The sequence below is a fragment of the Copadichromis virginalis genome, linkage group LG1 (genome assembly GCF_057382275.1).
Source record: "Copadichromis virginalis isolate Kocher_CV1m ecotype Utaka linkage group LG1, C_Virginalis_male_GT1.1, whole genome shotgun sequence".
NCBI lineage: Eukaryota > Metazoa > Chordata > Actinopteri > Cichliformes > Cichlidae > Copadichromis > Copadichromis virginalis.
Genome location: NC_140618.1, coordinates 35,345,126 through 35,417,214, shown reverse-complemented (window position 1 = coordinate 35,417,214; position 72,089 = coordinate 35,345,126).

Here is a 72,089-nt window from a genome sequence, read left to right as displayed (position 1 = left end):
TATCTTATAGAACTCAATATCCCCGTGCTGGGCAAACAGGTTTTGCAGCCGTTTGAGCTAAGATTTTAAAATTATTCACATAATGAAAACCTATACTTTGTTTCAGGCGAGTTTCCCATTCAAATGCATGTAACAGTGAGAAACGCATTGTCTTGGCGAAATAAAGCGTTTTTGAACAACTTCATATAAATCGCTGTAACTTTTGATAGAAGACTCAGACAAACATGTTTATGGCTTTATCTTATAGAACTCAAGATCCCCGTGCTGGCCAACCAAACAGGTTTTGCAGCCGTTTGAGCTAAGATTTTAAAATTCTTCACATAATGAAAACCTATACTTCGTTTCAGGCGAGTTTCCCATTCAAATGCATGTAACAGTGAGAAACGCATTGTCTTGGCGAAATAAAGCGTTTTTGAACAACTTCATATAAATCGCTGTAACTTTTGATAGAAGACTCAGACAAACATGTTTATGGCTTTATCTTATAGAACTCAATATCCCTGTGCTGGGCAAACAGGTTTTGCAGCCGTTTGAACTAAGATTTTAAAATTATTCACATAATGAAAACCTATACTTTGTTTCAGGCGAGTTTCCCATTCAAATGCATGTAACAGTGAGAAACGCATTGTCTTGGCGAAATAAAGCGTTTTTGAACAACTTCATATAAATCGCTGTAACTTTTGATAGAAGACTCAGACAAACATGTTTATGGCTTTATTTTATATCTTATAGAACTCAATATCCCCGTGCTGGGAAAACAGGTTTTGCAGCCGTTTGAGCTAAGATTTTAAAATTATTCACATAATGAAAACCTATACTTTGTTTCAGGCGAGTTTCCCATTCAAATGCATGTAACAGTGAGAAACGCATTGTCTTGGCGAAATAAAGCGTTTTTGAACAACTTCATATAAATCGCTGTAACTTTTGATAGAAGACTCAGACAAACATGTTTATGGCTTTATCTTATAGAACTCAAGATCCCCGTGCTGGGCAAACAGAACAGGTTTTGCAGCCGTTTGAGCTAAGATTTTAAAATTATTCACATAATGAAAACCTATACTTTGTTTCAGGCGAGTTTCCCATTCAAATGCATGTAACAGTGAGAAACGCATTGTCTTGGCAAAATAAAGCGTTTTTGAACAACTTCATATAAATCGCTGTAACTTTTGATAGAAGACTCAGACAAACATGTTTATGGCTTTATCTTATAGAACTCAATATCCCCGTGCTGGGCAAACAGAACAGGTTTTGCAGCCGTTTGAGCTAAGATTTTAAAATTATTCACATAATGAAAACCTATACTTTGTTTCAGGCGAGTTTCCCATTCAAATGCATGTAACAGTGAGAAACGCATTGTCTTGGCAAAATAAAGCGTTTTTGAACAACTTCATATAAATCGCTGTAACTTTTGATAGAAGACTCAGACAAACATGTTTATGGCTTTATCTTATAGAACTCAAGATCCCCGTGCTGGGCAAACAGAACAGGTTTTGCAGCCATTTGAGCTAAGATTTTAAAATTCTTCACATAATGAAAACCTATACTTTGTTTCAGGCGAGTTTCCCATTCAAATGCATGTAACAGTGAGAAACGCATTGTCTTGGCGAAATAAAGCGTTTTTGAACAACTTCATATAAATCGCTGTAACTTTTGATAGAAGACTCAGACAAACATGTTTATGGCTTTATCTTATAGAACTCAATATCCCCGTGCTGGGCAAACAGGTTTTGCAGCCGTTTGAGCTAAGATTTTAAAATTATTCACATAATGAAAACCTATACTTTGTTTCAGGCGAGTTTCCCATTCAAATGCATGTAACAGTGAGAAACGCATTGTCTTGGCAAAATAAAGCGTTTTTGAACAACTTCATATAAATCGCTGTAACTTTTGATAGAAGACTCAGACAAACATGTTTATGGCTTTATCTTATAGAACTCAATATCCCCGTGCTGGGCAAACAGAACAGGTTTTGCAGCCATTTGAGCTAAGATTTTAAAATTATTCACATAATGAAAACCTATACTTTGTTTCAGGCGAGTTTCCCATTCAAATGCATGTAACAGTGAGAAACGCATTGTCTTGGCGAAATAAAGCGTTTTTGAACAACTTCATATAAATCGCTGTAACTTTTGATAGAAGACTCAGACAAACATGTTTATGGCTTTATCTTATAACTTATAGAACTCAAGATCCCCGTGCTGGGCAAACAGGTTTTGCAGCCGTTTGAGCTAAGATTTTAAAATTATTCACATAATGAAAACCTATACTTTGTTTCAGGCGAGTTTCCCATTCAAATGCATGTAACAGTGAGAAACGCATTGTCTTGGCGAAATAAAGCGTTTTTGAACAACTTCATATAAATCGCTGTAACTTTTGATAGAAGACTCAGACAAACATGTTTATGGCTTTATCTTATAACTTATAGAACTCAAGATCCCCGTGCTGGGCAAACAGGTTTTGCAGCCGTTTGAGCTAAGATTTTAAAATTATTCACATAATGAAAACCTATACTTTGTTTCAGGCTAGTTTCCCCATTCAAATGCATGTAACAGTGAGAAACGCATTGTCTTGGCGAAATAAAGCGTTTTAGAACAACTTCATATAAATCGCTGTAACTTTTGATAGAAGACTCAGACAAACATGTTTATGGCTTTATCTTATAGAACTCAATATCCCCGTGCTGGGCAAACAGGTTTTGCAGCCGTTTGAGCTAAGATTTTAAAATTATTCACATAATGAAAACCTATACTTTGTTTCAGGCGAGTTTCCCATTCAAATGCATGTAACAGTGAGAAACGCATTGTCTTGGCGAAATAAAGCGTTTTTGAACAACTTCATATAAATCGCTGTAACTTTTGATAGAAGACTCAGACAAACATGTTTATGGCTTTATCTTATAACTTATAGAACTCAAGATCCCCGTGCTGGGCAAACAGGTTTTGCAGCCGTTTGAGCTAAGATTTTAAAATTATTCACATAATGAAAACCTATACTTTGTTTCAGGCTAGTTTCCCCATTCAAATGCATGTAACAGTGAGAAACGCATTGTCTTGGCGAAATAAAGCGTTTTAGAACAACTTCATATAAATCGCTGTAACTTTTGATAGAAGACTCAGACAAACATGTTTATGGCTTTATCTTATAGAACTCAAGATCCCCGTGCTGGGCAAACAGAACAGGTTTTGCAGCCGTTTGAGCTAAGATTTTAAAATTATTCACATAATGAAAACCTATACTTTGTTTCAGGCGAGTTTCCCATTCAAATGCATGTAACAGTGAGAAACGCATTGTCTTGGCAAAATAAAGCGTTTTTGAACAACTTCATATAAATCGCTGTAACTTTTGATAGAAGACTCAGACAAACATGTTTATGGCTTTATCTTATAGAACTCAATATCCCCGTGCTGGGCAAACAGAACAGGTTTTGCAGCCGTTTGAGCTAAGATTTTAAAATTATTCACATAATGAAAACCTATACTTTGTTTCAGGCGAGTTTCCCATTCAAATGCATGTAACAGTGAGAAACGCATTGTCTTGGCAAAATAAAGCGTTTTTGAACAACTTCATATAAATCGCTGTAACTTTTGATAGAAGACTCAGACAAACATGTTTATGGCTTTATCTTATAGAACTCAAGATCCCCGTGCTGGGCAAACAGAACAGGTTTTGCAGCCATTTGAGCTAAGATTTTAAAATTCTTCACATAATGAAAACCTATACTTTGTTTCAGGCGAGTTTCCCATTCAAATGCATGTAACAGTGAGAAACGCATTGTCTTGGCGAAATAAAGCGTTTTTGAACAACTTCATATAAATCGCTGTAACTTTTGATAGAAGACTCAGACAAACATGTTTATGGCTTTATCTTATAGAACTCAATATCCCCGTGCTGGGCAAACAGGTTTTGCAGCCGTTTGAGCTAAGATTTTAAAATTATTCACATAATGAAAACCTATACTTTGTTTCAGGCGAGTTTCCCATTCAAATGCATGTAACAGTGAGAAACGCATTGTCTTGGCAAAATAAAGCGTTTTTGAACAACTTCATATAAATCGCTGTAACTTTTGATAGAAGACTCAGACAAACATGTTTATGGCTTTATCTTATAGAACTCAATATCCCCGTGCTGGGCAAACAGAACAGGTTTTGCAGCCATTTGAGCTAAGATTTTAAAATTATTCACATAATGAAAACCTATACTTTGTTTCAGGCGAGTTTCCCATTCAAATGCATGTAACAGTGAGAAACGCATTGTCTTGGCGAAATAAAGCGTTTTTGAACAACTTCATATAAATCGCTGTAACTTTTGATAGAAGACTCAGACAAACATGTTTATGGCTTTATCTTATAACTTATAGAACTCAAGATCCCCGTGCTGGGCAAACAGGTTTTGCAGCCGTTTGAGCTAAGATTTTAAAATTATTCACATAATGAAAACCTATACTTTGTTTCAGGCGAGTTTCCCATTCAAATGCATGTAACAGTGAGAAACGCATTGTCTTGGCGAAATAAAGCGTTTTTGAACAACTTCATATAAATCGCTGTAACTTTTGATAGAAGACTCAGACAAACATGTTTATGGCTTTATCTTATAACTTATAGAACTCAAGATCCCCGTGCTGGGCAAACAGGTTTTGCAGCCGTTTGAGCTAAGATTTTAAAATTATTCACATAATGAAAACCTATACTTTGTTTCAGGCTAGTTTCCCCATTCAAATGCATGTAACAGTGAGAAACGCATTGTCTTGGCGAAATAAAGCGTTTTAGAACAACTTCATATAAATCGCTGTAACTTTTGATAGAAGACTCAGACAAACATGTTTATGGCTTTATCTTATAGAACTCAATATCCCCGTGCTGGGCAAACAGGTTTTGCAGCCTTTTGAGCTAAGATTTTAAAATTATTCACATAATGAAAACCTATACTTTGTTTCAGGCGAGTTTCCCATTCAAATGCATGTAACAGTGAGAAACGCATTGTCTTGGCGAAATAAAGCGTTTTTGAACAACTTCATATAAATCGCTGTAACTTTTGATAGAAGACTCAGACAAACATGTTTATGGCTTTATCTTATAACTTATAGAACTCAATATCCCCGTGCTGGGCAAACAGAACAGGTTTTGCAGCCGTTTGAGCTAAGATTTTAAAATTATTCACATAATGAAAACCTATACTTTGTTTCAGGCGAGTTTCCCATTCAAATGCATGTAACAGTGAGAAACGCATTGTCTTGGCGAAATAAAGCGTTTTTGAACAACTTCATATAAATCGCTGTAACTTTTGATAGAAGACTCAGACAAACATGTTTATGGCTTTATCTTATAGAACTCAATATCCCCGTGCTGGGCAAACAGGTTTTGCAGCCGTTTGAGCTAAGATTTTAAAATTATTCACATAATGAAAACCTATACTTTGTTTCAGGCGAGTTTCCCATTCAAATGCATGTAACAGTGAGAAACGCATTGTCTTGGCGAAATAAAGCGTTTTTGAACAACTTCATATAAATCGCTGTAACTTTTGATAGAAGACTCAGACAAACATGTTTATGGCTTTATCTTATAACTTATAGAACTCAAGATCCCCGTGCTGGGCAAACAGGTTTTGCAGCCGTTTGAGCTAAGATTTTAAAATTATTCACATAATGAAAACCTATACTTTGTTTCAGGCTAGTTTCCCCATTCAAATGCATGTAACAGTGAGAAACGCATTGTCTTGGCGAAATAAAGCGTTTTAGAACAACTTCATATAAATCGCTGTAACTTTTGATAGAAGACTCAGACAAACATGTTTATGGCTTTATCTTATAGAACTCAATATCCCCGTGCTGGGCAAACAGGTTTTGCAGCCTTTTGAGCTAAGATTTTAAAATTATTCACATAATGAAAACCTATACTTTGTTTCAGGCGAGTTTCCCATTCAAATGCATGTAACAGTGAGAAACGCATTGTCTTGGCGAAATAAAGCGTTTTTGAACAACTTCATATAAATCGCTGTAACTTTTGATAGAAGACTCAGACAAACATGTTTATGGCTTTATCTTATAACTTATAGAACTCAATATCCCCATGCTGGGCAAACAGAACAGGTTTTGCAGCCGTTTGAGCTAAGATTTTAAAATTATTCACATAATGAAAACCTATACTTTGTTTCAGGCGAGTTTCCCATTCAAATGCATGTAACAGTGAGAAACGCATTGTCTTGGCGAAATAAAGCGTTTTTGAACAACTTCATATAAATCGCTGTAACTTTTGATAGAAGACTCAGACAAACATGTTTATGGCTTTATCTTATAGAACTCAATATCCCCGTGCTGGGCAAACAGGTTTTGCAGCCGTTTGAGCTAAGATTTTAAAATTATTCACATAATGAGAACCTATACTTTGTTTCAGGCGAGTTTCCCATTCAAATGCATGTAACAGTGAGAAACGCATTGTCTTGGCGAAAGAAAGCGTTTTTGAACAACTTCATATAAATCGCTGAAACTTTTGATAGAAGACTCAGACAAACATGTTTATGGCTTTATCTTATAACTTATAGAACTCAATATCCCCGTGCTGGGCAAACAGAACAGGCTTTGCAGCCGTTTGAGCTAAGATTTTAAAATTATTCACATAATGAAAACCTATACTTTGTTTCAGGCGAGTTTCCCATTCAAATGCATGTAACAGTGAGAAACGCATTGTCTTGGCGAAATAAAGCGTTTTTGAACAACTTCATATAAATCGCTGTAACTTTTGATAGAAGACTCAGACAAACATGTTTATGGCTTTATCTTATAACTTATAGAACTCAATATCCCCGTGCTGGGCAAACAGAACAGGTTTTGCAGCCGTTTGAGCTAAGATTTTAAAATTATTCACATAATGAAAACCTATACTTTGTTTCAGGCGAGTTTCCCATTCAAATGCATGTAACAGAGAAACGCATTGTCTTGGCGAAATAAAGCGTTTTTGAACAACTTCATATAAATCGCTGTAACTTTTGATAGAAGACTCAGACAAACATGTTTATGGCTTTATCTTATAACTTATAGAACTCAATATCCCCGTGCTGGGCAAACAGAACAGGTTTTGCAGCCGTTTGAGCTAAGATTTTAAAATTATTCACATAATGAAAACCTATACTTTGTTTCAGGCGAGTTTCCCATTCAAATGCATGTAACAGTGAGAAACGCATTGTCTTGGCGAAATAAAGCGTTTTTGAACAACTTCATATAAATCGCTGTAACTTTTGATAGAAGACTCAGACAAACATGTTTATGGCTTTATCTTATAGAACTCAATATCCCCGTGCTGGGCAAACAGGTTTTGCAGCCTTTTGAGCTAAGATTTTAAAATTATTCACATAATGAAAACCTATACTTTGTTTCAGGCGAGTTTCCCATTCAAATGCATGTAACAGTGAGAAACGCATTGTCTTGGCGAAATAAAGCGTTTTTGAACAACTTCATATAAATCGCTGTAACTTTTGATAGAAGACTCAGACAAACATGTTTATGGCTTTATCTTATAACTTATAGAACTCAATATCCCCGTGCTGGGCAAACAGAACAGGTTTTGCAGCCGTTTGAGCTAAGATTTTAAAATTATTCACATAATGAAAACCTATACTTTGTTTCAGGCGAGTTTCCCATTCAAATGCATGTAACAGTGAGAAACGCATTGTCTTGGCGAAATAAAGCGTTTTTGAACAACTTCATATAAATCGCTGTAACTTTTGATAGAAGACTCAGACAAACATGTTTATGGCTTTATCTTATAGAACTCAATATCCCCGTGCTGGGCAAACAGGTTTTGCAGCCGTTTGAGCTAAGATTTTAAAATTATTCACATAATGAAAACCTATACTTTGTTTCAGGCGAGTTTCCCATTCAAATGCATGTAACAGTGAGAAACGCATTGTCTTGGCGAAATAAAGCGTTTTTGAACAACTTCATATAAATCGCTGTAACTTTTGATAGAAGACTCAGACAAACATGTTTATGGCTTTATCTTATAACTTATAGAACTCAAGATCCCCGTGCTGGGCAAACAGGTTTTGCAGCCGTTTGAGCTAAGATTTTAAAATTATTCACATAATGAAAACCTATACTTTGTTTCAGGCGAGTTTCCCCATTCAAATGCATGTAACAGTGAGAAACGCATTGTCTTGGCGAAATAAAGCGTTTTAGAACAACTTCATATAAATCGCTGTAACTTTTGATAGAAGACTCAGACAAACATGTTTATGGCTTTATCTTATAGAACTCAATATCCCCGTGCTGGGCAAACAGGTTTTGCAGCCTTTTGAGCTAAGATTTTAAAATTATTCACATAATGAAAACCTATACTTTGTTTCAGGCGAGTTTCCCATTCAAATGCATGTAACAGTGAGAAACGCATTGTCTTGGCGAAATAAAGCGTTTTTGAACAACTTCATATAAATCGCTGTAACTTTTGATAGAAGACTCAGACAAACATGTTTATGGCTTTATCTTATAACTTATAGAACTCAATATCCCCGTGCTGGGCAAACAGAACAGGTTTTGCAGCCGTTTGAGCTAAGATTTTAAAATTATTCACATAATGAAAACCTATACTTTGTTTCAGGCGAGTTTCCCATTCAAATGCATGTAACAGTGAGAAACGCATTGTCTTGGCGAAATAAAGCGTTTTTGAACAACTTCATATAAATCGCTGTAACTTTTGATAGAAGACTCAGACAAACATGTTTATGGCTTTATCTTATAGAACTCAATATCCCCGTGCTGGGCAAACAGGTTTTGCAGCCGTTTGAGCTAAGATTTTAAAATTATTCACATAATGAGAACCTATACTTTGTTTCAGGCGAGTTTCCCATTCAAATGCATGTAACAGTGAGAAACGCATTGTCTTGGCGAAAGAAAGCGTTTTTGAACAACTTCATATAAATCGCTGAAACTTTTGATAGAAGACTCAGACAAACATGTTTATGGCTTTATCTTATAACTTATAGAACTCAATATCCCCGTGCTGGGCAAACAGAACAGGCTTTGCAGCCGTTTGAGCTAAGATTTTAAAATTATTCACATAATGAAAACCTATACTTTGTTTCAGGCGAGTTTCCCATTCAAATGCATGTAACAGTGAGAAACGCATTGTCTTGGCGAAATAAAGCGTTTTTGAACAACTTCATATAAATCGCTGTAACTTTTGATAGAAGACTCAGACAAACATGTTTATGGCTTTATCTTATAACTTATAGAACTCAATATCCCCGTGCTGGGCAAACAGAACAGGTTTTGCAGCCGTTTGAGCTAAGATTTTAAAATTATTCACATAATGAAAACCTATACTTTGTTTCAGGCGAGTTTCCCATTCAAATGCATGTAACAGAGAAACGCATTGTCTTGGCGAAATAAAGCGTTTTTGAACAACTTCATATAAATCGCTGTAACTTTTGATAGAAGACTCAGACAAACATGTTTATGGCTTTATCTTATAGAACTCAATATCCCCGTGCTGGGCAAACAGGTTTTGCAGCCGTTTGAGCTAAGATTTTAAAATTATTCACATAATGAAAACCTATACTTTGTTTCAGGCGAGTTTCCCATTCAAATGCATGTAACAGTGAGAAACGCATTGTCTTGGCGAAATAAAGCGTTTTTGAACAACTTCATATAAATCGCTGTAACTTTTGATAGAAGACTCAGACAAACATGTTTATGGCTTTATCTTATAACTTATAGAACTCAAGATCCCCGTGCTGGGCAAACAGGTTTTGCAGCCGTTTGAGCTAAGATTTTAAAATTATTCACATAATGAAAACCTATACTTTGTTTCAGGCTAGTTTCCCCATTCAAATGCATGTAACAGTGAGAAACGCATTGTCTTGGCGAAATAAAGCGTTTTAGAACAACTTCATATAAATCGCTGTAACTTTTGATAGAAGACTCAGACAAACATGTTTATGGCTTTATCTTATAGAACTCAAGATCCCCGTGCTGGGCAAACAGAACAGGTTTTGCAGCCGTTTGAGCTAAGATTTTAAAATTATTCACATAATGAAAACCTATACTTTGTTTCAGGCGAGTTTCCCATTCAAATGCATGTAACAGTGAGAAACGCATTGTCTTGGCAAAATAAAGCGTTTTTGAACAACTTCATATAAATCGCTGTAACTTTTGATAGAAGACTCAGACAAACATGTTTATGGCTTTATCTTATAGAACTCAATATCCCCGTGCTGGGCAAACAGAACAGGTTTTGCAGCCGTTTGAGCTAAGATTTTAAAATTATTCACATAATGAAAACCTATACTTTGTTTCAGGCGAGTTTCCCATTCAAATGCATGTAACAGTGAGAAACGCATTGTCTTGGCAAAATAAAGCGTTTTTGAACAACTTCATATAAATCGCTGTAACTTTTGATAGAAGACTCAGACAAACATGTTTATGGCTTTATCTTATAGAACTCAAGATCCCCGTGCTGGGCAAACAGAACAGGTTTTGCAGCCATTTGAGCTAAGATTTTAAAATTCTTCACATAATGAAAACCTATACTTTGTTTCAGGCGAGTTTCCCATTCAAATGCATGTAACAGTGAGAAACGCATTGTCTTGGCGAAATAAAGCGTTTTTGAACAACTTCATATAAATCGCTGTAACTTTTGATAGAAGACTCAGACAAACATGTTTATGGCTTTATCTTATAGAACTCAATATCCCCGTGCTGGGCAAACAGGTTTTGCAGCCGTTTGAGCTAAGATTTTAAAATTATTCACATAATGAAAACCTATACTTTGTTTCAGGCGAGTTTCCCATTCAAATGCATGTAACAGTGAGAAACGCATTGTCTTGGCAAAATAAAGCGTTTTTGAACAACTTCATATAAATCGCTGTAACTTTTGATAGAAGACTCAGACAAACATGTTTATGGCTTTATCTTATAGAACTCAATATCCCCGTGCTGGGCAAACAGAACAGGTTTTGCAGCCATTTGAGCTAAGATTTTAAAATTATTCACATAATGAAAACCTATACTTTGTTTCAGGCGAGTTTCCCATTCAAATGCATGTAACAGTGAGAAACGCATTGTCTTGGCGAAATAAAGCGTTTTTGAACAACTTCATATAAATCGCTGTAACTTTTGATAGAAGACTCAGACAAACATGTTTATGGCTTTATCTTATAACTTATAGAACTCAAGATCCCCGTGCTGGGCAAACAGGTTTTGCAGCCGTTTGAGCTAAGATTTTAAAATTATTCACATAATGAAAACCTATACTTTGTTTCAGGCGAGTTTCCCATTCAAATGCATGTAACAGTGAGAAACGCATTGTCTTGGCGAAATAAAGCGTTTTTGAACAACTTCATATAAATCGCTGTAACTTTTGATAGAAGACTCAGACAAACATGTTTATGGCTTTATCTTATAACTTATAGAACTCAAGATCCCCGTGCTGGGCAAACAGGTTTTGCAGCCGTTTGAGCTAAGATTTTAAAATTATTCACATAATGAAAACCTATACTTTGTTTCAGGCTAGTTTCCCCATTCAAATGCATGTAACAGTGAGAAACGCATTGTCTTGGCGAAATAAAGCGTTTTAGAACAACTTCATATAAATCGCTGTAACTTTTGATAGAAGACTCAGACAAACATGTTTATGGCTTTATCTTATAGAACTCAATATCCCCGTGCTGGGCAAACAGGTTTTGCAGCCTTTTGAGCTAAGATTTTAAAATTATTCACATAATGAAAACCTATACTTTGTTTCAGGCGAGTTTCCCATTCAAATGCATGTAACAGTGAGAAACGCATTGTCTTGGCGAAATAAAGCGTTTTTGAACAACTTCATATAAATCGCTGTAACTTTTGATAGAAGACTCAGACAAACATGTTTATGGCTTTATCTTATAACTTATAGAACTCAATATCCCCGTGCTGGGCAAACAGAACAGGTTTTGCAGCCGTTTGAGCTAAGATTTTAAAATTATTCACATAATGAAAACCTATACTTTGTTTCAGGCGAGTTTCCCATTCAAATGCATGTAACAGTGAGAAACGCATTGTCTTGGCGAAATAAAGCGTTTTTGAACAACTTCATATAAATCGCTGTAACTTTTGATAGAAGACTCAGACAAACATGTTTATGGCTTTATCTTATAGAACTCAATATCCCCGTGCTGGGCAAACAGGTTTTGCAGCCGTTTGAGCTAAGATTTTAAAATTATTCACATAATGAGAACCTATACTTTGTTTCAGGCGAGTTTCCCATTCAAATGCATGTAACAGTGAGAAACGCATTGTCTTGGCGAAAGAAAGCGTTTTTGAACAACTTCATATAAATCGCTGAAACTTTTGATAGAAGACTCAGACAAACATGTTTATGGCTTTATCTTATAACTTATAGAACTCAATATCCCCGTGCTGGGCAAACAGAACAGGCTTTGCAGCCGTTTGAGCTAAGATTTTAAAATTATTCACATAATGAAAACCTATACTTTGTTTCAGGCGAGTTTCCCATTCAAATGCATGTAACAGTGAGAAACGCATTGTCTTGGCGAAATAAAGCGTTTTTGAACAACTTCATATAAATCGCTGTAACTTTTGATAGAAGACTCAGACAAACATGTTTATGGCTTTATCTTATAACTTATAGAACTCAATATCCCCGTGCTGGGCAAACAGAACAGGTTTTGCAGCCGTTTGAGCTAAGATTTTAAAATTATTCACATAATGAAAACCTATACTTTGTTTCAGGCGAGTTTCCCATTCAAATGCATGTAACAGAGAAACGCATTGTCTTGGCGAAATAAAGCGTTTTTGAACAACTTCATATAAATCGCTGTAACTTTTGATAGAAGACTCAGACAAACATGTTTATGGCTTTATCTTATAACTTATAGAACTCAATATCCCCGTGCTGGGCAAACAGAACAGGTTTTGCAGCCGTTTGAGCTAAGATTTTAAAATTATTCACATAATGAAAACCTATACTTTGTTTCAGGCGAGTTTCCCATTCAAATGCATGTAACAGTGAGAAACGCATTGTCTTGGCGAAATAAAGCGTTTTTGAACAACTTCATATAAATCGCTGTAACTTTTGATAGAAGACTCAGACAAACATGTTTATGGCTTTATCTTATAGAACTCAATATCCCCGTGCTGGGCAAACAGAACAGGTTTTGCAGCCTTTTGAGCTAAGATTTTAAAATTATTCACATAATGAAAACCTATACTTTGTTTCAGGCGAGTTTCCCATTCAAATGCATGTAACAGTGAGAAACGCATTGTCTTGGCGAAATAAAGCGTTTTTGAACAACTTCATATAAATCGCTGTAACTTTTGATAGAAGACTCAGACAAACATGTTTATGGCTTTATCTTATAACTTATAGAACTCAATATCCCCGTGCTGGGCAAACAGAACAGGTTTTGCAGCCGTTTGAGCTAAGATTTTAAAATTATTCACATAATGAAAACCTATACTTTGTTTCAGGCGAGTTTCCCATTCAAATGCATGTAACAGTGAGAAACGCATTGTCTTGGCGAAATAAAGCGTTTTTGAACAACTTCATATAAATCGCTGTAACTTTTGATAGAAGACTCAGACAAACATGTTTATGGCTTTATCTTATAGAACTCAATATCCCCGTGCTGGGCAAACAGGTTTTGCAGCCGTTTGAGCTAAGATTTTAAAATTATTCACATAATGAAAACCTATACTTTGTTTCAGGCGAGTTTCCCATTCAAATGCATGTAACAGTGAGAAACGCATTGTCTTGGCGAAATAAAGCGTTTTTGAACAACTTCATATAAATCGCTGTAACTTTTGATAGAAGACTCAGACAAACATGTTTATGGCTTTATCTTATAACTTATAGAACTCAAGATCCCCGTGCTGGGCAAACAGGTTTTGCAGCCGTTTGAGCTAAGATTTTAAAATTATTCACATAATGAAAACCTATACTTTGTTTCAGGCGAGTTTCCCCATTCAAATGCATGTAACAGTGAGAAACGCATTGTCTTGGCGAAATAAAGCGTTTTAGAACAACTTCATATAAATCGCTGTAACTTTTGATAGAAGACTCAGACAAACATGTTTATGGCTTTATCTTATAGAACTCAATATCCCCGTGCTGGGCAAACAGGTTTTGCAGCCTTTTGAGCTAAGATTTTAAAATTATTCACATAATGAAAACCTATACTTTGTTTCAGGCGAGTTTCCCATTCAAATGCATGTAACAGTGAGAAACGCATTGTCTTGGCGAAATAAAGCGTTTTTGAACAACTTCATATAAATCGCTGTAACTTTTGATAGAAGACTCAGACAAACATGTTTATGGCTTTATCTTATAACTTATAGAACTCAATATCCCCGTGCTGGGCAAACAGAACAGGTTTTGCAGCCGTTTGAGCTAAGATTTTAAAATTATTCACATAATGAAAACCTATACTTTGTTTCAGGCGAGTTTCCCATTCAAATGCATGTAACAGTGAGAAACGCATTGTCTTGGCGAAATAAAGCGTTTTTGAACAACTTCATATAAATCGCTGTAACTTTTGATAGAAGACTCAGACAAACATGTTTATGGCTTTATCTTATATAACTCAATATCCCCGTGCTGGGCAAACAGGTTTTGCAGCCGTTTGAGCTAAGATTTTAAAATTATTCACATAATGAAAACCTATACTTTGTTTCAGGCGAGTTTCCCATTCAAATGCATGTAACAGTGAGAAACGCATTGTCTTGGCGAAATAAAGCGTTTTTGAACAACTTCATATAAATCGCTGTAACTTTTGATAGAAGACTCAGACAAACATGTTTATGGCTTTATCTTATAGAACTCAATATCCCCGTGCTGGGCAAACAGGTTTTGCAGCCGTTTGAGCTAAGATTTTAAAATTATTCACATAATGAGAACCTATACTTTGTTTCAGGCGAGTTTCCCATTCAAATGCATGTAACAGTGAGAAACGCATTGTCTTGGCGAAAGAAAGCGTTTTTGAACAACTTCATATAAATCGCTGAAACTTTTGATAGAAGACTCAGACAAACATGTTTATGGCTTTATCTTATAACTTATAGAACTCAATATCCCCGTGCTGGGCAAACAGAACAGGCTTTGCAGCCGTTTGAGCTAAGATTTTAAAATTATTCACATAATGAAAACCTATACTTTGTTTCAGGCGAGTTTCCCATTCAAATGCATGTAACAGTGAGAAACGCATTGTCTTGGCGAAATAAAGCGTTTTTGAACAACTTCATATAAATCGCTGTAACTTTTGATAGAAGACTCAGACAAACATGTTTATGGCTTTATCTTATAACTTATAGAACTCAATATCCCCGTGCTGGGCAAACAGAACAGGTTTTGCAGCCGTTTGAGCTAAGATTTTAAAATTATTCACATAATGAAAACCTATACTTTGTTTCAGGCGAGTTTCCCATTCAAATGCATGTAACAGAGAAACGCATTGTCTTGGCGAAATAAAGCGTTTTTGAACAACTTCATATAAATCGCTGAAACTTTTGATAGAAGACTCAGACAAACATGTTTATGGCTTTATCTTATAACTTATAGAACTCAATATCCCCGTGCTGGGCAAACAGAACAGGCTTTGCAGCCGTTTGAGCTAAGATTTTAAAATTATTCACATAATGAAAACCTATACTTTGTTTCAGGCGAGTTTCCCATTCAAATGCATGTAACAGTGAGAAACGCATTGTCTTGGCGAAATAAAGCGTTTTTGAACAACTTCATATAAATCGCTGTAACTTTTGATAGAAGACTCAGACAAACATGTTTATGGCTTTATCTTATAACTTATAGAACTCAATATCCCCGTGCTGGGCAAACAGAACAGGTTTTGCAGCCGTTTGAGCTAAGATTTTAAAATTATTCACATAATGAAAACCTATACTTTGTTTCAGGCGAGTTTCCCATTCAAATGCATGTAACAGAGAAACGCATTGTCTTGGCGAAATAAAGCGTTTTTGAACAACTTCATATAAATCGCTGTAACTTTTGATAGAAGACTCAGACAAACATGTTTATGGCTTTATCTTATAACTTATAGAACTCAATATCCCCGTGCTGGGCAAACAGAACAGGTTTTGCAGCCGTTTGAGCTAAGATTTTAAAATTATTCACATAATGAAAACCTATACTTTGTTTCAGGCGAGTTTCCCATTCAAATGCATGTAACAGTGAGAAACGCATTGTCTTGGCGAAATAAAGCGTTTTTGAACAACTTCATATAAATCGCTGTAACTTTTGATAGAAGACTCAGACAAACATGTTTATGGCTTTATCTTATAGAACTCAATATCCCCGTGCTGGGCAAACAGGTTTTGCAGCCGTTTGAGCTAAGATTTTAAAATTATTCACATAATGAAAACCTATACTTTGTTTCAGGCGAGTTTCCCATTCAAATGCATGTAACAGTGAGAAACGCATTGTCTTGGCGAAATAAAGCGTTTTTGAACAACTTCATATAAATCGCTGTAACTTTTGATAGAAGACTCAGACAAACATGTTTATGGCTTTATCTTATAACTTATAGAACTCAAGATCCCCGTGCTGGGCAAACAGGTTTTGCAGCCGTTTGAGCTAAGATTTTAAAATTATTCACATAATGAAAACCTATACTTTGTTTCAGGCTAGTTTCCCCATTCAAATGCATGTAACAGTGAGAAACGCATTGTCTTGGCGAAATAAAGCGTTTTAGAACAACTTCATATAAATCGCTGTAACTTTTGATAGAAGACTCAGACAAACATGTTTATGGCTTTATCTTATAGAACTCAATATCCCCGTGCTGGGCAAACAGGTTTTGCAGCCTTTTGAGCTAAGATTTTAAAATTATTCACATAATGAAAACCTATACTTTGTTTCAGGCGAGTTTCCCATTCAAATGCATGTAACAGTGAGAAACGCATTGTCTTGGCGAAATAAAGCGTTTTTGAACAACTTCATATAAATCGCTGTAACTTTTGATAGAAGACTCAGACAAACATGTTTATGGCTTTATCTTATAACTTATAGAACTCAATATCCCCGTGCTGGGCAAACAGAACAGGTTTTGCAGCCGTTTGAGCTAAGATTTTAAAATTATTCACATAATGAAAACCTATACTTTGTTTCAGGCGAGTTTCCCATTCAAATGCATGTAACAGTGAGAAACGCATTGTCTTGGCGAAATAAAGCGTTTTTGAACAACTTCATATAAATCGCTGTAACTTTTGATAGAAGACTCAGACAAACATGTTTATGGCTTTATCTTATAGAACTCAATATCCCCGTGCTGGGCAAACAGGTTTTGCAGCCGTTTGAGCTAAGATTTTAAAATTATTCACATAATGAGAACCTATACTTTGTTTCAGGCGAGTTTCCCATTCAAATGCATGTAACAGTGAGAAACGCATTGTCTTGGCGAAAGAAAGCGTTTTTGAACAACTTCATATAAATCGCTGAAACTTTTGATAGAAGACTCAGACAAACATGTTTATGGCTTTATCTTATAACTTATAGAACTCAATATCCCCGTGCTGGGCAAACAGAACAGGCTTTGCAGCCGTTTGAGCTAAGATTTTAAAATTATTCACATAATGAAAACCTATACTTTGTTTCAGGCGAGTTTCCCATTCAAATGCATGTAACAGTGAGAAACGCATTGTCTTGGCGAAATAAAGCGTTTTTGAACAACTTCATATAAATCGCTGTAACTTTTGATAGAAGACTCAGACAAACATGTTTATGGCTTTATCTTATAACTTATAGAACTCAATATCCCCGTGCTGGGCAAACAGAACAGGTTTTGCAGCCGTTTGAGCTAAGATTTTAAAATTATTCACATAATGAAAACCTATACTTTGTTTCAGGCGAGTTTCCCATTCAAATGCATGTAACAGAGAAACGCATTGTCTTGGCGAAATAAAGCGTTTTTGAACAACTTCATATAAATCGCTGTAACTTTTGATAGAAGACTCAGACAAACATGTTTATGGCTTTATCTTATAACTTATAGAACTCAATATCCCCGTGCTGGGCAAACAGAACAGGTTTTGCAGCCGTTTGAGCTAAGATTTTAAAATTATTCACATAATGAAAACCTATACTTTGTTTCAGGCGAGTTTCCCATTCAAATGCATGTAACAGTGAGAAACGCATTGTCTTGGCGAAATAAAGCGTTTTTGAACAACTTCATATAAATCGCTGTAACTTTTGATAGAAGACTCAGACAAACATGTTTATGGCTTTATCTTATAGAACTCAATATCCCCGTGCTGGGCAAACAGGTTTTGCAGCCTTTTGAGCTAAGATTTTAAAATTATTCACATAATGAAAACCTATACTTTGTTTCAGGCGAGTTTCCCATTCAAATGCATGTAACAGTGAGAAACGCATTGTCTTGGCGAAATAAAGCGTTTTTGAACAACTTCATATAAATCGCTGTAACTTTTGATAGAAGACTCAGACAAACATGTTTATGGCTTTATCTTATAACTTATAGAACTCAATATCCCCGTGCTGGGCAAACAGAACAGGTTTTGCAGCCGTTTGAGCTAAGATTTTAAAATTATTCACATAATGAAAACCTATACTTTGTTTCAGGCGAGTTTCCCATTCAAATGCATGTAACAGTGAGAAACGCATTGTCTTGGCGAAATAAAGCGTTTTTGAACAACTTCATATAAATCGCTGTAACTTTTGATAGAAGACTCAGACAAACATGTTTATGGCTTTATCTTATAGAACTCAATATCCCCGTGCTGGGCAAACAGGTTTTGCAGCCGTTTGAGCTAAGATTTTAAAATTATTCACATAATGAAAACCTATACTTTGTTTCAGGCGAGTTTCCCATTCAAATGCATGTAACAGTGAGAAACGCATTGTCTTGGCGAAATAAAGCGTTTTTGAACAACTTCATATAAATCGCTGTAACTTTTGATAGAAGACTCAGACAAACATGTTTATGGCTTTATCTTATAACTTATAGAACTCAAGATCCCCGTGCTGGGCAAACAGGTTTTGCAGCCGTTTGAGCTAAGATTTTAAAATTATTCACATAATGAAAACCTATACTTTGTTTCAGGCGAGTTTCCCCATTCAAATGCATGTAACAGTGAGAAACGCATTGTCTTGGCGAAATAAAGCGTTTTAGAACAACTTCATATAAATCGCTGTAACTTTTGATAGAAGACTCAGACAAACATGTTTATGGCTTTATCTTATAGAACTCAATATCCCCGTGCTGGGCAAACAGGTTTTGCAGCCTTTTGAGCTAAGATTTTAAAATTATTCACATAATGAAAACCTATACTTTGTTTCAGGCGAGTTTCCCATTCAAATGCATGTAACAGTGAGAAACGCATTGTCTTGGCGAAATAAAGCGTTTTTGAACAACTTCATATAAATCGCTGTAACTTTTGATAGAAGACTCAGACAAACATGTTTATGGCTTTATCTTATAACTTATAGAACTCAATATCCCCGTGCTGGGCAAACAGAACAGGTTTTGCAGCCGTTTGAGCTAAGATTTTAAAATTATTCACATAATGAAAACCTATACTTTGTTTCAGGCGAGTTTCCCATTCAAATGCATGTAACAGTGAGAAACGCATTGTCTTGGCGAAATAAAGCGTTTTTGAACAACTTCATATAAATCGCTGTAACTTTTGATAGAAGACTCAGACAAACATGTTTATGGCTTTATCTTATAGAACTCAATATCCCCGTGCTGGGCAAACAGGTTTTGCAGCCGTTTGAGCTAAGATTTTAAAATTATTCACATAATGAAAACCTATACTTTGTTTCAGGCGAGTTTCCCATTCAAATGCATGTAACAGTGAGAAACGCATTGTCTTGGCGAAATAAAGCGTTTTTGAACAACTTCATATAAATCGCTGTAACTTTTGATAGAAGACTCAGACAAACATGTTTATGGCTTTATCTTATAGAACTCAATATCCCCGTGCTGGGCAAACAGGTTTTGCAGCCGTTTGAGCTAAGATTTTAAAATTATTCACATAATGAGAACCTATACTTTGTTTCAGGCGAGTTTCCCATTCAAATGCATGTAACAGTGAGAAACGCATTGTCTTGGCGAAAGAAAGCGTTTTTGAACAACTTCATATAAATCGCTGAAACTTTTGATAGAAGACTCAGACAAACATGTTTATGGCTTTATCTTATAACTTATAGAACTCAATATCCCCGTGCTGGGCAAACAGAACAGGCTTTGCAGCCGTTTGAGCTAAGATTTTAAAATTATTCACATAATGAAAACCTATACTTTGTTTCAGGCGAGTTTCCCATTCAAATGCATGTAACAGTGAGAAACGCATTGTCTTGGCGAAATAAAGCGTTTTTGAACAACTTCATATAAATCGCTGTAACTTTTGATAGAAGACTCAGACAAACATGTTTATGGCTTTATCTTATAACTTATAGAACTCAATATCCCCGTGCTGGGCAAACAGAACAGGTTTTGCAGCCGTTTGAGCTAAGATTTTAAAATTATTCACATAATGAAAACCTATACTTTGTTTCAGGCGAGTTTCCCATTCAAATGCATGTAACAGAGAAACGCATTGTCTTGGCGAAATAAAGCGTTTTTGAACAACTTCATATAAATCGCTGTAACTTTTGATAGAAGACTCAGACAAACATGTTTATGGCTTTATCTTATAACTTATAGAACTCAATATCCCCGTGCTGGGCAAACAGAACAGGTTTTGCAGCCGTTTGAGCTAAGATTTTAAAATTATTCACATAATGAAAACCTATACTTTGTTTCAGGCGAGTTTCCCATTCAAATGCATGTAACAGTGAGAAACGCATTGTCTTGGCGAAATAAAGCGTTTTTGAACAACTTCATATAAATCGCTGTAACTTTTGATAGAAGACTCAGACAAACATGTTTATGGCTTTATCTTATAGAACTCAATATCCCCGTGCTGGGCAAACAGGTTTTGCAGCCGTTTGAGCTAAGATTTTAAAATTATTCACATAATGAAAACCTATACTTTGTTTCAGGCGAGTTTCCCATTCAAATGCATGTAACAGTGAGAAACGCATTGTCTTGGCGAAATAAAGCGTTTTTGAACAACTTCATATAAATCGCTGTAACTTTTGATAGAAGACTCAGACAAACATGTTTATGGCTTTATCTTATAACTTATAGAACTCAAGATCCCCGTGCTGGGCAAACAGGTTTTGCAGCCGTTTGAGCTAAGATTTTAAAATTATTCACATAATGAAAACCTATACTTTGTTTCAGGCTAGTTTCCCCATTCAAATGCATGTAACAGTGAGAAACGCATTGTCTTGGCGAAATAAAGCGTTTTAGAACAACTTCATATAAATCGCTGTAACTTTTGATAGAAGACTCAGACAAACATGTTTATGGCTTTATCTTATAGAACTCAATATCCCCGTGCTGGGCAAACAGGTTTTGCAGCCTTTTGAGCTAAGATTTTAAAATTATTCACATAATGAAAACCTATACTTTGTTTCAGGCGAGTTTCCCATTCAAATGCATGTAACAGTGAGAAACGCATTGTCTTGGCGAAATAAAGCGTTTTTGAACAACTTCATATAAATCGCTGTAACTTTTGATAGAAGACTCAGACAAACATGTTTATGGCTTTATCTTATAACTTATAGAACTCAATATCCCCGTGCTGGGCAAACAGAACAGGTTTTGCAGCCGTTTGAGCTAAGATTTTAAAATTATTCACATAATGAAAACCTATACTTTGTTTCAGGCGAGTTTCCCATTCAAATGCATGTAACAGTGAGAAACGCATTGTCTTGGCGAAATAAAGCGTTTTTGAACAACTTCATATAAATCGCTGTAACTTTTGATAGAAGACTCAGACAAACATGTTTATGGCTTTATCTTATAGAACTCAATATCCCCGTGCTGGGCAAACAGGTTTTGCAGCCGTTTGAGCTAAGATTTTAAAATTATTCACACAATGAGAACCTATACTTTGTTTCAGGCGAGTTTCCCATTCAAATGCATGTAACAGTGAGAAACGCATTGTCTTGGCGAAAGAAAGCGTTTTTGAACAACTTCATATAAATCGCTGAAACTTTTGATAGAAGACTCAGACAAACATGTTTATGGCTTTATCTTATAACTTATAGAACTCAATATCCCCGTGCTGGGCAAACAGAACAGGCTTTGCAGCCGTTTGAGCTAAGATTTTAAAATTATTCACATAATGAAAACCTATACTTTGTTTCAGGCGAGTTTCCCATTCAAATGCATGTAACAGTGAGAAACGCATTGTCTTGGCGAAATAAAGCGTTTTTGAACAACTTCATATAAATCGCTGTAACTTTTGATAGAAGACTCAGACAAACATGTTTATGGCTTTATCTTATAACTTATAGAACTCAATATCCCCGTGCTGGGCAAACAGAACAGGTTTTGCAGCCGTTTGAGCTAAGATTTTAAAATTATTCACATAATGAAAACCTATACTTTGTTTCAGGCGAGTTTCCCATTCAAATGCATGTAACAGAGAAACGCATTGTCTTGGCGAAATAAAGCGTTTTTGAACAACTTCATATAAATCGCTGTAACTTTTGATAGAAGACTCAGACAAACATGTTTATGGCTTTATCTTATAACTTATAGAACTCAATATCCCCGTGCTGGGCAAACAGAACAGGTTTTGCAGCCGTTTGAGCTAAGATTTTAAAATTATTCACATAATGAAAACCTATACTTTGTTTCAGGCGAGTTTCCCATTCAAATGCATGTAACAGTGAGAAACGCATTGTCTTGGCGAAATAAAGCGTTTTTGAACAACTTCATATAAATCGCTGTAACTTTTGATAGAAGACTCAGACAAACATGTTTATGGCTTTATCTTATAACTTATAGAACTCAAGATCCCCGTGCTGGGCAAACAGGTTTTGCAGCCGTTTGAGCTAAGATTTTAAAATTATTCACATAATGAAAACCTATACTTTGTTTCAGGCGAGTTTCCCATTCAAATGCATGTAACAGTGAGAAACGCATTGTCTTGGCGAAATAAAGCGTTTTTGAACAACTTCATATAAATCGCTGTAACTTTTGATAGAAGACTCAGACAAACATGTTTATGGCTTTATCTTATAACTTATAGAACTCAATATCCCCGTGCTGGGCAAACAGAACAGGTTTTGCAGCCGTTTGAGCTAAGATTTTAAAATTATTCACATAATGAAAACCTATACTTTGTTTCAGGCGAGTTTCCCATTCAAATGCATGTAACAGTGAGAAACGCATTGTCTTGGCGAAATAAAGCGTTTTTGAACAACTTCATATAAATCGCTGTAACTTTTGATAGAAGACTCAGACAAACATGTTTATGGCTTTATCTTATAGAACTCAATATCCCCGTGCTGGGCAAACAGGTTTTGCAGCCGTTTGAGCTAAGATTTTAAAATTATTCACATAATGAAAACCTATACTTTGTTTCAGGCGAGTTTCCCATTCAAATGCATGTAACAGTGAGAAACGCATTGTCTTGGCAAAATAAAGCGTTTTTGAACAACTTCATATAAATCGCTGTAACTTTTGATAGAAGACTCAGACAAACATGTTTATGGCTTTATCTTATAGAACTCAATATCCCCGTGCTGGGCAAACAGAACAGGTTTTGCAGCCATTTGAGCTAAGATTTTAAAATTATTCACATAATGAAAACCTATACTTTGTTTCAGGCGAGTTTCCCATTCAAATGCATGTAACAGTGAGAAACGCATTGTCTTGGCGAAATAAAGCGTTTTTGAACAACTTCATATAAATCGCTGTAACTTTTGATAGAAGACTCAGACAAACATGTTTATGGCTTTATCTTATAACTTATAGAACTCAATATCCCCGTGCTGGGCAAACAGAACAGGTTTTGCAGCCGTTTGAGCTAAGATTTTAAAATTATTCACATAATGAAAACCTATACTTTGTTTCAGGCGAGTTTCCCATTCAAATGCATGTAACAGTGAGAAACGCATTGTCTTGGCGAAATAAAGCGTTTTTGAACAACTTCATATAAATCGCTGTAACTTTTGATAGAAGACTCAGACAAACATGTTTATGGCTTTATCTTATAACTTATAGAACTCAAGATCCCCGTGCTGGGCAAACAGGTTTTGCAGCCGTTTGAGCTAAGATTTTAAAATTATTCACATAATGAAAACCTATACTTTGTTTCAGGCTAGTTTCCCCATTCAAATGCATGTAACAGTGAGAAACGCATTGTCTTGGCGAAATAAAGCGTTTTAGAACAACTTCATATAAATCGCTGTAACTTTTGATAGAAGACTCAGACAAACATGTTTATGGCTTTATCTTATAGAACTCAATATCCCCGTGCTGGGCAAACAGGTTTTGCAGCCTTTTGAGCTAAGATTTTAAAATTATTCACATAATGAAAACCTATACTTTGTTTCAGGCGAGTTTCCCATTCAAATGCATGTAACAGTGAGAAACGCATTGTCTTGGCGAAATAAAGCGTTTTTGAACAACTTCATATAAATCGCTGTAACTTTTGATAGAAGACTCAGACAAACATGTTTATGGCTTTATCTTATAACTTATAGAACTCAATATCCCCGTGCTGGGCAAACAGAACAGGTTTTGCAGCCGTTTGAGCTAAGATTTTAAAATTATTCACATAATGAAAACCTATACTTTGTTTCAGGCGAGTTTCCCATTCAAATGCATGTAACAGTGAGAAACGCATTGTCTTGGCGAAATAAAGCGTTTTTGAACAACTTCATATAAATCGCTGTAACTTTTGATAGAAGACTCAGACAAACATGTTTATGGCTTTATCTTATAGAACTCAATATCCCCGTGCTGGGCAAACAGGTTTTGCAGCCGTTTGAGCTAAGATTTTAAAATTATTCACATAATGAGAACCTATACTTTGTTTCAGGCGAGTTTCCCATTCAAATGCATGTAACAGTGAGAAACGCATTGTCTTGGCGAAAGAAAGCGTTTTTGAACAACTTCATATAAATCGCTGAAACTTTTGATAGAAGACTCAGACAAACATGTTTATGGCTTTATCTTATAACTTATAGAACTCAATATCCCCGTGCTGGGCAAACAGAACAGGCTTTGCAGCCGTTTGAGCTAAGATTTTAAAATTATTCACATAATGAAAACCTATACTTTGTTTCAGGCGAGTTTCCCATTCAAATGCATGTAACAGTGAGAAACGCATTGTCTTGGCGAAATAAAGCGTTTTTGAACAACTTCATATAAATCGCTGTAACTTTTGATAGAAGACTCAGACAAACATGTTTATGGCTTTATCTTATAACTTATAGAACTCAATATCCCCGTGCTGGGCAAACAGAACAGGTTTTGCAGCCGTTTGAGCTAAGATTTTAAAATTATTCACATAATGAAAACCTATACTTTGTTTCAGGCGAGTTTCCCATTCAAATGCATGTAACAGAGAAACGCATTGTCTTGGCGAAATAAAGCGTTTTTGAACAACTTCATATAAATCGCTGTAACTTTTGATAGAAGACTCAGACAAACATGTTTATGGCTTTATCTTATAACTTATAGAACTCAATATCCCCGTGCTGGGCAAACAGAACAGGTTTTGCAGCCGTTTGAGCTAAGATTTTAAAATTATTCACATAATGAAAACCTATACTTTGTTTCAGGCGAGTTTCCCATTCAAATGCATGTAACAGTGAGAAACGCATTGTCTTGGCGAAATAAAGCGTTTTTGAACAACTTCATATAAATCGCTGTAACTTTTGATAGAAGACTCAGACAAACATGTTTATGGCTTTATCTTATAGAACTCAATATCCCCGTGCTGGGCAAACAGGTTTTGCAGCCTTTTGAGCTAAGATTTTAAAATTATTCACATAATGAAAACCTATACTTTGTTTCAGGCGAGTTTCCCATTCAAATGCATGTAACAGTGAGAAACGCATTGTCTTGGCGAAATAAAGCGTTTTTGAACAACTTCATATAAATCGCTGTAACTTTTGATAGAAGACTCAGACAAACATGTTTATGGCTTTATCTTATAACTTATAGAACTCAATATCCCCGTGCTGGGCAAACAGAACAGGTTTTGCAGCCGTTTGAGCTAAGATTTTAAAATTATTCACATAATGAAAACCTATACTTTGTTTCAGGCGAGTTTCCCATTCAAATGCATGTAACAGTGAGAAACGCATTGTCTTGGCGAAATAAAGCGTTTTTGAACAACTTCATATAAATCGCTGTAACTTTTGATAGAAGACTCAGACAAACATGTTTATGGCTTTATCTTATAGAACTCAATATCCCCGTGCTGGGCAAACAGGTTTTGCAGCCTTTTGAGCTAAGATTTTAAAATTATTCACATAATGAAAACCTATACTTTGTTTCAGGCGAGTTTCCCATTCAAATGCATGTAACAGTGAGAAACGCATTGTCTTGGCGAAATAAAGCGTTTTTGAACAACTTCATATAAATCGCTGTAACTTTTGATAGAAGACTCAGACAAACATGTTTATGGCTTTATCTTATAACTTATAGAACTCAATATCCCCGTGCTGGGCAAACAGAACAGGTTTTGCAGCCGTTTGAGCTAAGATTTTAAAATTATTCACATAATGAAAACCTATACTTTGTTTCAGGCGAGTTTCCCATTCAAATGCATGTAACAGTGAGAAACGCATTGTCTTGGCGAAATAAAGCGTTTTTGAACAACTTCATATAAATCGCTGTAACTTTTGATAGAAGACTCAGACAAACATGTTTATGGCTTTATCTTATAACTTATAGAACTCAAGATCCCCGTGCTGGGCAAACAGGTTTTGCAGCCGTTTGAGCTAAGATTTTAAAATTATTCACATAATGAAAACCTATACTTTGTTTCAGGCGAGTTTCCCCATTCAAATGCATGTAACAGTGAGAAACGCATTGTCTTGGCGAAATAAAGCGTTTTAGAACAACTTCATATAAATCGCTGTAACTTTTGATAGAAGACTCAGACAAACATGTTTATGGCTTTATCTTATAGAACTCAATATCCCCGTGCTGGGCAAACAGGTTTTGCAGCCTTTTGAGCTAAGATTTTAAAATTATTCACATAATGAAAACCTATACTTTGTTTCAGGCGAGTTTCCCATTCAAATGCATGTAACAGTGAGAAACGCATTGTCTTGGCGAAATAAAGCGTTTTTGAACAACTTCATATAAATCGCTGTAACTTTTGATAGAAGACTCAGACAAACATGTTTATGGCTTTATCTTATAACTTATAGAACTCAATATCCCCGTGCTGGGCAAACAGAACAGGTTTTGCAGCCGTTTGAGCTAAGATTTTAAAATTATTCACATAATGAAAACCTATACTTTGTTTCAGGCGAGTTTCCCATTCAAATGCATGTAACAGTGAGAAACGCATTGTCTTGGCGAAATAAAGCGTTTTTGAACAACTTCATATAAATCGCTGTAACTTTTGATAGAAGACTCAGACAAACATGTTTATGGCTTTATCTTATAGAACTCAATATCCCCGTGCTGGGCAAACAGGTTTTGCAGCCGTTTGAGCTAAGATTTTAAAATTATTCACATAATGAAAACCTATACTTTGTTTCAGGCGAGTTTCCCATTCAAATGCATGTAACAGTGAGAAACGCATTGTCTTGGCGAAATAAAGCGTTTTTGAACAACTTCATATAAATCGCTGTAACTTTTGATAGAAGACTCAGACAAACATGTTTATGGCTTTATCTTATAGAACTCAATATCCCCGTGCTGGGCAAACAGGTTTTGCAGCCGTTTGAGCTAAGATTTTAAAATTATTCACATAATGAGAACCTATACTTTGTTTCAGGCGAGTTTCCCATTCAAATGCATGTAACAGTGAGAAACGCATTGTCTTGGCGAAAGAAAGCGTTTTTGAACAACTTCATATAAATCGCTGAAACTTTTGATAGAAGACTCAGACAAACATGTTTATGGCTTTATCTTATAACTTATAGAACTCAATATCCCCGTGCTGGGCAAACAGAACAGGCTTTGCAGCCGTTTGAGCTAAGATTTTAAAATTATTCACATAATGAAAACCTATACTTTGTTTCAGGCGAGTTTCCCATTCAAATGCATGTAACAGTGAGAAACGCATTGTCTTGGCGAAATAAAGCGTTTTTGAACAACTTCATATAAATCGCTGTAACTTTTGATAGAAGACTCAGACAAACATGTTTATGGCTTTATCTTATAACTTATAGAACTCAATATCCCCGTGCTGGGCAAACAGAACAGGTTTTGCAGCCGTTTGAGCTAAGATTTTAAAATTATTCACATAATGAAAACCTATACTTTGTTTCAGGCGAGTTTCCCATTCAAATGCATGTAACAGAGAAACGCATTGTCTTGGCGAAATAAAGCGTTTTTGAACAACTTCATATAAATCGCTGTAACTTTTGATAGAAGACTCAGACAAACATGTTTATGGCTTTATCTTATAACTTATAGAACTCAATATCCCCGTGCTGGGCAAACAGAACAGGTTTTGCAGCCGTTTGAGCTAAGATTTTAAAATTATTCACATAATGAAAACCTATACTTTGTTTCAGGCGAGTTTCCCATTCAAATGCATGTAACAGTGAGAAACGCATTGTCTTGGCGAAATAAAGCGTTTTTGAACAACTTCATATAAATCGCTGTAACTTTTGATAGAAGACTCAGACAAACATGTTTATGGCTTTATCTTATAGAACTCAATATCCCCGTGCTGGGCAAACAGGTTTTGCAGCCGTTTGAGCTAAGATTTTAAAATTATTCACATAATGAAAACCTATACTTTGTTTCAGGCGAGTTTCCCATTCAAATGCATGTAACAGTGAGAAACGCATTGTCTTGGCGAAATAAAGCGTTTTTGAACAACTTCATATAAATCGCTGTAACTTTTGATAGAAGACTCAGACAAACATGTTTATGGCTTTATCTTATAACTTATAGAACTCAAGATCCCCGTGCTGGGCAAACAGGTTTTGCAGCCGTTTGAGCTAAGATTTTAAAATTATTCACATAATGAAAACCTATACTTTGTTTCAGGCTAGTTTCCCCATTCAAATGCATGTAACAGTGAGAAACGCATTGTCTTGGCGAAATAAAGCGTTTTAGAACAACTTCATATAAATCGCTGTAACTTTTGATAGAAGACTCAGACAAACATGTTTATGGCTTTATCTTATAGAACTCAATATCCCCGTGCTGGGCAAACAGGTTTTGCAGCCTTTTGAGCTAAGATTTTAAAATTATTCACATAATGAAAACCTATACTTTGTTTCAGGCGAGTTTCCCATTCAAATGCATGTAACAGTGAGAAACGCATTGTCTTGGCGAAATAAAGCGTTTTTGAACAACTTCATATAAATCGCTGTAACTTTTGATAGAAGACTCAGACAAACATGTTTATGGCTTTATCTTATAACTTATAGAACTCAATATCCCCGTGCTGGGCAAACAGAACAGGTTTTGCAGCCGTTTGAGCTAAGATTTTAAAATTATTCACATAATGAAAACCTATACTTTGTTTCAGGCGAGTTTCCCATTCAAATGCATGTAACAGTGAGAAACGCATTGTCTTGGCGAAATAAAGCGTTTTTGAACAACTTCATATAAATCGCTGTAACTTTTGATAGAAGACTCAGACAAACATGTTTATGGCTTTATCTTATAGAACTCAATATCCCCGTGCTGGGCAAACAGGTTTTGCAGCCGTTTGAGCTAAGATTTTAAAATTATTCACATAATGAGAACCTATACTTTGTTTCAGGCGAGTTTCCCATTCAAATGCATGTAACAGTGAGAAACGCATTGTCTTGGCGAAAGAAAGCGTTTTTGAACAACTTCATATAAATCGCTGAAACTTTTGATAGAAGACTCAGACAAACATGTTTATGGCTTTATCTTATAACTTATAGAACTCAATATCCCCGTGCTGGGCAAACAGAACAGGTTTTGCAGCCGTTTGAGCTAAGATTTTAAAATTATTCACATAATGAAAACCTATACTTTGTTTCAGGCGAGTTTCCCATTCAAATGCATGTAACAGAGAAACGCATTGTCTTGGCGAAATAAAGCGTTTTTGAACAACTTCATATAAATCGCTGTAACTTTTGATAGAAGACTCAGACAAACATGTTTATGGCTTTATCTTATAACTTATAGAACTCAATATCCCCGTGCTGGGCAAACAGAACAGGTTTTGCAGCCGTTTGAGCTAAGATTTTAAAATTATTCACATAATGAAAACCTATACTTTGTTTCAGGCGAGTTTCCCATTCAAATGCATGTAACAGTGAGAAACGCATTGTCTTGGCGAAATAAAGCGTTTTTGAACAACTTCATATAAATCGCTGTAACTTTTGATAGAAGACTCAGACAAACATGTTTATGGCTTTATCTTATAACTTATAGAACTCAAGATCCCCGTGCTGGGCAAACAGGTTTTGCAGCCGTTTGAGCTAAGATTTTAAAATTATTCACATAATGAAAACCTATACTTTGTTTCAGGCGAGTTTCCCATTCAAATGCATGTAACAGTGAGAAACGCATTGTCTTGGCGAAATAAAGCGTTTTTGAACAACTTCATATAAATCGCTGTAACTTTTGATAGAAGACTCAGACAAACATGTTTATGGCTTTATCTTATAACTTATAGAACTCAATATCCCCGTGCTGGGCAAACAGAACAGGTTTTGCAGCCGTTTGAGCTAAGATTTTAAAATTATTCACATAATGAAAACCTATACTTTGTTTCAGGCGAGTTTCCCATTCAAATGCATGTAACAGTGAGAAACGCATTGTCTTGGCGAAATAAAGCGTTTTTGAACAACTTCATATAAATCGCTGTAACTTTTGATAGAAGACTCAGACAAACATGTTTATGGCTTTATCTTATAGAACTCAATATCCCCGTGCTGGGCAAACAGGTTTTGCAGCCGTTTGAGCTAAGATTTTAAAATTATTCACATAATGAAAACCTATACTTTGTTTCAGGCGAGTTTCCCATTCAAATGCATGTAACAGTGAGAAACGCATTGTCTTGGCAAAATAAAGCGTTTTTGAACAACTTCATATAAATCGCTGTAACTTTTGATAGAAGACTCAGACAAACATGTTTATGGCTTTATCTTATAGAACTCAATATCCCCGTGCTGGGCAAACAGAACAGGTTTTGCAGCCATTTGAGCTAAGATTTTAAAATTATTCACATAATGAAAACCTATACTTTGTTTCAGGCGAGTTTCCCATTCAAATGCATGTAACAGTGAGAAACGCATTGTCTTGGCGAAATAAAGCGTTTTTGAACAACTTCATATAAATCGCTGTAACTTTTGATAGAAGACTCAGACAAACATGTTTATGGCTTTATCTTATAACTTATAGAACTCAATATCCCCGTGCTGGGCAAACAGAACAGGTTTTGCAGCCGTTTGAGCTAAGATTTTAAAATTATTCACATAATGAAAACCTATACTTTGTTTCAGGCGAGTTTCCCATTCAAATGCATGTAACAGTGAGAAACGCATTGTCTTGGCGAAATAAAGCGTTTTTGAACAACTTCATATAAATCGCTGTAACTTTTGATAGAAGACTCAGACAAACATGTTTATGGCTTTATCTTATAACTTATAGAACTCAAGATCCCCGTGCTGGGCAAACAGGTTTTGCAGCCGTTTGAGCTAAGATTTTAAAATTATTCACATAATGAAAACCTATACTTTGTTTCAGGCTAGTTTCCCCATTCAAATGCATGTAACAGTGAGAAACGCATTGTCTTGGCGAAATAAAGCGTTTTTGAACAACTTCATATAAATCGCTGTAACTTTTGATAGAAGACTCAGACAAACATGTTTATGGCTTTATCTTATAGAACTCAATATCCCCGTGCTGGGCAAACAGGTTTTGCAGCCGTTTGAGCTAAGATTTTAAAATTATTCACATAATGAGAACCTATACTTTGTTTCAGGCGAGTTTCCCATTCAAATGCATGTAACAGTGAGAAACGCATTGTCTTGGCGAAAGAAAGCGTTTTTGAACAACTTCATATAAATCGCTGAAACTTTTGATAGAAGACTCAGACAAACATGTTTATGGCTTTATCTTATAACTTATAGAACTCAATATCCCCGTGCTGGGCAAACAGAACAGGCTTTGCAGCCGTTTGAGCTAAGATTTTAAAATTATTCACATAATGAAAACCTATACTTTGTTTCAGGCGAGTTTCCCATTCAAATGCATGTAACAGTGAGAAACGCATTGTCTTGGCGAAATAAAGCGTTTTTGAACAACTTCATATAAATCGCTGTAACTTTTGATAGAAGACTCAGACAAACATGTTTATGGCTTTATCTTATAACTTATAGAACTCAATATCCCCGTGCTGGGCAAACAGAACAGGTTTTGCAGCCGTTTGAGCTAAGATTTTAAAATTATTCACATAATGAAAACCTATACTTTGTTTCAGGCGAGTTTCCCATTCAAATGCATGTAACAGAGAAACGCATTGTCTTGGCGAAATAAAGCGTTTTTGAACAACTTCATATAAATCGCTGTAACTTTTGATAGAAGACTCAGACAAACATGTTTATGGCTTTATCTTATAACTTATAGAACTCAATATCCCCGTGCTAGGCAAACAGAACAGGTTTTGCAGCCGTTTGAGCTAAGATTTTAAAATTATTCACATAATGAAAACCTATACTTTGTTTCAGGCGAGTTTCCCATTCAAATGCATGTAACAGTGAGAAACGCATTGTCTTGGCGAAATAAAGCGTTTTTGAACAACTTCATATAAATCGCTGTAACTTTTGATAGAAGACTCAGACAAACATGTTTATGGCTTTATCTTATAACTTATAGAACTCAAGATCCCCGTGCTGGGCAAACAGGTTTTGCAGCCGTTTGAGCTAAGATTTTAAAATTATTCACATAATGAAAACCTATACTTTGTTTCAGGCGAGTTTCCCATTCAAATGCATGTAACAGTGAGAAACGCATTGTCTTGGCGAAATAAAGCGTTTTTGAACAACTTCATATAAATCGCTGTAACTTTTGATAGAAGACTCAGACAAACATGTTTATGGCTTTATCTTATAGAACTCAATATCCCCGTGCTGGGCAAACAGGTTTTGCAGCCGTTTGAGCTAAGATTTTAAAATTATTCACATAATGAAAACCTATACTTTGTTTCAGGCGAGTTTCCCATTCAAATGCATGTAACAGTGAGAAACGCATTGTCTTGGCAAAATAAAGCGTTTTTGAACAACTTCATATAAATCGCTGTAACTTTTGATAGAAGACTCAGACAAACATGTTTATGGCTTTATCTTATAGAACTCAATATCCCCGTGCTGGGCAAACAGAACAGGTTTTGCAGCCATTTGAGCTAAGATTTTAAAATTATTCACATAATGAAAACCTATACTTTGTTTCAGGCGAGTTTCCCATTCAAATGCATGTAACAGTGAGAAACGCATTGTCTTGGCGAAATAAAGCGTTTTTGAACAACTTCATATAAATCGCTGTAACTTTTGATAGAAGACTCAGACAAACATGTTTATGGCTTTATCTTATAACTTATAGAACTCAATATCCCCGTGCTGGGCAAACAGAACAGGTTTTGCAGCCGTTTGAGCTAAGATTTTAAAATTATTCACATAATGAAAACCTATACTTTGTTTCAGGCGAGTTTCCCATTCAAATGCATGTAACAGTGAGAAACGCATTGTCTTGGCGAAATAAAGCGTTTTTGAACAACTTCATATAAATCGCTGTAACTTTTGATAGAAGACTCAGACAAACATGTTTATGGCTTTATCTTATAACTTATAGAACTCAAGATCCCCGTGCTGGGCAAACAGGTTTTGCAGCCGTTTGAGCTAAGATTTTAAAATTATTCACATAATGAAAACCTATACTTTGTTTCAGGCTAGTTTCCCCATTCAAATGCATGTAACAGTGAGAAACGCATTGTCTTGGCGAAATAAAGCGTTTTAGAACAACTTCATATAAATCGCTGTAACTTTTGATAGAAGACTCAGACAAACATGTTTATGGCTTTATCTTATAGAACTCAAGATCCCCGTGCTGGGCAAACAGGTTTTGCAGCCGTTTGAACTAAGATTTTAAAATTCTTCACATAATGAAAACCTATACTTTGTTTCAGGCGAGTTTCCCATTCAAATGCATGTAACAGTGAGAAACACATTGTCTTGGCAAAATAAAGCGTTTTTGAACAACTTCATATAAATCGCTGTAACTTTTGATAGAAGACTCAGACAAACATGTTTATGGCTTTATCTTATAACTTATAGAACTCAATATCCCCGTGCTGGGCAAACAGAACAGGTTTTGCAGCCGTTTGAGCTAAGATTTTAAAATTATTCACATAATGAAAACCTATACTTTGTTTCAGGCGAGTTTCCCATTCAAATGCATGTAACAGTGAGAAACGCATTGTCTTGGCGAAATAAAGCGTTTTTGAACAACTTCATATAAATCGCTGTAACTTTTGATAGAAGACTCAGACAAACATGTTTATGGCTTTATCTTATAACTTATAGAACTCAAGATCCCCGTGCTGGGCAAACAGGTTTTGCAGCCGTTTGAGCTAAGATTTTAAAATTATTCACATAATGAAAACCTATACTTTGTTTCAGGCTAGTTTCCCCATTCAAATGCATGTAACAGTGAGAAACGCATTGTCTTGGCGAAATAAAGCGTTTTAGAACAACTTCATATAAATCGCTGTAACTTTTGATAGAAGACTCAGACAAACATGTTTATGGCTTTATCTTATAGAACTCAATATCCCCGTGTTGGGCAAACAGGTTTTGCAGCCTTTTGAGCTAAGATTTTAAAATTATTCACATAATGAAAACCTATACTTTGTTTCAGGCGAGTTTCCCATTCAAATGCATGTAACAGTGAGAAACGCATTGTCTTGGCGAAATAAAGCGTTTTTGAACAACTTCATATAAATCGCTGTAACTTTTGATAGAAGACTCAGACAAACATGTTTATGGCTTTATCTTATAACTTATAGAACTCAATATCCCCGTGCTGGGCAAACAGAACAGGTTTTGCAGCCGTTTGAGCTAAGATTTTAAAATTATTCACATAATGAAAACCTATACTTTGTTTCAGGCGAGTTTCCCATTCAAATGCATGTAACAGTGAGAAACGCATTGTCTTGGCGAAATAAAGCGTTTTTGAACAACTTCATATAAATCGCTGTAACTTTTGATAGAAGACTCAGACAAACATGTTTATGGCTTTATCTTATAGAACTCAAGATCCCCGTGCTGGGCAAACAGGTTTTGCAGCCGTTTGAGCTAAGATTTTAAAATTAGTCACATAATGAAAACCTATACTTTGTTTCAGGCGAGTTTCCCATTCAAATGCATGTAACAGTGAGAAACGCATTGTCTTGGCAAAATAAAGCGTTTTTGAACAACTTCATATAAATCGCTGTAACTTTTGATAGAAGACTCAGACAAACATGTTTATGGCTTTATCTTATAGAACTCAAGATCCCCGTGCTGGGCAAACAGGTTTTGCAGCCGTTTGAGCTAAGATTTTAAAATTATTCACATAATGAAAACCTATACTTTGTTTCAGGCGAGTTTCCCATTCAAATGCATGTAACAGTGAGAAACGCATTGTCTTGGCAAAATAAAGCGTTTTTGAACAACTTCATATAAATCGCTGTAACTTTTGATAGAAGACTCAGACAAACATGTTTATGGCTTTATCTTATAGAACTCAAGATCCCCTGCTGGGCAAACAGGTTTTGCAGCCGTTTGAACTAAGATTTTAAAATTATTCACATAATGAAAACCTATACTTTGTTTCAGGCGAGTTTCCCATTCAAATGCATGTAACAGTGAGAAACGCATTGTCTTGGCAAAATAAAGCGTTTTTGAACAACTTCATATAAATCGCTGTAACTTTTGATAGAAGACTCAGACAAACATGTTTATGGCTTTATCTTATAGAACTCAATATCCCCGTGCTGGGCAAACAGGTTTTGCAGCCGTTTGAACTAAGATTTTAAAATTCTTCACATAATGAAAACCTATACTTTGTTTCAGGCGAGTTTCCCATTCAAATGCATGTAACGGTGAGAAACGCATTGTCTTGGCGAAATAAAGCGTTTTTGAACAACTTCATATAAATCGCTGTAACTTTTGATAGAAGACTCAGACAAACATGTTTATGGCTTTATCTTATAGAACTCAAGATCCCCGTGCTGGGCAAACAGGTTTTGCAGCCGTTTGAACTAAGATTTTAAAATTATTCACATAATGAAAACCTATACTTTGTTTCAGGCGAGTTTCCCATTCAAATGCATGTAACAGTGAGAAACGCATTGTCTTGGCGAAATAAAGCGTTTTTGAACAACTTCATATAAATCGCTGTAACTTTTGATAGAAGACTCAGACAAACATGTTTATGGCTTTATCTTATAGAACTCAAGATCCCCGTGCTGGGCAAACAGGTTTTGCAGCCGTTTGAACTAAGATTTTAAAATTCTTCACATAATGAAAACCTATACTTTGTTTCAGGCGAGTTTCCCATTCAAATGCATGTAACGGTGAGAAACGCATTGTCTTGGCGAAATAAAGCGTTTTTGAACAACTTCATATAAATCGCTGTAACTTTTGATAGAAGACTCAGACAAACATGTTTATGGCTTTATCTTATAGAACTCAAGATCCCCGTGCTGGGCAAACAGGTTTTGCAGCCGTTTGAGCTAAGATTTTAAAATTATTCACATAATGAAAACCTATACTTTGTTTCAGGCGAGTTTCCCATTCAAATGCATGTAACAGTGAGAAACGCATTGTCTTGGCAAAATAAAGCGTTTTTGAACAACTTCATATAAATCGCTGTAACTTTTGATAGAAGACTCAGACAAACATGTTTATGGCTTTATCTTATAGAACTCAATATCCCCGTGCTGGGCAAACAGAACAGGTTTTGCAGCCATTTGAGCTAAGATTTTAAAATTATTCACATAATGAAAACCTATACTTTGTTTCAGGCGAGTTTCCCATTCAAATGCATGTAACAGTGAGAAACGCATTGTCTTGGCAAAATAAAGCGTTTTTGAACAACTTCATATAAATCGCTGTAACTTTTGATAGAAGACTCAGACAAACATGTTTATGGCTTTATCTTATAACTTATAGAACTCAATATCCCCGTGCTGGGCAAACAGAACAGGTTTTGCAGCCGTTTGAGCTAAGATTTTAAAATTATTCACATAATGAAAACCTATACTTTGTTTCAGGCGAGTTTCCCATTCAAATGCATGTAACAGTGAGAAACGCATTGTCTTGGCGAAATAAAGCGTTTTTGAACAACTTCATATAAATCGCTGTAACTTTTGATAGAAGACTCAGACAAACATGTTTATGGCTTTATCTTATAACTTATAGAACTCAAGATCCCCGTGCTGGGCAAACAGGTTTTGCAGCCGTTTGAGCTAAGATTTTAAAATTATTCACATAATGAAAACCTATACTTTGTTTCAGGCTAGTTTCCCCATTCAAATGCATGTAACAGTGAGAAACGCATTGTCTTGGCGAAATAAAGCGTTTTAGAACAACTTCATATAAATCGCTGTAACTTTTGATAGAAGACTCAGACAAACATGTTTATGGCTTTATCTTATAGAACTCAATATCCCCGTGCTGGGCAAACAGAACAGGTTTTGCAGCCATTTGAGCTAAGATTTTAAAATTATTCACATAATGAAAACCTATACTTTGTTTCAGGCGAGTTTCCCATTCAAATGCATGTAACAGTGAGAAACGCATTGTCTTGGCGAAATAAAGCGTTTTTGAACAACTTCATATAAATCGCTGTAACTTTTGATAGAAGACTCAGACAAACATGTTTATGGCTTTATCTTATAACTTATAGAACTCAATATCCCCGTGCTGGGCAAACAGAACAGGTTTTGCAGCCGTTTGAGCTAAGATTTTAAAATTATTCACATAATGAAAACCTATACTTTGTTTCAGGCGAGTTTCCCATTCAAATGCATGTAACAGTGAGAAACGCATTGTCTTGGCGAAATAAAGCGTTTTTGAACAACTTCATATAAATCGCTGTAACTTTTGATAGAAGACTCAGACAAACATGTTTATGGCTTTATCTTATAACTTATAGAACTCAAGATCCCCGTGCTGGGCAAACAGGTTTTGCAGCCGTTTGAGCTAAGATTTTAAAATTATTCACATAATGAAAACCTATACTTTGTTTCAGGCTAGTTTCCCCATTCAAATGCATGTAACAGTGAGAAACGCATTGTCTTGGCGAAATAAAGCGTTTTAGAACAACTTCATATAAATCGCTGTAACTTTTGATAGAAGACTCAGACAAACATGTTTATGGCTTTATCTTATAGAACTCAATATCCCCGTGCTGGGCAAACAGGTTTTGCAGCCTTTTGAGCTAAGATTTTAAAATTATTCACATAATGAAAACCTATACTTTGTTTCAGGCGAGTTTCCCATTCAAATGCATGTAACAGTGAGAAACGCATTGTCTTGGCGAAATAAAGCGTTTTTGAACAACTTCATATAAATCGCTGTAACTTTTGATAGAAGACTCAGACAAACATGTTTATGGCTTTATCTTATAACTTATAGAACTCAATATCCCCGTGCTGGGCAAACAGAACAGGTTTTGCAGCCGTTTGAGCTAAGATTTTAAAATTATTCACATAATGAAAACCTATACTTTGTTTCAGGCGAGTTTCCCATTCAAATGCATGTAACAGTGAGAAACGCATTGTCTTGGCGAAATAAAGCGTTTTTGAACAACTTCATATAAATCGCTGTAACTTTTGATAGAAGACTCAGACAAACATGTTTATGGCTTTATCTTATAGAACTCAATATCCCCGTGCTGGGCAAACAGGTTTTGCAGCCGTTTGAGCTAAGATTTTAAAATTATTCACATAATGAAAACCTATACTTTGTTTCAGGCGAGTTTCCCATTCAAATGCATGTAACAGTGAGAAACGCATTGTCTTGGCAAAATAAAGCGTTTTTGAACAACTTCATATAAATCGCTGTAACTTTTGATAGAAGACTCAGACAAACATGTTTATGGCTTTATCTTATAGAACTCAATATCCCCGTGCTGGGCAAACAGAACAGGTTTTGCAGCCATTTGAGCTAAGATTTTAAAATTATTCACATAATGAAAACCTATACTTTGTTTCAGGCGAGTTTCCCATTCAAATGCATGTAACAGTGAGAAACGCATTGTCTTGGCGAAATAAAGCGTTTTTGAACAACTTCATATAAATCGCTGTAACTTTTGATAGAAGACTCAGACAAACATGTTTATGGCTTTATCTTATAACTTATAGAACTCAAGATCCCCGTGCTGGGCAAACAGGTTTTGCAGCCGTTTGAGCTAAGATTTTAAAATTATTCACATAATGAAAACCTATACTTTGTTTCAGGCTAGTTTCCCCATTCAAATGCATGTAACAGTGAGAAACGCATTGTCTTGGCGAAATAAAGCGTTTTAGAACAACTTCATATAAATCGCTGTAACTTTTGATAGAAGACTCAGACAAACATGTTTATGGCTTTATCTTATAGAACTCAATATCCCCGTGCTGGGCAAACAGGTTTTGCAGCCTTTTGAGCTAAGATTTTAAAATTATTCACATAATGAAAACCTATACTTTGTTTCAGGCGAGTTTCCCATTCAAATGCATGTAACAGTGAGAAACGCATTGTCTTGGCGAAATAAAGCGTTTTTGAACAACTTCATATAAATCGCTGTAACTTTTGATAGAAGACTCAGACAAACATGTTTATGGCTTTATCTTATAACTTATAGAACTCAATATCCCCGTGCTGGGCAAACAGAACAGGTTTTGCAGCCGTTTGAGCTAAGATTTTAAAATTATTCACATAATGAAAACCTATACTTTGTTTCAGGCGAGTTTCCCATTCAAATGCATGTAACAGTGAGAAACGCATTGTCTTGGCGAAATAAAGCGTTTTTGAACAACTTCATATAAATCGCTGTAACTTTTGATAGAAGACTCAGACAAACATGTTTATGGCTTTATCTTATAGAACTCAATATCCCCGTGCTGGGCAAACAGGTTTTGCAGCCGTTTGAGCTAAGATTTTAAAATTATTCACATAATGAAAACCTATACTTTGTTTCAGGCGAGTTTCCCATTCAAATGCATGTAACAGTGAGAAACGCATTGTCTTGGCAAAATAAAGCGTTTTTGAACAACTTCATATAAATCGCTGTAACTTTTGATAGAAGACTCAGACAAACATGTTTATGGCTTTATCTTATAGAACTCAATATCCCCGTGCTGGGCAAACAGAACAGGTTTTGCAGCCATTTGAGCTAAGATTTTAAAATTATTCACATAATGAAAACCTATACTTTGTTTCAGGCGAGTTTCCCATTCAAATGCATGTAACAGTGAGAAACGCATTGTCTTGGCGAAATAAAGCGTTTTTGAACAACTTCATATAAATCGCTGTAACTTTTGATAGAAGACTCAGACAAACATGTTTATGGCTTTATCTTATAACTTCTAGAACTCAAGATCCCCGTGCTGGGCAAACAGGTTTTGCAGCCGTTTGAGCTAAGATTTTAAAATTATTCACATAATGAAAACCTATACTTTGTTTCAGGCTAGTTTCCCCATTCAAATGCATGTAACAGTGAGAAACGCATTGTCTTGGCGAAATAAAGCGTTTTAGAACAACTTCATATAAATCGCTGTAACTTTTGATAGAAGACTCAGACAAACATGTTTATGGCTTTATCTTATAGAACTCAATATCCCCGTGCTGGGCAAACAGGTTTTGCAGCCTTTTGAGCTAAGATTTTAAAATTATTCACATAATGAAAACCTATACTTTGTTTCAGGCGAGTTTCCCATTCAAATGCATGTAACAGTGAGAAACGCATTGTCTTGGCGAAATAAAGCGTTTTTGAACAACTTCATATAAATCGCTGTAACTTTTGATAGAAGACTCAGACAAACATGTTTATGGCTTTATCTTATAACTTATAGAACTCAATATCCCCGTGCTGGGCAAACAGAACAGGTTTTGCAGCCGTTTGAGCTAAGATTTTAAAATTATTCACATAATGAAAACCTATACTTTGTTTCAGGCGAGTTTCCCATTCAAATGCATGTAACAGTGAGAAACGCATTGTCTTGGCGAAATAAAGCGTTTTTGAACAACTTCATATAAATCGCTGTAACTTTTGATAGAAGACTCAGACAAACATGTTTATGGCTTTATCTTATAGAACTCAATATCCCCGTGCTGGGCAAACAGAACAGGTTTTGCAGCCATTTGAGCTAAGATTTTAAAATTATTCACATAATGAAAACCTATACTTTGTTTCAGGCGAGTTTCCCATTCAAATGCATGTAACAGTGAGAAACGCATTGTCTTGGCGAAATAAAGCGTTTTTGAACAACTTCATATAAATCGCTGTAACTTTTGATAGAAGACTCAGACAAACATGTTTATGGCTTTATCTTATAACTTCTAGAACTCAAGATCCCCGTGCTGGGCAAACAGGTTTTGCAGCCGTTTGAGCTAAGATTTTAAAATTATTCACATAATGAAAACCTATACTTTGTCTCGGGTGAGTTTCCCATTCAAATGCATGTAACAGTGAGAAACACACTGTCTTGGCGAAATAAAGCGTTTTTCAACCACTTCATATATATCGCTGTAACTTTTGATAGAAGACTCAGACAAACATGTTTATGGCTTTATCGTATAGAACTCAATGTTTTGCAGCTGTATGAGCTAAGATTTTAAAATTATTCACATAATGAAAACCTATACTTTGTTTCGGGCGAGTTTCCCATTCAAATGCATGTAACAATGAGAAACGCACTGTCTTGGCGAAATAAAGCGTTTTTCATCAACTTCATATAAATCGCTGTAACTTTTGATAGAAGACTCAGACAAACATGTTTATGGCTTTATCTTATAACTTATAGAACTCAATATCCCCGTGCTGGGCAAACAGAACAGGTTTTGCAGCCGTTTGAGCTAAGATTTTAAAATTATTCACATAATGAAAACCTATACTTTGTTTCAGGCGAGTTTCCCATTCAAATGCATGTAACAGTGAGAAACGCATTGTCTTGGCGAAATAAAGCGTTTTTGAACAACTTCATATAAATCGCTGTAACTTTTGATAGAAGACTCAGACAAACATGTTTATGGCTTTATCTTATAACTTATAGAACTCAATATCCCCGTGCTGGGCAAACAGAACAGGTTTTGCAGCCGTTTGAGCTAAGATTTTAAAATTATTCACATAATGAAAACCTATACTTTGTTTCAGGCGAGTTTCCCATTCAAATGCATGTAACAGTGAGAAACGCATTGTCTTGGCGAAATAAAGCGTTTTTGAACAACTTCATATAAATCGCTGTAACTTTTGATAGAAGACTCAGACAAACATGTTTATGGCTTTATCTTATAGAACTCAATATCCCCGTGCTGGGCAAACAGGTTTTGCAGCCGTTTGAGCTAAGATTTTAAAATTATTCACATAATGAAAACCTATACTTTGTTTCAGGCGAGTTTCCCATTCAAATGCATGTAACAGTGAGAAACGCATTGTCTTGGCAAAATAAAGCGTTTTTGAACAACTTCATATAAATCGCTGTAACTTTTGATAGAAGACTCAGACAAACATGTTTATGGCTTTATCTTATAGAACTCAATATCCCCGTGCTGGGCAAACAGGTTTTGCAGCCATTTGAGCTAAGATTTTAAAATTATTCACATAATGAAAACCTATACTTTGTTTCAGGCGAGTTTCCCATTCAAATGCATGTAACAGTGAGAAACGCATTGTCTTGGCGAAATAAAGCGTTTTTGAACAACTTCATATAAATCGCTGTAACTTTTGATAGAAGACTCAGACAAACATGTTTATGGCTTTATCTTATAACTTATAGAACTCAAGATCCCCGTGCTGGGCAAACAGGTTTTGCAGCCGTTTGAGCTAAGATTTTAAAATTATTCACATAATGAAAACCTATACTTTGTTTCAGGCTAGTTTCCCCATTCAAATGCATGTAACAGTGAGAAACGCATTGTCTTGGCGAAATAAAGCGTTTTAGAACAACTTCATATAAATCGCTGTAACTTTTGATAGAAGACTCAGACAAACATGTTTATGGCTTTATCTTATAGAACTCAATATCCCCGTGCTGGGCAAACAGGTTTTGCAGCCTTTTGAGCTAAGATTTTAAAATTATTCACATAATGAAAACCTATACTTTGTTTCAGGCGAGTTTCCCATTCAAATGCATGTAACAGTGAGAAACGCATTGTCTTGGCGAAATAAAGCGTTTTTGAACAACTTCATATAAATCGCTGTAACTTTTGATAGAAGACTCAGACAAACATGTTTATGGCTTTATCTTATAACTTATAGAACTCAATATCCCCGTGCTGGGCAAACAGAACAGGTTTTGCAGCCGTTTGAGCTAAGATTTTAAAATTATTCACATAATGAAAACCTATACTTTGTTTCAGGCGAGTTTCCCATTCAAATGCATGTAACAGTGAGAAACGCATTGTCTTGGCGAAATAAAGCGTTTTTGAACAACTTCATATAAATCGCTGAAACTTTTGATAGAAGACTCAGACAAACATGTTTATGGCTTTATCTTATAACTTATAGAACTCAATATCCCCGTGCTGGGCAAACAGAACAGGCTTTGCAGCCGTTTGAGCTAAGATTTTAAAATTATTCACATAATGAAAACCTATACTTTGTTTCAGGCGAGTTTCCCATTCAAATGCATGTAACAGTGAGAAACGCATTGTCTTGGCGAAATAAAGCGTTTTTGAACAACTTCATATAAATCGCTGTAACTTTTGATAGAAGACTCAGACAAACATGTTTATGGCTTTATCTTATAACTTATAGAACTCAATATCCCCGTGCTGGGCAAACAGAACAGGTTTTGCAGCCGTTTGAGCTAAGATTTTAAAATTATTCACATAATGAAAACCTATACTTTGTTTCAGGCGAGTTTCCCATTCAAATGCATGTAACAGTGAGAAACGCATTGTCTTGGCGAAATAAAGCGTTTTTGAACAACTTCATATAAATCGCTGTAACTTTTGATAGAAGACTCAGACAAACATGTTTATGGCTTTATCTTATAGAACTCAATATCCCCGTGCTGGGCAAACAGGTTTTGCAGCCGTTTGAGCTAAGATTTTAAAATTATTCACATAATGAAAACCTATACTTTGTTTCAGGCGAGTTTCCCATTCAAATGCATGTAACAGTGAGAAACGCATTGTCTTGGCAAAATAAAGCGTTTTTGAACAACTTCATATAAATCGCTGTAACTTTTGATAGAAGACTCAGACAAACATGTTTATGGCTTTATCTTATAGAACTCAATATCCCCGTGCTGGGCAAACAGGTTTTGCAGCCGTTTGAGCTAAGATTTTAAAATTATTCACATAATGAAAACCTATACTTTGTTTCAGGCGAGTTTCCCATTCAAATGCATGTAACAGTGAGAAACGCATTGTCTTGGCGAAAGAAAGCGTTTTTGAACAACTTCATATAAATCGCTGAAACTTTTGATAGAAGACTCAGACAAACATGTTTATGGCTTTATCTTATAGACTTCAATATCCCCGTGCTGGGCAAACAGGTTTTGCAGCCGTTTGAGCTAAGATTTTAAAATTATTCACATAATGAAAACCTATACTTTGTCTCGGGCGAGTTTCCCATTCAAATGCATGTAACAGTGAGAAACGCATTGTCTTGGCGAAATAAAGCGTTTTTGTACAACTTCATATAAATCGCTGTAACTTTTGATAGAAGACTCAGACAAACATGTTTATGGCTTTATCGTATAGAACTCAATGTTTTGCAGCTGTATGAGCTAAGATTTTAAAATTATTCACATAATGAAAACCTATACTTTGTTTCGGGCGAGTTTCCCATTCAAATGCATGTAACAATGAGAAACGCACTGTCTTGGCGAAATAAAGCGTTTTTCATCAACTTCATATAAATCGCTGTAACTTTTGATAGAAGACTCAGACAAACATGTTTATGGCTTTATCTTATAACTTATAGAACTCAATATCCCCGTGCTGGGCAAACAGAACAGGTTTTGCAGCCGTTTGAGCTAAGATTTTAAAATTATTCACATAATGAAAACCTATACTTTGTTTCAGGCGAGTTTCCCATTCAAATGCATGTAACAGTGAGAAACGCATTGTCTTGGCGAAATAAAGCGTTTTTGAACAACTTCATATAAATCGCTGTAACTTTTGATAGAAGACTCAGACAAACATGTTTATGGCTTTATCTTATAACTTATAGAACTCAATATCCCCGTGCTGGGCAAACAGAACAGGTTTTGCAGCCGTTTGAGCTAAGATTTTAAAATTATTCACATAATGAAAACCTATACTTTGTTTCAGGCGAGTTTCCCATTCAAATGCATGTAACAGTGAGAAACGCATTGTCTTGGCGAAATAAAGCGTTTTTGAACAACTTCATATAAATCGCTGTAACTTTTGATAGAAGACTCAGACAAACATGTTTATGGCTTTATCTTATAACTTATAGAACTCAAGATCCCCGTGCTGGGCAAACAGGTTTTGTAGCCGTTTGAGCTAAGATTTTAAAATTATTCACATAATGAAAACCTATACTTTGTTTCAGGCGAGTTTCCCATTCAAATGCATGTAACAGTGAGAAACACACTGTCTTGGCGAAATAAAGCGTTTTTCAACCACTTCATATAAATCGCTGTAACTTTTGATAGAAGACTCAGACAAACATGTTTATGGCTTTATCTTATAGAACTCAATATCCCCGTGCTGGGCAAACAGGTTTTGCAGCCGTTTGAGCTAAGATTTTAAAATTATTCACATAATGAAAACCTATACTTTGTTTCAGGCGAGTTTCCCATTCAAATGCATGTAACAGTGAGAAACGCATTGTCTTGGCGAAAGAAAGCGTTTTTGAACAACTTCATATAAATCGCTGAAACTTTTGATAGAAGACTCAGACAAACATGTTTATGGCTTTATCTTATAGAACTCAATATCCCCGTGCTGGGCAAACAGGTTTTGCAGCCGTTTGAGCTAAGATTTTAAAATTATTCACATAATGAAAACCTATACTTTGTTTCAGGCGAGTTTCCCATTCAAATGCATGTAACAGTGAGAAACGCATTGTCTTGGCGAAAGAAAGCGTTTTTGAACAACTTCATATAAATCGCTGAAACTTTTGATAGAAGACTCAGACAAACATGTTTATGGCTTTATCTTATAGACTTCAATATCCCCGTGCTGGGCAAACAGGTTTTGCAGCCGTTTGAGCTAAGATTTTAAAATTATTCACATAATGAAAACCTATACTTTGTCTCGGGCGAGTTTCCCATTCAAATGCATGTAACAGTGAGAAACGCATTGTCTTGGCGAAATAAAGCGTTTTTGTACAACTTCATATAAATCGCTGTAACTTTTGATAGAAGACTCAGACAAACATGTTTATGGCTTTATCTTATAGAACTCAATATCCCCGTGCTGGGCAAACAGGTTTTGCAGCCGTTTGAGCTAAGATTTTAAAATTATTCACATAATGAAAACCTATACTTTGTCTCGGGTGAGTTTCCCATTCAAATGCATGTAACAGTGAGAAACACACTGTCTTGGCGAAATAAAGCGTTTTTCAACCACTTCATATATATCGCTGTAACTTTTGATAGAAGACTCAGACAAACATGTTTATGGCTTTATCGTATAGAACTCAATGTTTTGCAGCTGTATGAGCTAAGATTTTAAAATTATTCACATAATGAAAACCTATACTTTGTTTCGGGCGAGTTTCCCATTCAAATGCATGTAACAATGAGAAACGCACTGTCTTGGCGAAAGAAAGCGTTTTTCATCAACTTCATATAAATCGCTGTAACTTTTGATAGAAGACTGAGACACACATGTTTATGGCCTTATCGTATAGAACTCAATGTCCCCGTGCTGAGCAAACAGGTTTTGCAGCTGTGTGAGCTAAGATTTTAAAATTATTCACATAATGAAAACCTATACTTTGTCTCAGGCGAGTTTCCCATTCAAATGCATGTAACAGTGAGAAACACACTGTCTTGGCGAAATAAAGCGTTTTTCAACCACTTCATATAAATCGCTGTAACTTTTGATAGAAGACTCAGACAAACATGTTTATGGCTTTATCTTATAGAACTCAATATCCCCGTGCTGGGAAAACAGGTTTTGCAGCCGTTTGAGCTAAGATTTTAAAATTATTCACATAATGAAAACCTATACTTTGTCTCGGGTGAGTTTCCCATTCAAATGCATGTAACAGTGAGAAACACACTGTCTTGGCGAAATAAAGCGTTTTTCAACCACTTCATATAAATCGCTGTAACTTTTGATAGAAGACTCAGACAAACATGTTTATGGCTTTATCTTATAGAACTCAATGTTTTGCAGCTGTGTGAGCTAAGATTTTAAAATTATTCACATAATGAAAACCTATACTTTGTTTCGGGCGAGTTTCCCATTCAAATGCATGTAACAGTGAGAAACGCACTGTCTTGGCGAAAGAAAGCGTTTTTCATCAACTTCATATAAATAGCTGTAACTTTTGATAGAAGACTCAGACACACAGGTTTATGGCTTTATCGTATAGAACTCAATGTCCCCGTGCTGGGCAAACAGGTTTTGCAGCTGTGTGAGCTAAGCTTTTCAAATTATTCACATAATGAAAACCTATACTTTGTCTCGGGTGAGTTTCCCATTCAAATGCATGTAACAGTGAGAAACACACTGTCTTGGCGAAAGAAAGCGTTTTTGTACAACTTCATATAAATCGCTGTAACTTTTGATAGAAGACTCAGACAAACATGTTTATGGCTTTATCTTATAGAACTCAATGTTTTGCAGCTGTGTGAGCTAAGATTTTAAAATTATTCACATAATAAAAACCTATACTTTGTTTTCGGGCGAGTTTCCCATTCAAATGCATGTAACAGTGAGAAACGCACTGTCTTGGCGAAATAAAGCGTTTATGTACAACTTCATATAAATAGCTGTAACTTTTGATAGAAGACTCAGACACACAGGTTTATGGCTTTATCGTATAGAACTCAATGTCCCTGTGCTGGGCAAACAGGTTTTGCAGCTGTGTGAGCTAAGATTTTAAAATTATTCACATAATGAAAACCTATACTTTGTTTCGGGCGAGTTTCCCATTCAAATGCATGTAACAGTGAGAAACGCACTGTCTTGGCGAAAGAAAGCGTTTTTCATCAACTTCATATAAATAGCTGTAACTTTTGATAGAAGACTCAGACACACATGTTTATGGCTTTATCGTATAGAACTCAATGTCCCCGTGCTGAGCAAACAGGTTTTGCAGCCGTTTGAGCTAAGATTTTAAAATTATTCACATAATGAAAACCTATACTTTGTCTCGGGTGAGTTTCCCATTCAAATGCATGTAACAGTGAGAAACACACTGTCTTGGCGAAATAAAGCGTTTTTCAACCACTTCATATAAATCGCTGTAACTTTTGATAGAAGACTCAGACAAACATGTTTATGGCTTTATCTTATAGAACTCAATGTTTTGCAGCTGTGTGAGCTAAGATTTTAAAATTATTCACATAATGAAAACCTATACTTTGTTTCGGGCGAGTTTCCCATTCAAATGCATGTAACAGTGAGAAACGCACTGTCTTGGCGAAAGAAAGCGTTTTTCATCAACTTCATATAAATAGCTGTAACTTTTGATAGAAGACTCAGACAAACATGTTTATGGCTTTATCGTATAGAACTCAATGTCCCCGTGCTGAGCAAACAGGTTTTGCAGCTGTGTGAGCTAAGATTTTCAAGTTATTCACATAATGAAAACCTATACTTTGTCTCAGGCGAGTTTCCCATTCAAATGCATGTAACAGTGAGAAACGCATTGTCTTGGTGAAATAAAGCGTTTTTCAACCACTTCATATAAATCGCTGTAACTTTTGATAGAAGACTCAGACACACATGTTTATGGCTTCATCTTATAGACTTCAATATTCCCGTGCTGGGCAAACAGGTTTTGCAGCCGTTTGAGCTAAGATTTTAAAATTATTCACATAATGAAAACCTATACTTTGTCTCGGGTGAGTTTCCCATTCAAATGCATGTAACAGTGAGAAACACACTGTCTTGGCGAAATAAAGCGTTTTTCAACCACTTCATATAAATCGCTGTAACTTTTGATAGAAGACTCAGACAAACATGTTTATGGCTTTATCGTATAGAACTCAATGTTTTGCAGCTGTGTGAGCTAAGATTTTAAAATTATTCACATAATGAAAACCTATACTTTGTTTCAGGCGAGTTTCCCATTCAAATGCATGTAACAGTGAGAAACGCATTGTCTTGGCGAAATAAAGCGTTTTTCAACCACTTCATATAAATCGCTGTAACTTTTGATAGAAGACTCGGATACACATGTTTATGGCTTCATCTTATAGACTTCAATATCCCCTTGCTGGGAAAACAGGTTTTGCAGCCGTTTGAGCTAAGATTTTAAAATTATTCACATAATGAAAACCTATACTTTGTTTCGGGCGAGTTTCCCATTCAAATGCCTGTAACAGTGAGAAACGCACTGTATTGGCGAAAGAAAGCGTTTTTCATCAACTTCATATAAATAGCTGTAACTTTTGATAGAAGACTCAGACAAACATGTTTATGGCTTTATCTTATAGAACTCAAGATCCCCATGCTGGGCAAACAGGTTTTGCAGCCGTTTGAGCTAAGATTTTAAAATTATTCACATAATGAAAACCTATACTTTGTCTCAGGCGAGTTTCCCATTCAAATGCATGTAACAGTGAGAAACGCACTGTCTTGGCGAAATAAAGCGTTTATGTACAACTTCATATAAATAGCTGTAACTTTTAAAAGAAGACTCAGACACACAGGTTTATGGCTTTATCGTATAGAACTCAATGTCCCCGTGCTGGGCAAACAGGTTTTGCAGCTGTGTGAGCTAAGCTTTTCAAATTATTCACATAATGAAAACCTATACTTTGTCTCGGGTGAGTTTCCCATTCAAATGCATGTAACAGTGAGAAACACACTGTCTTGGCGAAAGAAAGCGTTTTTGTACAACTTCATATAAATCGCTGTAACTTTTGATAGAAGACTCAGACAAACATGTTTATGGCTTTATCTTATAGAACTCAATGTTTTGCAGCTGTGTGAGCTAAGATTTTAAAATTATTCACATAATAAAAACCTATACTTTGTTTTCGGGCGAGTTTCCCATTCAAATGCATGTAACAGTGAGAAACGCACTGTCTTGGCGAAATAAAGCGTTTATGTACAACTTCATATAAATAGCTGTAACTTTTGATAGAAGACTCAGACACACAGGTTTATGGCTTTATCGTATAGAACTCAATGTCCCTGTGCTGGGCAAACAGGTTTTGCAGCTGTGTGAGCTAAGATTTTAAAATTATTCACATAATGAAAACCTATACTTTGTTTCGGGCGAGTTTCCCATTCAAATGCATGTAACAGTGAGAAACGCACTGTCTTGGCGAAAGAAAGCGTTTTTCATCAACTTCATATAAATCGCTGTAACTTTTGATAGAAGACTCAGACACACATGTTTATGGCTTTATCGTATAGAACTCAATGTCCCCGTGCTGAGCAAACAGGTTTTGCAGCTGTGTGAGCTAAGATTTTCAAGTTATTCACATAATGAAAACCTATACTTTGTCTCGGGTGAGTTTCCCATTCAAATGCATGTAACAGTGAGAAACACACTGTCTTGGCGAAATAAAGCGTTTTTCAACCACTTCATATAAATCGCTGTAACTTTTGATAGAAGACTCAGACAAACATGTTTATGGCTTTATCTTATAGAACTCAATATCCCCGTGCTGGGAAAACAGGTTTTGCAGCCGTTTGAGCTAAGATTTTAAAATTATTCACATAATGAAAACCTATACTTTGTCTCGGGTGAGTTTCCCATTCAAATGCATGTAACAGTGAGAAACACACTGTCTTGGCGAAATAAAGCGTTTTTCAACCACTTCATATAAATCGCTGTAACTTTTGATAGAAGACTCAGACAAACATGTTTATGGCTTTATCTTATAGAACTCAATGTTTTGCAGCTGTGTGAGCTAAGATTTTAAAATTATTCACATAATGAAAACCTATACTTTGTTTCGGGCGAGTTTCCCATTCAAATGCATGTAACAGTGAGAAACGCACTGTCTTGGCGAAAGAAAGCGTTTTTCATCAACTTCATATAAATAGCTGTAACTTTTGATAGAAGACTCAGACACACAGGTTTATGGCTTTATCGTATAGAACTCAATGTCCCCGTGCTGGGCAAACAGGTTTTGCAGCTGTGTGAGCTAAGCTTTTCAAATTATTCACATAATGAAAACCTATACTTTGTCTCGGGTGAGTTTCCCATTCAAATGCATGTAACAGTGAGAAACACACTGTCTTGGCGAAAGAAAGCGTTTTTGTACAACTTCATATAAATCGCTGTAACTTTTGATAGAAGACTCAGACAAACATGTTTATGGCTTTATCTTATAGAACTCAATGTTTTGCAGCTGTGTGAGCTAAGATTTTAAAATTATTCACATAATAAAAACCTATACTTTGTTTTCGGGCGAGTTTCCCATTCAAATGCATGTAACAGTGAGAAACGCACTGTCTTGGCGAAATAAAGCGTTTATGTACAACTTCATATAAATAGCTGTAACTTTTGATAGAAGACTCAGACACACAGGTTTATGGCTTTATCGTATAGAACTCAATGTCCCTGTGCTGGGCAAACAGGTTTTGCAGCTGTGTGAGCTAAGATTTTAAAATTATTCACATAATGAAAACCTATACTTTGTTTCGGGCGAGTTTCCCATTCAAATGCATGTAACAGTGAGAAACGCACTGTCTTGGCGAAAGAAAGCGTTTTTCATCAACTTCATATAAATAGCTGTAACTTTTGATAGAAGACTCAGACACACATGTTTATGGCTTTATCGTATAGAACTCAATGTCCCCGTGCTGAGCAAACAGGTTTTGCAGCCGTTTGAGCTAAGATTTTAAAATTATTCACATAATGAAAACCTATACTTTGTCTCGGGTGAGTTTCCCATTCAAATGCATGTAACAGTGAGAAACACACTGTCTTGGCGAAATAAAGCGTTTTTCAACCACTTCATATAAATCGCTGTAACTTTTGATAGAAGACTCAGACAAACATGTTTATGGCTTTATCTTATAGAACTCAATGTTTTGCAGCTGTGTGAGCTAAGATTTTAAAATTATTCACATAATGAAAACCTATACTTTGTTTCGGGCGAGTTTCCCATTCAAATGCATGTAACAGTGAGAAACGCACTGTCTTGGCGAAAGAAAGCGTTTTTCATCAACTTCATATAAATAGCTGTAACTTTTGATAGAAGACTCAGACAAACATGTTTATGGCTTTATCGTATAGAACTCAATGTCCCCGTGCTGAGCAAACAGGTTTTGCAGCTGTGTGAGCTAAGATTTTCAAGTTATTCACATAATGAAAACCTATACTTTGTCTCAGGCGAGTTTCCCATTCAAATGCATGTAACAGTGAGAAACGCATTGTCTTGGTGAAATAAAGCGTTTTTCAACCACTTCATATAAATCGCTGTAACTTTTGATAGAAGACTCAGACACACATGTTTATGGCTTCATCTTATAGACTTCAATATTCCCGTGCTGGGCAAACAGGTTTTGCAGCCGTTTGAGCTAAGATTTTAAAATTATTCACATAATGAAAACCTATACTTTGTCTCGGGTGAGTTTCCCATTCAAATGCATGTAACAGTGAGAAACACACTGTCTTGGCGAAATAAAGCGTTTTTCAACCACTTCATATAAATCGCTGTAACTTTTGATAGAAGACTCAGACAAACATGTTTATGGCTTTATCGTATAGAACTCAATGTTTTGCAGCTGTGTGAGCTAAGATTTTAAAATTATTCACATAATGAAAACCTATACTTTGTTTCAGGCGAGTTTCCCATTCAAATGCATGTAACAGTGAGAAACGCATTGTCTTGGCGAAATAAAGCGTTTTTCAACCACTTCATATAAATCGCTGTAACTTTTGATAGAAGACTCGGATACACATGTTTATGGCTTCATCTTATAGACTTCAATATCCCCTTGCTGGGAAAACAGGTTTTGCAGCCGTTTGAGCTAAGATTTTAAAATTATTCACATAATGAAAACCTATACTTTGTTTCGGGCGAGTTTCCCATTCAAATGCCTGTAACAGTGAGAAACGCACTGTATTGGCGAAAGAAAGCGTTTTTCATCAACTTCATATAAATAGCTGTAACTTTTGATAGAAGACTCAGACAAACATGTTTATGGCTTTATCTTATAGAACTCAAGATCCCCATGCTGGGCAAACAGGTTTTGCAGCCGTTTGAGCTAAGATTTTAAAATTATTCACATAATGAAAACCTATACTTTGTCTCAGGCGAGTTTCCCATTCAAATGCATGTAACAGTGAGAAACGCACTGTCTTGGCGAAATAAAGCGTTTATGTACAACTTCATATAAATAGCTGTAACTTTTAAAAGAAGACTCAGACACACAGGTTTATGGCTTTATCGTATAGAACTCAATGTCCCCGTGCTGGGCAAACAGGTTTTGCAGCTGTGTGAGCTAAGCTTTTCAAATTATTCACATAATGAAAACCTATACTTTGTCTCGGGTGAGTTTCCCATTCAAATGCATGTAACAGTGAGAAACACACTGTCTTGGCGAAAGAAAGCGTTTTTGTACAACTTCATATAAATCGCTGTAACTTTTGATAGAAGACTCAGACAAACATGTTTATGGCTTTATCTTATAGAACTCAATGTTTTGCAGCTGTGTGAGCTAAGATTTTAAAATTATTCACATAATAAAAACCTATACTTTGTTTTCGGGCGAGTTTCCCATTCAAATGCATGTAACAGTGAGAAACGCACTGTCTTGGCGAAATAAAGCGTTTATGTACAACTTCATATAAATAGCTGTAACTTTTGATAGAAGACTCAGACACACAGGTTTATGGCTTTATCGTATAGAACTCAATGTCCCTGTGCTGGGCAAACAGGTTTTGCAGCTGTGTGAGCTAAGATTTTAAAATTATTCACATAATGAAAACCTATACTTTGTTTCGGGCGAGTTTCCCATTCAAATGCATGTAACAGTGAGAAACGCACTGTCTTGGCGAAAGAAAGCGTTTTTCATCAACTTCATATAAATAGCTGTAACTTTTGATAGAAGACTCAGACACACATGTTTATGGCTTTATCGTATAGAACTCAATGTCCCCGTGCTGAGCAAACAGGTTTTGCAGCTGTGTGAGCTAAGATTTTCAAGTTATTCACATAATGAAAACCTATACTTTGTCTCGGGTGAGTTTCCCATTCAAATGCATGTAACAGTGAGAAACACACTGTCTTGGCGAAAGAAAGCGTTTTTGTACAACGTCATATAAATCGCTGTAACTTTTGATAGAAGACTCAGACAAACATGTTTATGGCTTTATCTTATAGAACTCAATGTTTTGCAGCTGTGTGAGCTAAGATTTTAAAATTATTCACATAATAAAAACCTATACTTTGTTTCGGGTGAGTTTCCCATTCAAATGCATGTAACAGTGAGAAACGCACTGTCTTGGCGAAAGAAAGCGTTTTTGTACAACTTCATATAAATAGCTGTAACTTTTGATAGAAGACTCAGACAAACATGTTTATGGCTTTATCTTATAGAACTCAATATCCCCATGCTGGGCAAACAGGTTTTGCAGCCGTTTGAGCTAAGATTTTAAAATTATTCACATAATGAAAACCTATACTTTGTCTCAGGCGAGTTTCCCATTCAAATGCATGTAACAGTGAGAAACGCATTGTCTTGGCGAAATAAAGCGTTTTTCAACCACTTCATATAAATCGCTGTAACTTTTGATAGAAGACTCGGATACACATGTTTATGGCTTCATCTTATAGACTTCAATATCCCCGTGCTGGGAAAACAGGTTTTGCAGCCGTTTGAGCTAAGATTTTAAAATTATTCACATAATGAAAACCTGTATTTTCTTTCGGGCGAGTTTCCCATTCAAATGCATGTAACAGTGAGAAACGCACTGTCTTGGCGAAAGAAAGCGTTTATTTACAACTTCATATAAATAGCTGTAACTTTTAAAAGAAGACTCAGACACACAGGTTTATGGCTTTATCGTATAGAATTCAATATCCCCGTGCTGGGCAAACAGGTTTTGAAGCTGTTTGAGCTAAGATTTTCAAGTTATTCACATAATGAAAACCTATACTTTGTTTCGTGCGAGTTCCCCATTCAAATGCATGTAATCGTCAGAAACGCACTGTCTTGGCGAAATAAAGCGTTTTTGCACAACTTCATATAAATGGGTGTAACTTTTGATAGAAGATTCAGACTCACATATTTATGGCTTTATCTACTAGAATTCAATATCCCTGTGCTGGGCAAACAGGTTTTGCAGCTGTTTGAGCTAAGATTTTCAAGTTATTCACAAAATGAAAACCTATACTTTGTGTCGGGCGAGAACTCCATTCAAATGCATGTAATAGCGAGAAACGCACTAACGTGGTGAAATAAAGCGTTTTTGTACAATTTCATATAAATAGCTGTAACTTTTGATAGAAGACTCAGAAATACAAATTTATGGCTTTATCTTATAGAACTCAATATCCCCGTGCTGGGCAAACAGGTTTTGCAGCCGTTGGAGCTAAGATTTTCAAGTTATTCACATAATGAAAACCTATACTTTGTTTCGTGCGAGTTCCCCATTCAAATGCATGTAATCGTCAGAAACGCACTGTCTTGGCGAAATAAAGCGTTTTTGCACAACATCATATAAATGGGTGTAACTTTTGATAGAAGATTCAGATATACGTATTCATGGCTTCATCTTATAGAATTCAATATCCCCGTGCTGGGCAAACAGGTTTTGCAGCTGTGTGAGCTAAGATTTTCAAGTTATTCACATAATGAAAACCTATACTTTGTTTCGTGCGAGTTCCCCATTCAAATGCATGTAATCGTCAGAAACGCACTGTCTTGGCGAAATAAAGCGTTTTTGCACAACATCATATAAATCGGTGTAACTTTTGATAGAAGATTCAGATATACGTATTCATGGCTTTATCTTATAGAATTCAATATCCCCGTGCTGGGCAAACAGGTTTTGCAGCTGTGTGAGCTAAGATTTTCAAGTTATTCACATAATGAAAACCTATACTTTGTTTCGGGCGAGTTCCCCATTCAAATGCATGTAATCGTCAGAAACGCACTAACGTGGCGAAATAAAGCCTTTTTGTACAACTTCATGAAGACAGCTGTAATTTTTGATAGAAGGCTCAGACACACAAATTTATGGCTTTATCTTATACAATTCAATATCCCCGTGCTGGGCAAACAGGTTTTGCAGCCGTTGGAGCTAAGATTTTCAAGTTATTCACATAATGAAAACCTATACTTTGTTTCGTGCGAGTTCCCCATTCAAATGCATGTAATCGTCAGAAACGCACTGTCTTGGCGAAATAAAGCGTTTTTGCACAACATCATATAAATGGGTGTAACTTTTGATAGAAGATTCAGATATACGTATTCATGGCTTCATCTTATAGAATTCAATATCCCCGTGCTGGGCAAAAAGGTTTTGCAGTTGTTTGTGCTAAGATTTTCAAGTTATTCACATAATGAAAACCTATACTTTGTTTCTTGCGAGTTCCCCATTCAAATGCATGTAATCGTCAGAAACGCACTAATGTGGTGAAATAAAGCGTGTTTGCACAACTTCATATAAATCGGTGTAACTTTTGATAGACGACTCAGAAATACATATTTATGGCTTCATCTTATAGAATTCAATATTCCCGTGCTGGGCAAACAGGTTTTGCAGCTGTTTGAGCTAAGATTTTCAAGTTATTCACATAATGAAAACCTATACTTTGTTTCGTGCGAGTTCCCCATTCAAATGCAGTAATCGTCAGAAACGCACTGTCTTGGCGAAATAAAGCGTTTTTGCACAACATCATATAAATCGGTGTAACTTTTGATAGAAGATTCAGATATACGTATTCATGGCTTTATCTTATAGAATTCAATATCCCCGTGCTGGGCAAACAGGTTTTGCAGCTGTGTGAGCTAAGATTTTCAAGTTATTCACATAATGAAAACCTATACTTTGTTTCGGGCGAGTTCCCCATTCAAATGCATGTAATCGTCAGAAACGCACTAACCTGGCGAAATAAAGCCTTTTTGTACAACTTCATGAAGACAGCTGTAATTTTTGATAGAAGGCTCAGACACACAAATTTATGGCTTTATCTTTTACAATTCAATATCCCCGTGCTGGGCAAACAGGTTTTGCAGCTGTTTGAGCTGAGATTTTCAAGTTATTCACATAATCTGTTCAGAGAGGTGTACTGTTTTCCCTCCTTATAAATCTCACATTTGATGATGGACCACAGGTTCTCAATGGGGTTCAGATCAGGTGAGCAAGGTGACCATGTCATTAGTTTTTCTTCTTTTATACCCTTTCTTGCCAGCCACGCTGTGGAGTACTTGGAAGCATGTGATGGAGGATTGTCCTGCATGAAAATCACGTTTTTCTTGAAGGATGCAGACTTCTTCCTGTACCACTGATTGAAGAAGGTGTCTTCCAGAAACTGGCAGTAGGACTGGGAGTTGAGCTTGACTCCATCCTCAACCCGAAAAGGCTCCACAAGCTCATCTTTGATGATACCAGCCCAAACCAGTACTCCACCTCCACCCTGCTTTTTTTTTTTTTTTTTTGCCTGTCCCGTTTGGCACTTTTGCCATCAGAATTATTGTCTAAAGGCAAAGAAAGATGCCCAACGGATTTACTTTACCAAATTGACCATCCCAGCCTTGCCATAACGGTCCATTTGATTCACCTTTTTATTGTTTATTTTATTTTCACTTGCTGAATACGGGACAGACTTGACTGGAGGAAAGAACGGGAGAAAGAAAGAGGGAAAGAGAAACAGCTGAGAAGAGGGATGGGGGAGAAGGGCAAAAAACAAAAACCAATAGAATGGGCAGCAAAAAAAAAAAGAAAAAAGAAAAAAAGAAAATTGCATATATCGATCACATGGATCACCTGTTGAGAAAGAAAAAAGAAAACAAGCAGAAGAGAACAAGAGTAATAGAATAAACAACATCACAATGATATATGGGAATATGACAGTAAATACTAAATATTAAACATTATTGTGCAGCACATAAGATCAACAGAACACAGTGTGCTTTGAGGTAGGAGCCAAAAAGGGTGTAGTTTGTGGGTGTGATCACCCGTGTGTACACCTGTGAGCATGGACGCGCTTGTTTTTTTAAAAGGTTCCTTCATGTAATGATCTGCTAGAGGGTGTGGGGGGGCCACTGCCCCGTCCTCCAGGGCATGAAGCAGGTATGCCCATTACCAATCCAGCCACGGGCCCATCCGTCTGGCCCATCAAGACTCACTCTCATTTCATCAGTCCATAAAACCTTAGAAAAATCAGTCTTGAGATGTTTCTTGGCCCAGTCTTGACGCTTCGGCTTGTGTCTTGTTCAGTGGTGGTCGTCTTTCAGCCTTTCTTACCTTGGCCATGTCTCTCTGAGTATTGCACACCTTGTGCTTTTGGGCACTCCAGTGATGTTGCAACTCTGAAATATGGCCAAACTGGTGGCAAGTGGCATCTTGGCAGCTGCACGCTTGACTTTTCTTAGTTCATGGGCAGTTATTTTGCGCCTTGGTTTTTCCACACGCTTCTTGCGACCCTGTTGACTATTTTGAATGAAATGCAAAGCAACACAAGCCCAGGTGAAATGTGGATGGTATCAATGAGTAGCACAGGCTCTGGTGTAATGTGGATGGCCTCATACAGCACCACATGCCCTGGTGTGGTGATGATGGCCTCACAGGAAGAACTGGCCCTTCTGTGTTGTTGATGTCATCAGCCAGAAACACAAGCCCTGGTGAAATGTGGATGGTTTCGGACAGCACCAAAGGGCCTGGTGAAATGTAGATGGTATTGGCCAGCACCAAAGGCCCTGGTGTAATGTGGATGGCCTCAGCCAGTAGCACAGGCCCTTGTGTACTGTGGATCGCATCGGCCAGCAACACAAGCCCTGGTGAAATGTGGATTGTATCAACGAGTAGCACAGGCCCTGGTGTAATGTGGATGGCCTCATCCAGCAGCACAGGCCCTACTGCAATGTGAATGGCCTCAGCCAGCAGCACAGGACCTGGTGTAATGTGGATGGCATAATCTAACAACACTGGCCGTTGTGAAATATGAATGGTATTGGTAAGCACCACACACCCTTGTGTAATGTGGATGGCCTTAGCTTACACCACTGGCCCTGGTGTAATGTGAATGATATCAGCCAGCATCACAGGCACTAATGTGGATGGCATCAACGAGCATCAAAGGCCCTGGTGGGGTAAAGATGGCCGCAAAGGAAGCACAGGCCCTGGTGTAATGTGGATGGTAGAAGCCGGCATCACAGTCTCTGGTGTAATGTGGATGGCCTAAGCCAACAACAGTGGCCCTGGTGAAATGTGGATGGTATTGGCCAGCACCAGAGGCCCTGGTGTAATTTGAATGGCTTCAGCCAGCAGCACAGGCCCTCGTGTGGTTAAGATGGCCTCACAGGAAGCACTGTCCCTGGTGTAATGTGGATGGCCTCAGGAAACAACACTGGCCTTGGTGAAATGTGGATGGTATTGGCCAGCACCACAGGTCCTGCTGTAATGTAGATGGCATCAGCCAGTAGCACAGGCCCTTGAGTATTGTGAACGACATCAGCCAGAAACACAGGCCCTTGGGTAATGTGGAAGGCTAGTAGCACAGGAGCTTGTGTAATGTGAATGTCCTCAGCCAACAACACTGGCCCTGGTGAAATGTGGATGGTATTGGCCAGCACCACAGGCCCTGGTGTAATGTGAATGTCGTCAGTCATGACCACAGGCCCTGGTGAAATGTAAAAGTCCTCAGCCAGTAGCACAGGCCTTGGTGTAATGTGGATGGTAGAAGCCGGCATCACAGTCTCTGGTGTAATGTGGATGGCCTAAGCCAACAACAGTGGCCCTGGTGAAATGTGGATGGTATTGGCCAGCACCACAGGCCCTCGTGAAATGTAAATGTCCTCAGCCAGTAGCATAGGCCCTGTTGTAATGTGGATGGCCTCATCTAACAACTCTGTCGCTTGTGAAATATGGATGGTATTGGCCAGCACCAAAGACCCTGGTGAAATGTGCATGATATCGGTCAGCACCACAGGCCCAGGTGTAATGTGGATGGCATCAACGAGCAGCAGAGGCCCTGGTGTGGTGAAGATGGCCTCACAGGAAGCATGTCACTTGTGTAATGTGTATGGCCTCAGCCAACAACACTGGCCCTGGTGAAATGTGGATTATACTGGCCAGCACCACAGGCCCAGGTGTAATGTGAATATCCTCAGCAAGTAGTAAAGGCCCTTGTGTTTTGTGGAACGCATCAGCCAGCAACACAATCCCTGGTGAAATGTGGATGGCCTCATCCAGCACCACAGGCCCTTGTTTGGTGATGATTGCCACACAGGAAGAACTGCACCTGGTGTAATGTGGATGGCCTCATCCAACAGTACAGGCCCTGGTGTGGTGAAGGTGGCCTCACAGGAAGCACAGGCCATGGTTTAATGTGGATGGTCTCAGACAGCAGCCAGGCCCTGGTGAAATGTAAATGTCCTCAGCCAGTAGCACAGGCCTTGGTGTAATGTGGATGGTAGAAGCCGGCATCACAGTCTCTGGTGTAATGTGGATGGCCTAAGCCAACAACAGTGGCCCTGGTGAAATGTGGATGGTATTGGCCAGCACCACAGGCCCTGGTGAAATGTAAATGTCCTCAGCCAGTAGCACAGGCCCTGTTGTAATGTGGATGGCCTCATCTAACAACTCTGTCGCTTGTGAAATATGGATGGTATTGGCCAGCACCAAAGACCCTGGTGAAATGTGCATGATATTGGTCAGCACCACAGGCTCAGGTGTAATGTGGATGGCATCAACGAGCAGCAGAGGCCCTGGTGTGGTGAAGATGGCCTCACAGGAAGCATGTCACTTGTGTAATGTGTATGGCCTCAGCCAACAACACTGGCCCTGGTGAAATGTGGATTATATTGGCCAGCACCACAGGCCCTGGTGTAATGTGAATATCCTCAGCCAGTAGTAAAGGCCCTTGTGTTTTGTGGAACGCATCAGCCAGCAACACAATCCCTGGTGAAATGTGGATGGCCTCATCCAGCACCACAGGCCCTTGTTTGGTGATGATTGCCACACAGGAAGAACTGTACCTGGTGTAATGTGGATGGCCTCATCCAACAGTACAGGCCCTGGTGTGGTGAAGGTGGCCTCACAGGAAGCACAGGCCATGGTTTAATGTGGATGGCCTCAGACAGCAGCCAGGCCCTGGTGAAATGTGGATGGCCTCATCTACCAACACTGGCCCAGGTGAAATGTGGATGGTAATGGCCAGCACCACAGACCTTGGTGTCATGTGGGTGGCCTTAGCCAACACCACTGGCCCTGGTGAAATGTGGATGACATCGGCAATGACCAATGGCCCTGATGTAATGTGGATGGTTTCCGCCAACAGCACAGTCCCTGGTGTGGTGAAGATGGCCTCACAGGAAGCACTGTCCCTGGTGTAATGTGGATGGCCTAGGGCTGGGCGATATGACCCAAAATTCATATCTCGATATTTTTTAGCTGGATGGAGATATAAGATATATATCTCGATATTTTTTTAAGCCATAAAGTAAGAACAAAAAGAGAGTTCTTAGTCAAAGCTGTGTCCCAGATGTCACACAGGCACTTTTATTAACATACAGCACAGATGTACATGAAAAATTACTCAAAATTAAATTATGAGCATTCATTAAATAATAATGCTCCATAAATAAAAGAAAACAAGGTTGTTTTTGTGCTAAACAAAGAGCTCACAATTGTGCAGTCAAAATGTAAACTAAAAGACGCTGAGCGTAATAACAAAGACCGACAGATTTCACAGCTGCTCTGTTCCCAACTTGTACTGCGTGACTGACAGCCTGGAGTTTGAAATCCACTTCATAACCACGTCTCTTACAGGTGCCATTTATGGTCCTTATACACACACAGTACGGTAATATTACGTTGAAGCACAGTACGTATCACTCCGCGAAGCTCTTCGGTAGCCGTAATGCGCCGACAATCTATCAAGCGGTGCAGCTCCGTAGCTTACCAAAGTCGTACTCAAACATTTTTGACAGATTGCTGAGCGCCGTGTACCACATAAAATCGGTTCGCGGCCATCAAGCACAACCAGAATTCATACATAAGGCGCGCTATCAACTTTTGAGAGAATGAAAGGATTTTAGGGTTAGCGCTGTTAGCTCGTTAGCGCGGTTAGCTCGTTAGCATGTTTAGCTCGTTAGCACGTTGACGCCGTCCAGCCCCACGCATGGGGCAATGCGCAGTAACTCGTTAACGGAGATTTGCCGTGTCCGTCTTCTCGCTGCCTGCACGTGAAGCGATGGGGTAGGAGGGGGAGTTGTCTTCAGTGAAGGCGAGGCGGAGTAACGTTGCGTAGAGACAAAAGTGGACGAAAGAGAGGCAAACTTGCGGCTCCACAACTATAATTATAACGTAACATAGTCTATATCGATATAAAGGATATTGTCACATCTTATATCTCGTATAAAAAAATATCGATATGTTTTAAAAACTCGATATATCGCCCAGCTCTAGGATGGCCTCAGCAAACAACACTGCCCCTGGTGAAATGTTGGTGGTATTGGCCAGCACCACAGGCCCTGGTTTAATGTAGATGGCATCAGCCAGTAGCACAGGCCCTTGAGTATTGTGAACGGCATCAGCCAGCAACACCACTGGCACTTGTGAAATGTGGATGGTTTCGGGCAGCAACACAGGCCCTTGGGTAATGTGGAAGGCTAGCAGCACTGGCCCTTGTGTAATGTGGCTGGTATCAGCCAGCACCACAGGCCTTGGTGTGGTGAAGATGGCCTCACAGGAAGCACTGTCCCTGATGTAAAGTGTATGGCCTCAGGCAACAACAGTGGCCCTGGTGAAATGTGGATGGTATTGACCAGAACAACAGGCCATGTTGTAATGTGAATGTCCTCAGCCAGTAGCACAGGCCCTTGTGTACTGTGGATCGCATCGGCCAGCAACACAAGCCCTGGTGAAATGTGGATGGTATCAACGAGTAGCACAGGCTCTGGTGTAATGTGGATGGCCTCATCCAGCAACACCACGGGCCCTGGTGAAATGTGGTTGTTTTAGGCCAGCAACACAGGCCCTTGGGTAATTTGGATGGCTAGCAGCACAGGCCCTGGTCTGGTGAAGATGGCCTCACAGGAATCACTGGCCCTGGTGTATTTTCGATGGCATCAGCAAGCAGTACAGACCCTGGTCTAGTGAAGATGGCCTCACAGAAATCACTGGCCCTGGAGTATTGTGGAAGGCATCAGCCAGCAGCACAGGCCCTACTGCAATGTGAATGGCCTCAGCCAGCAACACAGTCCCTGGTGTAATGTTAATGTCCTCATCCAACCCCATGGCCCTGGTGCAATGTAGATGGCCTCAGCCAGCAGCACAGGACCTGGTGTAATGTGGATGGCATAATCTAACAACACTGGCCGTTGTGAAATATGAATGGTATTGGTAAGCACCACACACCCTTGTGTAATGTGGATGGCCTTAGCTTACACCACTGGCCCTGGTGTAATGTGAATGATATCGGCCAGCATCACAGGCACTAATGTGGATGGCATCAACGAGCATCAAAGGCCCTGGTGGGGTAAAGATGGCCGCAAAGGAAGCACAGGCACTGGTGTAATGTGGATGGTAGAAGCCGGCATCACAGTCTCTGGTGTAATGTGGATGGACTAAGCCAACAACAGTGGCCCTGGTGAAATGTGGATGGTATTGGCCAGCACCAGAGGCCCTGGTGTAATTTGAATGGCATCAGCCAGCAGTACAGGCCCTCGTGTGGTTAAGATGGCCTCACAGGAAGCACTGTCCCTGGTGTAATGTGGATGGCCTCAGGAAACAACACTGGCCTTGGTGAAATGTGGATGGTATTGGCCAGCACCACAGGCCCTGCTGTAATGTAGATGGCATCAGCCAGTAGCACAGGCCCTTGAGTATTGTGAATGGCTTCAGCCAGCAACACAGGCCCTTGGGTAATGTGGAAGGCTAGCAGCACAGGCCCTTGTGTAATGTGGATGGTATCAGCCAGCACCACAGGACCTGGTGTGGTGAAGATGGCCTCACAGGAAGCATGTCACTTGTGTAATGTGTATGGCCTCAGCCAACAACACTGGCCCTGGTGAAATGTGGATTATATTGGCCAGCACCACAGGCCCTGGTGTAATGTGAATGTCCTCAGCCAACAACACTGGCCCTGGTGAAATGTGGATGGTATTGGCCAGCACCACAGGCCCTGGTGTAATGTGAATGTCGTCAGTCATGACCACAGGCCCTGATGAAACGTAGTTGGCCTCAGCCATGACCACAGGCCCTGGTGAAATGTAAATGTCCTCAGCCAGTAGCACAGACCTTGGTGTAATGTGGAAGGTAGAAGCCGGCATCACAGTCTCTGGTGTAATGTGGATGGCCTAAGCCAACAACAGTGGCCCTGGTGAAATGTGGATGGTATTGGCCAGCACCACAGGCCCTGGTGAAATGTAAATGTCCTCAGCCAGTAGCACAGGCCCTGTTGTAATGTGGATGGCCTCATCTAACATTTCTGTCGCTTGTGAAATATGGATGGTATTGGTCAGCACCAAAGACCCTGGTGTATTGTGCATGTCCTCAGCCAACACCACTGGCCCTGGTGTAATGGGGATGGCATCAGCAAGTAGAACAGGTCTTTGTGTATTGTGGATGGCATCAGCCACCAACACAGGACCTGGTGAAATGTAGTTGGTCTCAGCCTTGAACACAGGCCCTGGTGAAATGTAAATGGCCTCAGCCGGCAACATACTCCCTGGTGAAATTTGCTCAGCCTCAGCCAGTAGCACAGGCCCTGTTGTAATGTGGATGGCCTCAGCCAGCAACACAGGCCCTGGTGTAATGTGGATGGCATCAGCCAGCAATGCAGGCTCTGGTCAAATGTAGATGGCCTTAGACAGCAGCGCAGGCCCTGCTGTCGTGATGTTGGCCTCACACTGAGCACTAGCCCTGTTGTAATGTGGATGGCCTCAGCCAGCAATACAGGCCCTGGTCTAGTAAAGTTGGCCTCAGGCAGAAACACAGTTACTTTTGTGGTGAAGATGGCCTCACAGGGAGCACTGACCCCGGTGTAATGTGAATGGAATCAGCCAGTAGCACAAGCCCTTGTGTATTGTGGATGGCATCAGCCAGTAGCACAGGTCTTTGTGTATTGTGGATGGTATGAGCCACCAACACACAACCTGGTGAAATGTAGTTTGCCTCAGCCAGTAACACTGGCTCTGGTGAAATGTGGATGGTAATGGCCAGCACCACAGACCCTGGTGTAATGTGGAGTGCCTTAGCCAACATCACAGGCCGTAGTCTGGTTAACATGGCCTCACAGGAAGCACTGTCCCTGGTGTAATTTGGATGGTACTGGCATGCACCAAAGGTCCAGGTGTATTGTGCATGTCCTCAGCCAACACCACTGGCCTGGTGTAATGGGGATGGCAACAGCCAGCAACACACTCCCGTGTGTTCTGTGGATGGCAACAGCCAGCAACACACTCCCTTGTGTATTGTGGATGGGCTAAGCCAGCAACACAGGCCCTGGTGAAATGTGGATGGTATAGGCCAGCACCAAAGGCCCTGGTGAAATGTAGATGTCCTCAGCCGGCAACATACGCCCTGGTTAGTTGGCCTCAGCCAGTAGCAGAGGCCTTATTGAAATGTGGATGGCCTCATCTAACAACACTGGCCCTGGTGAAATGTGGATGGTAATGGCCAGCACCACAGGCCCTGGTCTGGTGAAGATGGACTCATGGGAATCACTGGCCCTGCTGCAAATTGGATGGAATCAGCCAACACCACTGGCCCTCGTGTAATGGGGATGGCATCAGCCAGTAGCACAGGCCATTGTGTATTGTGGATCCCATCAGCCAGCAACACAGGCCCTGGTGAAATGTGGATGGTTTCAGCCCGCACCACAGGCCCTGGTTTAATGTGGATGGCATCAACGAGTAGCACAGGCGCTGGTGTAATGTGGATCGCATCAGCCAGCAATACAGGCCCTGTTGTAATGTGGATGACCTCATCTAACAACACTGGCCCTGGTGAATTGTGGATGGTAATGGCGAGCACCACTGTCCCTGGTGTAATGTGGATGGCCTCAGCAAGCAACACTGGCCCTGGTGAAATGTGAATGGTATTGGCCAGCACCACAGGCCCTGCTGTAATGTAGATGGTTTCGGCCAGCAACACAGGCCCGTGGGTAATGTGGATGACGAGTAGCAAAGGCCATTGTGTAATGTGGATGGTATCAGCCAGCAGCACAGGCCCTGGTCTGGTGAAGATGGACTCACAGGAATCACTGTCCCTGGTGTAATTTGGATGGCATCAGCAAGCAACACTGGCCCTGGTGAAATGTGAATGGCATCAACGAGTAGCACAGGCTCTGGTGTAATGTGGATCGCATCAGCCAGCAACACAGGCTCTGGTGAAATGTATATGACCTCAGACAGCAGCGCAGATCCTGCTGTCGTGATGTTGGCCTCACAGGGAGCACTAGCCCTGGTGAAATGTGGATGGTAATGGCCAACACCACAGGCCCTGCTGTAATGTAGATGGTATCAGCCAGCAACACAGGCCCTGGTCTGATGAAGATGGACTCACAGGAATCACTGTCCCTGGTGTAATTTGGATGGCATCAGCCAGCAGCACAGGCCCTGGTCTGGTGAAGATGGCCTCAGCCAACAGCACAGGCCCTGGTCTTGTGAAGATGGCCTCACAGGGAGCTCTGGCCCTGGTGAAATGTGGATGGCATCAGGGACTAGCAGAGGCCCTGGTGTATTGTGGATTCATCAGCCAGCAACACAGGCCCTGTTTAAATGTAGTTGGCCTCAGCTAACAACACTGGCCCTGGTGAAATGTGAATGGCCTCAGCCAGCAACACAGGCCCTGGTGTAATGTGAATGTCCTCATCCAACACCACTGGACCCGGTGCAATGTGGATGGCATCAGCCAGTAGTAGAGGCCCTTGTGTATTGTGGATGGCAATAGCCAGCAACACACTCCCGTGTGTTTTGTGGATGGCAACAGCCAGCAACACACTCCCTTGTGTATTGTGGATGGGCTAAGCCAGCAACACACTCCCGTGTGTTTTCTGGATGGCAACAGCCAGCAACACAGGCCCTGGTGAAATGTGGATGGTATAGGCCAGCACCAAAGGCCATGGTGAAATGTAGATGTCCTCAGCCGGCAACATACGCCCTGGTTAAATGTAGTTGGCCTCAGCCAGTAGCAGAGTACTTATTGAAATGTGGATGGTCTCATCTAACAACACTGGCCCAGGTGAAATGTGGATGGTAATGGCCAGCACCACAGACCTTGGTGTCATGTGGGTGGCCTTAGCCAACACCACTGGCCCTGGTGAAATGTGGATGACATCGGCAATGACCAATGGCCCTGATGTAATGTGGATGGTTTCCGCCAACAGCACAGTCCCTGGTGTGGTGAAGATGGCCTCACAGGAAGCACTGTCCCTGGTGTAATGTGGATGGCCTAGGGCTGGGCGATATGACCCAAAATTCATATCTCGATATTTTTTAGCTGGATGGAGATATAAGATATATATCTCGATATTTTTTTAAGCCATAAAGTAAGAACAAAAAGAGAGTTCTTAGTCAAAGCTGTGTCCCAGATGTCACACAGGCACTTTTATTAACATACAGCACAGATGTACATGAAAAATTACTCAAAATTAAATTATGAGCATTCATTAAATAATAATGCTCCATAAATAAAAGAAAACAAGGTTGTTTTTGTGCTAAACAAAGAGCTCACAATTGTGCAGTCAAAATGTAAACTAAAAGACGCTGAGCGTAATAACAAAGACAGACAGATTTCACAGCTGCTCTGTTCCCAACTTGTACTGCGTGACTGACAGCCTGGAGTTTGAAATCCACTTCATAACCACGTCTCTTACAGGTGCCATTTATGGTCCTTATACACACACAGTACGGTAATATTACGTTGAAGCACAGTACGTATCACTCCGCGAAGCTCTTCGGTAGCCGTAATGCGCCGACAATCTATCAAGCGGTGCAGCTCCGTAGCTTACCAAAGTCGTACTCAAACATTTTTGACAGATTGCTGAGCGCCGTGTACCACATAAAATCGGTTCGCGGCCATCAAGCACAACCAGAATTCATACATAAGGCGCGCTATCAACTTTTGAGAGAATGAAAGGATTTTAGGGTTAGCGCTGTTAGCTCGTTAGCGCGGTTAGCTCGTTAGCATGTTTAGCTCGTTAGCACGTTGACGCCGTCCAGCCCCACGCATGGGGCAATGCGCAGTAACTCGTTAACGGAGATTTGCCGTGTCCGTCTTCTCGCTGCCTGCACGTGAAGCGATGGGGTAGGAGGGGGAGTTGTCTTCAGTGAAGGCGAGGCGGAGTAACGTTGCGTAGAGACAAAAGTGGACGAAAGAGAGGCAAACTTGCGGCTCCACAACTATAATTATAACGTAACATAGTCTATATCGATATAAAGGATATTGTCACATCTTATATCTCGTATAAAAAAATATCGATATGTTTTAAAAACTCGATATATCGCCCAGCTCTAGGATGGCCTCAGCAAACAACACTGCCCCTGGTGAAATGTTGGTGGTATTGGCCAGCACCACAGGCCCTGGTTTAATGTAGATGGCATCAGCCAGTAGCACAGGCCCTTGAGTATTGTGAACGGCATCAGCCAGCAACACCACTGGCACTTGTGAAATGTGGATGGTTTCGGGCAGCAACACAGGCCCTTGGGTAATGTGGAAGGCTAGCAGCACTGGCCCTTGTGTAATGTGGCTGGTATCAGCCAGCACCACAGGCCTTGGTGTGGTGAAGATGGCCTCACAGGAAGCACTGTCCCTGATGTAAAGTGTATGGCCTCAGGCAACAACAGTGGCCCTGGTGAAATGTGGATGGTATTGACCAGAACAACAGGCCATGTTGTAATGTGAATGTCCTCAGCCAGTAGCACAGGCCCTTGTGTACTGTGGATCGCATCGGCCAGCAACACAAGCCCTGGTGAAATGTGGATGGTATCAACGAGTAGCACAGGCTCTGGTGTAATGTGGATGGCCTCATCCAGCAACACCACGGGCCCTGGTGAAATGTGGTTGTTTTAGGCCAGCAACACAGGCCCTTGGGTAATTTGGATGGCTAGCAGCACAGGCCCTGGTCTGGTGAAGATGGCCTCACAGGAATCACTGGCCCTGGTGTATTTTCGATGGCATCAGCAAGCAGTACAGACCCTGGTCTAGTGAAGATGGCCTCACAGAAATCACTGGCCCTGGAGTATTGTGGAAGGCATCAGCCAGCAGCACAGGCCCTACTGCAATGTGAATGGCCTCAGCCAGCAACACAGTCCCTGGTGTAATGTTAATGTCCTCATCCAACCCCATGGCCCTGGTGCAATGTAGATGGCCTCAGCCAGCAGCACAGGACCTGGTGTAATGTGGATGGCATAATCTAACAACACTGGCCGTTGTGAAATATGAATGGTATTGGTAAGCACCACACACCCTTGTGTAATGTGGATGGCCTTAGCTTACACCACTGGCCCTGGTGTAATGTGAATGATATCGGCCAGCATCACAGGCACTAATGTGGATGGCATCAACGAGCATCAAAGGCCCTGGTGGGGTAAAGATGGCCGCAAAGGAAGCACAGGCACTGGTGTAATGTGGATGGTAGAAGCCGGCATCACAGTCTCTGGTGTAATGTGGATGGACTAAGCCAACAACAGTGGCCCTGGTGAAATGTGGATGGTATTGGCCAGCACCAGAGGCCCTGGTGTAATTTGAATGGCATCAGCCAGCAGTACAGGCCCTCGTGTGGTTAAGATGGCCTCACAGGAAGCACTGTCCCTGGTGTAATGTGGATGGCCTCAGGAAACAACACTGGCCTTGGTGAAATGTGGATGGTATTGGCCAGCACCACAGGCCCTGCTGTAATGTAGATGGCATCAGCCAGTAGCACAGGCCCTTGAGTATTGTGAATGGCTTCAGCCAGCAACACAGGCCCTTGGGTAATGTGGAAGGCTAGCAGCACAGGCCCTTGTGTAATGTGGATGGTATCAGCCAGCACCACAGGACCTGGTGTGGTGAAGATGGCCTCACAGGAAGCATGTCACTTGTGTAATGTGTATGGCCTCAGCCAACAACACTGGCCCTGGTGAAATGTGGATTATATTGGCCAGCACCACAGGCCCTGGTGTAATGTGAATGTCCTCAGCCAACAACACTGGCCCTGGTGAAATGTGGATGGTATTGGCCAGCACCACAGGCCCTGGTGTAATGTGAATGTCGTCAGTCATGACCACAGGCCCTGATGAAACGTAGTTGGCCTCAGCCATGACCACAGGCCCTGGTGAAATGTAAATGTCCTCAGCCAGTAGCACAGACCTTGGTGTAATGTGGAAGGTAGAAGCCGGCATCACAGTCTCTGGTGTAATGTGGATGGCCTAAGCCAACAACAGTGGCCCTGGTGAAATGTGGATGGTATTGGCCAGCACCACAGGCCCTGGTGAAATGTAAATGTCCTCAGCCAGTAGCACAGGCCCTGTTGTAATGTGGATGGCCTCATCTAACATTTCTGTCGCTTGTGAAATATGGATGGTATTGGTCAGCACCAAAGACCCTGGTGTATTGTGCATGTCCTCAGCCAACACCACTGGCCCTGGTGTAATGGGGATGGCATCAGCAAGTAGAACAGGTCTTTGTGTATTGTGGATGGCATCAGCCACCAACACAGGACCTGGTGAAATGTAGTTGGTCTCAGCCTTGAACACAGGCCCTGGTGAAATGTAAATGGCCTCAGCCGGCAACATACTCCCTGGTGAAATTTGCTCAGCCTCAGCCAGTAGCACAGGCCCTGTTGTAATGTGGATGGCCTCAGCCAGCAACACAGGCCCTGGTGTAATGTGGATGGCATCAGCCAGCAATGCAGGCTCTGGTCAAATGTAGATGGCCTTAGACAGCAGCGCAGGCCCTGCTGTCGTGATGTTGGCCTCACACTGAGCACTAGCCCTGTTGTAATGTGGATGGCCTCAGCCAGCAATACAGGCCCTGGTCTAGTAAAGTTGGCCTCAGGCAGAAACACAGTTACTTTTGTGGTGAAGATGGCCTCACAGGGAGCACTGACCCCGGTGTAATGTGAATGGAATCAGCCAGTAGCACAAGCCCTTGTGTATTGTGGATGGCATCAGCCAGTAGCACAGGTCTTTGTGTATTGTGGATGGTATGAGCCACCAACACACAACCTGGTGAAATGTAGTTTGCCTCAGCCAGTAACACTGGCTCTGGTGAAATGTGGATGGTAATGGCCAGCACCACAGACCCTGGTGTAATGTGGAGTGCCTTAGCCAACATCACAGGCCGTAGTCTGGTTAACATGGCCTCACAGGAAGCACTGTCCCTGGTGTAATTTGGATGGTACTGGCATGCACCAAAGGTCCAGGTGTATTGTGCATGTCCTCAGCCAACACCACTGGCCTGGTGTAATGGGGATGGCAACAGCCAGCAACACACTCCCGTGTGTTCTGTGGATGGCAACAGCCAGCAACACACTCCCTTGTGTATTGTGGATGGGCTAAGCCAGCAACACAGGCCCTGGTGAAATGTGGATGGTATAGGCCAGCACCAAAGGCCCTGGTGAAATGTAGATGTCCTCA